At 37.9% G+C, this 72,089-nt stretch overlaps 2 protein-coding genes across 3 annotated transcripts in view; one reads left to right on the top strand and one right to left on the bottom strand.

Moving 5' to 3' along the window:
• CLDN16 (claudin 16) overlaps positions 1 to 25,187 on the top strand; it is a 25,842-nt gene extending 655 nt beyond the window's left edge. The window contains exons 2-5 of the mRNA XM_008266651.5: positions 15,153 to 15,255; positions 17,869 to 18,033; positions 21,503 to 21,694; positions 23,081 to 25,187. Of these exons, the coding sequence (XP_008264873.2) occupies positions 15,153 to 15,255; positions 17,869 to 18,033; positions 21,503 to 21,694; positions 23,081 to 23,214 (594 nt within the window). The 3' untranslated portion in view covers positions 23,215 to 25,187. The remainder of the gene's footprint in view (positions 1 to 15,152; positions 15,256 to 17,868; positions 18,034 to 21,502; positions 21,695 to 23,080) is intronic.
• Positions 25,188 to 38,437: 13,250 nt separating this feature from the next.
• On the bottom strand, positions 38,438 to 67,733 carry TMEM207 (transmembrane protein 207). 2 transcript variants are annotated; one of them, XM_008266652.5, is made up of 5 exons: positions 67,551 to 67,733; positions 65,311 to 65,348; positions 49,966 to 50,010; positions 48,387 to 48,529; positions 38,438 to 39,078 (listed from the first exon to the last, which is right to left on the bottom strand). In XM_008266652.5, exons 1-5 carry the CDS (start codon positions 67,623 to 67,625, stop codon positions 38,942 to 38,944), a joined length of 438 nt encoding a protein of 145 aa, XP_008264874.3. In that variant the 5' UTR covers positions 67,626 to 67,733; the 3' UTR covers positions 38,438 to 38,941. The 2 variants fall into 2 exon arrangements, with proteins under 2 accessions (XP_008264874.3, XP_051674857.2); XM_051818897.3 differs by having other exon boundaries at positions 65,311 to 65,417; positions 67,551 to 67,688.
• Positions 67,734 to 72,089: the final 4,356 nt, after the last annotated feature.

Genomic DNA, 72,089 nt, shown 5'->3' with positions numbered 1-72,089 from the left:
TAAAGACTGATAAAACTTTAAGACATTGAACAATCAAGCTCAAGGCATATAAAATACACCCAACAGATAGGTCCCAAGTAGAAGAAAACATTCCAAGGGAGTGGTGTCTTCCCAGTGCATCCTGATGTATAGTGACAGATATGGATTTAAGAAATAGGGTTAATCTTATGACTATAAAGTAAACTGAAAATAGATCTTTGTAAAAATAAAATAGGAATAGGAGAGGGAGGAGGAATAAGGGTGGAAGTGAGGGCAGGAGGGAGGGTAGGGGGAAAGAATCACTATGTTCCTAAATTTGTATATATGAAATGCATGTAGTTTGTATACCTTAAATAAAAGGTTTATATGTAAAAAAAAAAAAACCATTTGATACAAATGAGTTCCGCTTGAGAACTTACTGGTCATTCAGAGATGAATGAGTGGGTTCACATTTATTTTCATCACTGGGGAAGCTCATAAGAAAGTAATTTTGAAATTCAAAATCATTTCTTGAAATCATAGGAATCTGAGAGGAGGAACTGAGTTTAAAAGCAAATCTTCAGAATCAGCTGCTATTCATTAATGAGGCTTTAGAAAGCACAGGTAAGAAAAAGAAGCGGTGTACAAGGAACTTAAATAAAGACTACATAGCAACACAGTTTGCTCTTTTATGTTCCTAAAGGGAACAATTTACTCTAATATATGTGGTAATGTCACCTATATAAAGTCTAGGAAAGATACTTTAGAGCAAGCTTACATAATTTTCTTCTAATTTTATTTATTAGACTCTCAAGTTAGAAGTAGAAAAAGAAAGTAATGATCTTTCTATTTCGTTGTGTAGTATTCTTGCCATTCATTTTTCTTCTTGCCTTTAATTTTTCTCTGACTTCTGCATGACATTTCATGGATGGAGTTAAAAATACTTCTTTAGCCTTAGAAAATTATATTTCTAAAATTTGTGGTAGAATTGAAGTACTGTAAAGGATTTCTGCTTTAAAGTGAGTCCATTGATGCATTTTATCTGACTATGCATATGAGCAGTGAATAAAATAATGCCCTTTGTACAATATTCAGGGGAAAGTGAAGATAAAATATTCTGGCATCATTAGTTTGCCATTATCTAGAGTACTAGTAGCAGGTGATTAATTGAGAAATATGTTTGACTTGAGCATACTTAAAATTATGTTTCTAAAGATGTTAAAAATGTGCAAAACTCTATCTGAAGGCATTGTTAAAATATTTTCTGAAACAACTTGAAAGTCTTTCTGCTTAAGCTGACAGAATTGCTAACGTCACTTGGTAAGAAATACTGTTTTGGAAAGGGTCAAGACTTGCTGAGAGAGATTGGAAATCGAGGCATTTAAACTGTCTTCCTGCTTCCATTTCAGTACATCCAGCCAATTTGCCATCTGCTTGTGCAAGAACATATTTAGTTAAAATGAAGGGAATGAGCAATCCAGTTTTTTCACTTCAAGTAAATCTTAGCTAATTTTGGACAAGAGTTAATATTTCTTAGCTTCTTTCTTATTTCCCATACTTAAAATATTTTCCATAAATATTCCCCGAGATGCCTCCATGTTAAAAGAACCCCACAACCAGTAAAAATCCTTTCTTTCTCCACATGTTTCTTTGTCAATATTTTTAAGAAAATAGGGCTATATAATAACTTCTCCTCCAATTGGCCAATGATACGCCACTGTATTTTCCACCAATTTGAAGTTTCTGATATTCACTGACTCAATCATATTTCTTTCCCTCCTTTATTTATTCCCATAGGTTAATATTCACAGCTCAATTTAAACAACTGTTAAACACAAGTCAACACACCAAAAGTGTTAAAAGAATATCCCCAGAAATTCTAAATAAGAGGGCATAATGGATATGTAGATTGTTCATGGTTCAGGATGACACAGGTATGAGAGTTAAAAAGTGGATATATGGTTCATTTAAACATAAATATATATAATGGATACACCATATAGAAGATATCGTGCTAATCTTAGTAGGAGAGATAAATAATGGACCATGCCTTTCAGGAGTATACATTGAATGGAGGAAAAAAGAGATACACACAACACTATAATTTAGATATGTCAATTCAGATTTTCAGAAAGACATGAACAAAGTAATATTTGAACAGAGAAGACAGTGCGATCACTTTCTGTTAGGAACATTGAAGTAGGTTTCACTGAAGAAAAGTCATTTGAGCAAAGCTTTGACATGATACAAAGGCTTTTAAAAGGTAGGCATGGCAGCAGGGGACTTCTGTATAAGAGTGTATGTGGCTGAAGTAGAAGAGAAGAGAAACTCAGGGATTGTCAGAGTTAATGTGAGTAATACAAATCAAGAGTCAAAAAGAGCTCAAATATTCTTTTCTCTCACTATAGCATATCTGACTCTAAACGTGAAGTTGTTTGTATTAATTGCAAAAAATAAGAAGAGGGGCTGGCACTGTGGTGTAGTGGGTAAAGCCAATGCCTACAGTGCCAGATTCCCATAAAGGTGTTGGTTCCAGTCCTGGCTGCTCCACTTCCAATACAGCTGCCTGCTGATGCTCCTGGGAAAGCAATGGAAGATGGTGCAAGTGCTTGGGTCCCTGCACTCATGTGGGAGACTGAGATAAAACTCTTAGCTTTGGATCGGCCCAGCTCCAGCTGTTGCAGCCATTTGGGGACTGAACCAATAGATGGAAGACTTTTCTCTCTCTCTCTCTCTCTCTCTCTCTCTGCCTGCCTCTCTTTAACTCTACCTTTGAATAAATAAATAAATAAATATTTAAAAAATATTGAGAAGAAAGAAGTTATGCACAGAAGTGCGGTATGCACAGCCTTAATCAGTGACCTAAGGCCCTACGCCACTCTCCTGTTCTCATCATTGTTGAATCAGTTGTGTCTCCAGGAAAGACTTGTGTGGTGAAGAGAACTTGAGTTTTGAGTTTTTAAGACAGTTTCACTTCTTTTCAAAAAGATTTATTTATTTATTTGAAAAGTAGAGTTACACACACAGAGAGGTAGAGAGAGAGAGAGAGAGATCGAGAGAGAGAGATCTTCCATTTGTTTGTTTACTCCCCCAAATGGTGGCAATGACCAGAGCTGGGCTGGTCCAAAGCCAGGAACCAGGAGCTTCCCCATGATCTCCCACATGGGTGCAGGGGCCCAAGTACCCTGCTTCCTAAGGCACATCAGTAGGGAGCTAGAACAGAAGTGGAGCACCTGGACTCGGGCCGATGCCCATATGAGATGCCGGCATCACAGGTGGAGGCTTTAGCTGCTGTACCACAGTGCCGGCCCGCAGCTTCACATCTTAACCCATATTAACTGCCTCCACTGAGAAGCTACACCCCTTATCTTGGGCTTGGTTTCATCAGTTTTAAGATAAAGCAGAACTCAGTTGTTTCTATGATCCTTGTAGTCCTTACTTTCTTTAACATCAGATCTCTCTTTATGTTGACAATCCCAGAGAGGTGGTCAGTCACTGGGGGATCAATGATGTCTCCATCTTCCTCCAGAAACGTCACTGTGGAGTTTAGCCTGAATATTCTACATTTTGCTGTAGTTCATTTTTCCCCCACCTACCTTCCCTACATCCTTTTGTGTTTTTTTTTTATTTCTTTCTTTCCTTCCTTCCTTCTTTCTTTTTCTTCATCTTTTCTTCCTTCTTTTTTTAAATTAAAGATTTATTTATTGAAAGGCAGAGTTACAGAGAAACAGAGGGAAAGAAAGAGATGAGAGAGAAAAAGAGAGAGAGGTCTTCCATCTGTTGGTTTGCCCCCAAATGACTGCAATGGCCAGAGCTAAGCCAATCTGAAGCCAGGATCCAGGAGCTACCTCTGGGTCTCCCACACAGGTGCAGGGGCCCAAGGACTTGGGCCATCTTCTACTGCTTTCCCAGGCCACAGCAGAGAGCTGGATCATAAGTAGAGCAGCCGAGACTCAAGCAGGTGCCCATATGGGATGCAGCACTGCAGGCAGTGGCTTTACCAAATATGCCATAGCACCAGCTCCCCGCCTTCTCTGTATTACTGTCTTCCTTCCTTTTCTACACCTCTTTTTCCTTTTTACTCCGTTATCCTTCTACTTATCCATCATTTATTTATTTACTTTCTATCTTCCTTCATTTCATCAGCATTTCCTAAGAAATTTTATACACCTGGCACTGTAGTGAGTACAATTTTATGAACGTGAATGAGACCTGGAGTTTCCTTAGGTTTTTTCAAGCATAGTGGGGTAACACACATGTAAATTGATAGTCACAGTACAATGTGCCAAGTGCTCCAGTAGTAAATAACCCAGAGTGGACAGCTCACTCAGTCCTTTTTTTTTAAGATTTTATTTATTTATTTGAGAGGTAGAATTACAGACAGTGAGAGGGAGAGACAGAGAAAAAAGTCTTCCTTCAGTTGGTTCACTCCCCAGATGGCCACAATGGCCGGAGCTGCGCTGATCCGAAGTCAGGAGCCAGGTGCTTCTTCCCAGTCTCTCATGCGGGTGCAGGGACGCAAGCACCTGGGCCATTTTCTACTGCTTTCCCAGGCCATGGCAGAATCACTCAGTCTTAAGTAATCAGTGAAGTCTATTCTGAAAAAGAGATGCCATTATTAGAAATGGAAAGACAAGTGAAAGCTCCAGTATTCCTATCCATGGGAAATGCTATGCACAGTGATCCAGATACCAGAGCATGTCTGTGCCATACACATTTCAGTGTGGTAAGAGATAACACTGCAAAGAGCATACAAAGGCTCTGTGTATCAAATAGTGTCTAGACCCAGTGTGCTTCACCATAACCAAACACATATGTGCATTGTAGAGGTAGGTCATCCTGGTTACTACTGGTAGAGAATGGGTGGAAAGGGTAAAATGAAGCATGGGAAATAATTAGCAGACTTTTGTTACCAATGGGAGTGGGGAGGAATAATAATGATCTGAACTATGAAGATGACTAGCATGAAGAAATATGTAACAATATGAGGAAACTCTAAAGAATTAGAATTATTGAGATTGATAGTTGATTGCATCTGAGAAAGACAGTGATGAAGGGATAAGTCAAGACACAACCACTGTACCATTCTGGGATAATCGGAAACATGGTTGAATCACATACCTACGTTTAAATAGAGAAAATTAACGTACCTACAGAATTTCTCATGGAACAATATCACTGTCCCTTCCCACTATTATTTTTTTTTCTGGCTTAGCTTATTACACATCTGGAGGCAGAGACAAAATCCTTTATGGTGGCAAAATATACAAGTTAGACTTAACATCAGAGGGGAGCTGAAATTAAATCCTACCTTGTCAGGTGGTAGCTGTCTAAATTTAGGCAGACGTTAAAATGCTATAAGCCACATTTTCTCTTCTGTAAAGGGAGTATGATGGCATGTTCATCGTAAGTTTCTTGTAAGAATTAAATGAGCTTGTGCATCTGTAGCATTCACCACTGTCCCAGGAAAATACAAATAAGCCAATAAATGTTTGATATATTATTGTCTATTTGCAGTTCATTGTTGTGTTTTTGTTCTGGAGGAGATGACATTTTGTATAATGTTCACTGAGCTGACAGATATGAGATTTCAGTTCTATTCCTATTTTCGCTATTGATTCTCTGGAAGAAAATTCATTTACTTCTCTGAGCTCTGGTTTGCTCATTTATATACTTATGACTGTTTCCTTTTTGTGTGACTTCAGAAAAAAAGGCAGACAATAGAATCAAATAGCAAAAGTTGTTTATCAAATACCCACCTTTACCAAAGGAAACAAATTATGAAATAACCATGTTATATGCATACTAAGTACAAGATAATGTGACTCGTACTTTTACATACTGAAGTAGAAAAGTAGTTTCTTTACAAGGCTAGAAAGTTTTCTCTCAATTATCAGAAGGAAAAGGTGTCTTCAAAATATGATACTGTTTTCAGTTAGTCTTTTGTTAATTATTTACTGAGAATCTGCTGTACACCAAGCACTTCTGTGATCAAAGTTTTATTGCCTCAAAGAAAGGTTGTTCACACATGAATTTATTTCATCCCCATAATCATATTCTCTCCTGGGATTTCTGTTAGCATTAATGATGCTGCAATCCTTTCAGACATAAGTTCATATTAAAATTATTACATCCAATATGCACTATAATTATTTATATACTGCTTTTACTTTTCAATTGATTTCAAACTCTTTTGCAGATGCTTGAGGCTACAAATGTTCTCCTATTAAAATCCTGATTTTCTGCATCACCTAGCACTGACATCCACACAATAGAAAGCTATGAAACATTTGTTCACATGAACTGATGGAGCACTTATTAGGATACTTGGTATACTTGTCAAAAAATGAATATACGCGTGAAATATAGTGAAGAGATGATCTTTGGAAACCATACACCAAGCTCTAAATGAACAGTACCGTTGTAAGGAAACAATCACCATTCTTTTAATTTTTAGATTTATTAATTTATTGAAAGTTAGAGTTACACAGAGAGAGAAGGAGAGGTAAAGAAAGAGAGAGAGAGAGAGAGAGAGAGGTTGGTCCTCCATCTGCTGGTTCATTCCCCATTTGGCTGCAATGGCAGGAGCTACACTGATCCGAAGCCAGGAGCCAAGAGCTCCTTCTGGGTCTCCCATATGGGTGCAGGGGCCCAAGGACTTGGGCCATCTTCTACTGCTTTCCCAGGCCACAGCAGAGAGCTGGATTGGAAGTGGAGCAACTGGGACTCAAACTGGTGCCCACAGGGGATGCTGGCACTGCAGGCAGCAGCCTTACCTGCTACACCACAGAGCCAGCCCCAACAATTACTTTTTTTTTTCTTTGACAGGCAGAGTTAGACAGTGAGAGAGAGAGAGAGAGAGAGAAAGGTCTTCCTTCTGTTTGTTCACCCCCTAAATGGCCGCTACGGCCGGTGCTGAAACGATCTGAAGCCAGGAGCCAGGAACCAGGTGCTTCCTCCTGGTCTCCCATGCTGGTGCAGGTGCTCAAGCACTTGGGTCATCCTCCACTGCCTTCCCGGGCCACAGCAGAGAGCTGGACTGGAAGAGGAGCAACCAGGACTAGAACCTGGTGCCCAAATGGGATGCTGGCTCTGCAGGTGGAGGATTAAACAAGTGAACTACGGTGTAGGTCTCCCCCCACCACCCCAACAATCACTTTTCTAAAGCAAGAGCTTTTATCTTGCTATAAATTAAAAATTTTTCAATATATGTATTTTTCTCATCTTCTAATATGGGAATAAAATATAATACACCAGAAATGTCTAATGGGGTTGGCAAAGAATGTATTCTGGCCCAGATGTGACTCTTCCCCTCAATGTTTCCGAGAGATAAAGACGTGAAAAAAATTAACCTAAAAAATTAATATTTTAATTTTTTTTGCTCATTTGACAGGTAGAGTTAGACAGTGAGAGAGAGACAGAGAAAGGTCTTCTTTCCGTTGGTTCACCCCCTAAAGGCAGAGAGAGAGAGAGAGAGCGAGGTCCTCCATCTGCTGATTCACTCCCCATTTTGATGCAATGGCAGGAGCTGCATTGATCCGAAGCCAGGCGCCAGGAGCTCCTTCTGGGTCTCCCACGTGGGAGCAGGGGCCCAAGCATTTGACCCATCCTCCACTGCCTTCCCAGGCCACAGCAGAGAGCTGGACTGGAAGAGGAGCAGCTGGGACTAGAACCCAGTGCCCATATGGGATGCCGGCGCCACAGGCAGAGGATTAGCCAAGTGAGCCACGGCGCCGGCCCCAAAAATTAATATTTTAAAAGTATTCATTCAACATGCATTATAGTCTTTGTTCCTGGGCTGCAATTATTTCAAAATTGTGATGTTATTATTCTTTTGTAAGAAAAGTATTCTAATGTATATAACTTAAATAAATTATTCAAAAAATATTAGTGTTGAAATAGTCTGCATGTATAAATCAGATTATACAATCATGAAGACCACAATAATGATGGCTTACCAATTAAGTTTGCTTACCACACTTTATTATTCATACCTTTATCCCATACACAAATAGCCAGATAAAACTAAAACAAATATATGTTAGTAGTTATTTCATGGTTTTCTTTCAGATTTTATAAATATAGGACATAAAAAGAGTGAAAAAGTAACTAAATTATTTTAGGCTTGTTCCCTTATCTTTGTAAGGCCATGACTGGAAGGAAGGAAAGAAGGAAGGAAGGAAGGAAGGGAGGGAGGGAGGGAGGGAGAGAGGGAGGGAGGGAGGGAGAAAATAAAATGCAAAATGAATAGTGAAAAATCCAATTTTAGTTGTTGGTGTTGTGGCTCAGTGGGTAAACCACAGCCTGTTATGATGGCTCCCGACCTGAGTGCCAGTTCTAGTCCTGGTTGCTCCACTTCAGATCCAGTGGAATATGTTCCAAGGGCATGGAGCCCTGCTATTTGCATGGGAGACCAGGATAGAGTTCCAGGCTCCTGGCTAAAGGCTGGCCCAGCTTTTGCCACTGCAGCAATTTGGTAATGATATCAGCATATTGATGATCTTTCTCTCTTCCTGCCTCTCCCTGTCTCTGTCACTCTGACATTCAAATAAATATATCTTTTTTTTTTTTTTTTGACAGGCAGAGTGGACAGTGAGAGAGAGAGACAGAGAGAAAGGTCTTCCTTTGCCGTTGGTTCACCCTCCAATGGCCGCTGCGGCCGGTGCGCTGCGGCCGGCGCACCACGCTGATCCGATGGCAGGAGCCAGGTGCTTCTCCTGGTCTCCCATGGGGTGCAGGACCCAAGCACTTGGGCCATCCTCCACTGCACTCCCTGGCCACAGCAGAGAGCTGGCCTGGAAGAGGGGCAACTGGGACAGAATCCGGTGACCCGACAGGGACTACAATCCAGTGTGCCGGCGCCGCAAGGCAGTGGATTAGCCTAGTGAGCCGCAGTGCCGGCCCTCAAATAAATATATCTTAAGAAAAATCCAAGTTTAAGAAATTCAATTACATTTTATATTAAAATTGAAAATATTTCAAATTTTAGAAGAAAAATATATTTATATCATGATGCTTTTGAAATTTAATATGTTAATAAATATATCTGGGGCTGGCTTGTTGTATAAAGAGTTAAGACACTGCCTGTGATGCTGGCATCTCATATGGGCACTGGTTCAATCCCAGCTGCTCCATTTCTGAACCAACTCCCTGATAATGCACCTGGGAAAGCAGCAGAAGAAAGCCCAAGTTCCTGGACCCCTGCAGGAGACTCAGAAGATGCTCCAGGCTCCTGGCTTTGTCCTCACACAGACCTGGCCATTGCAGCCATTTGGGGAGTGAACCAGAGGATGGAAGATCTCTTTTTCCCAACCTCTCTCTGTGTAACTCTGACTTTAAATAAATAAAAATAAATCTTAAAAAAAATCCAAGTAAGTACTAGATACAAGTTGCACATTTAATGTTAATATATTAGCATAATGATGGTAAAAGGTTTTGGAAGTTACACATTTTTATAATATGTGTTTACAAGATGATCTTTAAAATAATATAACTTACATGTTTTCTTTTGGTTTATGATTTATTCATCCCTATACATTCATAATATGATGAATATTGACAAGTAAAGGTGTTGTTTGATGGAGGTCAACCAATAATTCATACTTACTAAGTCTGCTGTGTAAAATTACTACATATATATATGTTTATACTATATATAATCTCCTATGTGACTAGAGAAAAGAAATCAATGACTGTCGCTCCCCCTCTTCGTGGAGGAAAGACACAGGACCCTGCGCTGTTCTATTGTCTGCTCGGCCCTCCCCGGGTTTGCTGCTGGTTCTTCCTGGGTTGGCTACCATCCCTTCCACCTCCGTGGAAGGGCGGTTCCCCCTGCCACTTTCCCCACTTCCGCAGGGGAGCGGCACACCACCGGCCGGCTCTCTCGGGGGCTGCTCAGATGTTCCTCAGGTGTTCCTGATGCATGTTGTCTCTCTCCTCCTTTATAGTCCTCTTCCACCAATCCCAACTCTGCTACCCACACGCCGAGTACGCTGCTCTCCTCCAATCAGGAGCAGGATCAGCTCCTGCAGGTCATCACTCAAGTTGGCGAGAGGCAGCTGCGTAGAAGTTGTTACTCCCTTCTCAGCACCATGTTGTGGGAGAGCAGATGCATAGAATAAGTCTTAATTCCAGTAACAGTCTAGTTCGAGTTGCTCCCCACAAATGACAAGTTTTTTGATCATCTCCAACTCAAGTAGCTTTTTTACTTCATCTAATTCCTTAAAGATCCCTAACAAAGCAAAACAGGTGAGGTGGACATTTGGCTTAGCGTTTACTCTCTGTTTGGGAAGCCCAGATCCCATATCAGAGTACTTGGGTTCAAGTCCAGGCTCCACTGTCAATTTCAGCTTCCTGCTAATGTGCACCATGGGATGGGTGATGTCTCAAGTGCTTGGGTCCCTTACAATCACATGGAACACCCAGATTCAGTTTCAGTCTCCTGACTTTGACCTGATTCAGCCTTGGCTATCCCAGGCCTCTGTGGAATGAACCAGAGGTTGAAAGAGCTCTCTCTGTGTCTTTCTCTGTTTCTCTGCCTTCCAAATAAATAAACAGAATTTTAAAGATAAAACAGGTAATATTCTATGTTGTTGCTTGTATTTCAGGATGCATAAGAAAAGAAAAATTTGCAAAGACTAAGATGGAAGAGCTTTAATGCGAGGTGGCTACACAGTAAGAATAAGAAACCCAGGGTTAAAGTACTAATTATACCAGTCCACCTCAACTGGGAGGAGTATCATCAATTTGGTTTCCCTAAAAATCTCTAAGTGCTATCCTGCTGTTCTGCAGGGTGTATTAAACACTTCCTTGAGCCATTAGGGTAGACTGGGACTGAATGATAGCGTATCAGTGTAAACTTTCCAATTTATAAATAGTAGTACTTTGACTCCTGGCCTTAGCTGTGGTAGTGTATTAGGGCAAATTTAAATCACATATTAAACAACAATTGTGTATATAGCTTCAATAACCATTTTATACTTCAAAGTACAATTGAGAGTGAATATCTATGTATTAGAAAAATTGCAGAATTCTTCCCTCAAATCAACATCTATTGAGATCTTATCACATGCCAAGAAGGATTGACTTTACATTCCTTAAAGGCAATTCTATGCCTATCTTAGTAATTGCTGGATCCTTAGCATTTAATTAATGTGGTGACTAAAATGACAGGCATTCAATGAGTATAGCTTGAAAAATGTGAGACAGACAAGCACTAAATGATCATTCAAAAGACATGTAATACTATAAGTACTATAAACATGTGGACAAAATACTTTGGGATCTCAGGCTAGGAAGAGTTGAACTCTAGCTGCAGGCTCTGGGTGAAGCCTCATTGAAGAAGGAATACCTCTGAAGTGAGTGTTGAATGATTCCTAAAGCTTGACAGGTTGACAGCAAATGAAGTTGTATCTTCATTAGTATGTTTCAGGATTATAAAACTCAAATGCCTTCAGGAACTAGATAGCCAACTTATAGAAAGAGGCGGCCTGAGGAGGAACTGTGTGGAAACTAGTGAGCACAGTTCTGCCTGAATGAAAGCAGCCATATCGCTCTTGCTAATTGTTGATGGATGGGATTGAGGAATCCAGGTTGCCTGATTGACTAAGTCTCCAGAGAGGCCATAAATCTAGACTGTTCTGTAAAATCTTTACTTTTTAACTATCGTCAGATAATTAAAACTGGCTTTGTGTGTGTGACTTTTTACTTTGTTGTCATACCTTGGATGAATTGACTTCTCATTCCTTGCTTTCATCAACAATATTCTCCATTCCTTGTTTCCATCAACAACAAATGTTCACTGAAATAAAACACAAATTACTTTAACATTATTTCCTGTGCATATATAAGTTATATCATAAGAGGGGAGAGTTTGAAATCTCTATTTTGGGTGACCCATGAAATAAAAATTACCAGTTAATATTTTGCCTGTTTTCTACTTTTAAGAAAGGTTAAGTATAATATTTTAAGTGTATAAACCATATTTTATGATTTCCTTTTTAAGAAAGTTGCCTTAAAGCTTTCAAGAACCTACATTTGGCTGATTTTTAAAAAGTTCTTAAGAAGCCCTTTTACAACAGATGGATAAGTAGATGAAGACTATATATTATAGCAAAGAGGGCTTTCCTAAAAATGGTAAATAACATAAAATTTCTTAACCTTGTCTTTTGTGCACAAAGGCACCTTTAAGGGTGTCTCCCATAAGTGCTGTATTAACACAGAAGTTTTGTTAACTATAGCCACTATTCTCACGTACCTTAACTGAGTGTGAATACCAAGCAATCAAATAGTATGCCCCTGAGCATTAATACCTAATGAAATTGGATTCCTTGTTTCTTCTAATGAGCTCATTGCTTTTCTAAATATGGTCATTGTGGGTAAATGATCAATAACTTTGAAACTGACACTACGATTATTTTGGCAAGATAGAAATACTCGCATTAGTGTTAACTAGCAGTTTTTGCATATAATCTCAGACCACTTTCTAAATAATGTGATATATTTGGAAGGGCTGTAGTAGGCTAGTTAGCTTGTTGTGTGGCTGACTTCAATAGCAGGAAACTGTGGACAGTCACTGATTTTAGCCCAACGACTTGATAGCCACACACTTAGCTCAAGTTACAATAAACTGGATGGGCATGTTTCTGTTAACAGAGAGACCCAAGGGCAGAAGGCTATCAGAGGGTCTCTCCTGTTTTGATGTAGCAGTTCAATGCAATATGTCTCCACTTAGTTTCTTAGGGGTGTTGTAATAAAGGACCGAAACCAGTGGCTTAACACAAGAGAAATTTATTCCTTGCAGTTCCAGAGGCCAGGAATTTGAAATGGATGTGTTGGCAAGGCTGTGCTGCCTCTGAAGGATCTAGGGAAAGTTTTTTCCCTCACCTCTTTCAGCTTGCCATCCATGCTCGGGTGCTGCTTACTGTGGCTGCATGACCCCAATCCCTGCCTCCTTGACCACACTGCCTTCTTTTTGCATGTCTCTTTCTCTCTCCTTTGCGTGTCTCTTACATAGATAGCTGTCACTGATTTGAGCCCATCTGCATAATGTAAGATGATCTCCTCACTGAAGATTCTTAATTTAATTACTCTGCAAAAGACCTTTTTTCATTACAGTCATATTTACAGGCATATTTTTGAGGGTCACCAATCTGCTTTTCTCCATTTAATTATTTAGCTAGTAAAATTTGATGTAGCCACTATTTAGGTAGGTCATTGTGATGTTCCAGCACTATACTACTATTTCTTTCCATTTGTTGAGGAAACTGTTTATGTCATGTGTATTTATAATTTTTAAATATATGTATTCACCCTATCATGTTATCTCCTTTATACAGATCAGGAGGTCAAGGTTCAGGAGCAACAACATCTTGTCTCATTTAACACACAGCTAATAAGTGTGTCCATTTATATTGAAAGTGTATGTATATGAGATTCTCACATCCTTCTTTGAGAATTGATGTGTTAGATTTCATGAGATGGATTTTCTTTGTTAAATTTTTAGTCTCTGGGTTTCCCCAGATCAGACGGTTTTCCACACAGTTCAGAGCATTGCTTATGGATTTTACCATAAGAAAAGGACGTGCAAGAGAGGCTTTATGTAAGAATAGCCTTGGGATGAGATTCAAGCTGGAGCTTATTTTGCCCAAATATCCAACTTTGGAGTTTTTAGCCTGAAACAAAATTGTTTCTTTTCTTTCTTTCTCTTTTTTTTTTTTTTTTTGGAAATTATTAGAAGTACACTGCCATGCTTAATAGCACACAGCGAGACCGCTGCCTTCAAGTCCTAACTCCTCCATTTATTAACTACACTTCCTCGAGGTTATTGTTTAATTTTCCTGTGCTTCCATTTCTTTATTTGTAAAATGAATGATAATAATGATATGTCAGAACATTCTTTAAGGAGTATATGAAATAATAAGCTTAAATATTGTCTATTTCATAGTATAGATTCAATACACAGTCATTCACTACTAGCAGTTAAACGTATTTTACATAAAAAGAGAGGTGCCACGTTCAAAACTGTGGTGGGCTTTCAGGCAGCAGAGATTTCCTTGGCACAAACCAGAGCTTCAATGCAGAGCTTGGACAGAGTTTCATATGGCCGTATTCCTTGATGTTATTTTCTTTTGCAAAACAGTGTTCTTTCCCCCTTGCTTTCCACTCCACACCAATTTAATCCCCTTTTTTGCATTCTTCTTCCTACACTGCTCTGCAAGTTATTCTTTGTTGGGGAAACTTTTTAAATTTTCCTTTTCCAAAGTAATTCTTAGTTATAGTTTACTAAACTATTCCCAGATTTCCAAGGTAATGTGAATCTGTAATTGAGTCAGAAGAAACTGAGTTCCGTATGCATGAGCTCTGTCAAGAACACTTGAAGCTGTTTGCTATTGGCATGTTTACAATTTAAGAAACCTATTATTACTTACATTTTGTGGATAAAATATGGGAAACTTCGAGGCACTCATGGCTTTTAGCATCAAGTGGACACTTAGAGTCATCCCCACTTTATTTCTAAGTAAAAGTGGTTTACAGATGTCAAGTTATATTAAATTAATGTTTGGAATAATTTTTTTACATCTGTATCATAGTATAAACATTTGTAATATATCAGTGGCGCAGGGAGGGAAAGGATACTGGAGTGGAGTGGTCTTTATACTTCATCTATTGGTGTGTTTTCATTTATTGGCTTTATTGGCTAATTCTTTTAAATTTATGAACTCATATAAAATAGCAGCTTTCTTCATGCAACTCAGTATTCATGATGAAGACAAATAGACTCAAAATGTTAACAATTGTCATGCATTGTTGTGCATTTTTTTTTTTTTTTTTGATGAGTAAATGTCAGCACAGGGAAGTGAAAGATTGTCTCCAGGTTAAACTAGGAACCAATAATAGATATCTGAATATATTTAGTTCTGATTTTATCCCTCCTACCTGGAACTTAAACTTCTCTCTCTTCTACATCCACTCCCATAAGAAAGTGGATTCATTTCTTGCTCAGAAAGCCTTTAATTGTCAGAGCCTAAGGTAAAACATTCTAATATGCATTGTTGCTGAAAATGAAATTCTGATCATGCTAGTAAGCACTGTACTTTGCTGTTGAACACAACAGCTGAGTGCCCTCTTTGAGCCACAGGAACTGAAGTGCACCTGCCTGAGTTGTCTCACACAGTGTTTTCTCCAACCTCTAGGTGAGCACAAAATGCCGAGGCCTCTGGTGGGAGTGTGTCACAAATGCTTTTGATGGGATTCGCACCTGTGATGAGTATGATTCCATATATGCAGAACACCCCTGTACGTATGCCTTGAATCTCCCTTCTTGTCCAGAAAAAAAAAAAAAGGAAAGAAAAGACAAACAGAAAATCAAAAACTGAGCTCAGCTTTCTAGTGTGTGTGTGTTTTTTTTTTTTTTTTTGATAGTACTGTATTAAGTTTCTATCCAACTTAAAACGTTTCAATTAGAAATTGAGTTCATTTCTGAAATGGGATTTTAAAACTATTACTTCTTTATTTATTTATTTTTATTTTTATTTTTTTGACAGGCAGAGTGGACAGTGAGAGAGAGACAGAGAGAAAGGTCTTCCTTTGCCGTTGGTTCACCCTCCAATGGCCGCCACGGCCGGCGCGCTGCGGCCGGCGCACTGCGCTGATCCAATGGCAGGAGCCAGGTACTTCTCCTGGTCTCCCATGGGGTGCAGGGCCCAAGTACTTGGGCTATCCTCCACTGCACTCCCTGGCCACAGCAGAGAGCTGGCCTGGAAGAGGGGCAACTGGGACAGAATCCGGTGCCCCGACCGGGACTAGAACCTGGTGTGCTGGCACCGCAAGGCGGAGGATTAGCTTAGTGAGCTGAGGTGCCGGCTGGATTTTCAAACTATTTTGCATACTTCTCTATACATTTGTAAATTTCTTGAGGTTAAACATATTCTCTCTTTCACCACTGATATCCTCAAAAGGTTCTGGCATACTGCCTCAGACAGAGTAGGACTATAGTAAAATCTTTTTGAGTTGAATTAATTTCTTTAAGGCATTGTGATTTTATGACTGGAATGGAAAAGTTAGATGAAAAGCATTTAAGGGACAACTTTAAGCTATGACTAAGATCAAATAGAAGGTTTACAGTCACTTCACCTGAGCGTTTCTAGGAAAGAAAGAGGTGGAGAGGGAGTAAGAGAGAGAGTAACAGACACAGTCAAATAGATAATCCAGGAAACTCACACCTATGGGGATCAGTGTATAAAAATCACACATTGTTGGCAGTGTTAATGCTGGATCCTCATGTTCCTCACTTTCATCTTTAAATTATCATTGGGTGTTAGCAAGGCCCATGTTATCATGAATAAAGAGATATCTTAAGTTAAAAATCTTACTGATTGGTTCAACACTTCTCCATAGCATTTATTAACATTTTTAGAACATTGAACCATGCCAAGAAACACTGGTCTCATTATTAAAGCAAAGTGGTTTTAGTCTCTTTCAAAGCAAATGATGGGTGATGGCACCACATGGCAAGTTCTTTTCTCAAGATAAATGAAATGTAAACCCTTGGAATGTGGTTTTTCCTCTGGACAGCTTTTGCAAGCAAGGACAAACACAAAGAACAACACTCTCAAATTTCTTTAGCTGCTATTTAGGAGGTATATGCCTGAAACATTTTAAAATATAATCCATAAGTCCTTTGTTTTATATTTACTAATATAGGAATGATATATACTCATATATATTGTTAAGATAATTATACCTATACATAGATATATATATACCATATTGACCCACTCATAAGGCAGAAACTAATTTTATGTATTGATTTCCTTTTAGAAAAATCATACCTTTAAAAAAGTAAAACAAGGAAAATTTTCTGCATTTTGGCACACAAATTATTATGAAATAAGCCCTATGATTACCTCCACTACTGGGAAAAGTTATTTAAAATGCAAGAAGACCCCATGTCATAATAAAAATAAAATATAGTTACTGTGCTGTGATTGGAATAAATTGTATTACTCCTATCCCTCAGCCAAGTATCACAAATAGCTTCCATTTCAAGTAGTCTTCCTCCATTCGTGCCATGATTTCCCTCTTTTTAAATCAGCATAACTGCCACTCAGAGTGCGCGAAGATTTGACAGTTAGAAAAACCTCTCCTGCAGAAGCTGATGCTAGAGTTCCTCATCTACGCACCTGATCTTCTCCTTCCTGGACCTTCCACCATGTATTCTTGTTGAGCTGTAGCTTTAGAATATGCTAATTTGACAAATGCGAAGTTGAAGGATTCATACAGAATGTTGGCCAAGAAAGGTCACAATCTGAAAGACTGAAGGAGAACGTGACCTGACTTCTAGAGACAGTCTGCTTCGGAACGGCAGAAGCTAATTCTTCTAAAGAATTGCTGATGGCTCCATAAGCCCGAATTAATGAATTTTAAAAACTTTTATCTTGCTACCCTGGGCCAAATTTTAATTAATTACTATTTATTCTTGGAAAGAAAACTTTAATTGTAGTAATCATGTATTCATTCAGTACTCATTGGGTAATGTCTGCAGAATAGTTAATCCACCTTCAGCTCAGCATTCAGCTGTAATACTGGTGAACAATATTTTTTCCCAGAGCATGTGGAAAATGTAAAGCATGTATTAAACCCCCCACTATCTACTAGGATGTTACCTGTTATGATGCCAGAAAAACCAAGTACAAATGAATGCTTAACTTAATAATAATGTGAATAATATTGTGTTTTTAAATTTTTATGAAAAAAAATTAGGGATGCTCATAGCCAAGTTCATGCAAATTTACTATCTGACTTCTGCTGTCGCACCTATGTTGATGCATATAGCTGTCTGGTTTCTGAGGCACCTCCGAGAGTTTCCCTCCTCTGACTCTACTGTAACCACACCTCCTGGTCTTCCAGTGAAGCTGGTGGCAACCCGAGCATTGATGATTACTGCAGATATTCTAGCTGGATTTGGATTCATCAGCCTGATCCTTGGTCTTGACTGCATAAAATTCCTTCCTAATGAGCCATACATTAAAGCGCGCATCTGCTTTGTTGCTGGAACCACAATGCTAATAGCAGGTACTTGTCTGGGCTGGCAATAGCAATAGAGAAACTCACTTAGGAACATGAGGTGAAGGAAAAGGGTGCTGTTCTGATTCAGTTTGTTTTAGCATCATGTGTAGTTTGCTTTTCTACATTGAATCCATGGAGAGTATATCCATCATGGGCCAGCATTGTGGAATAGCAGGTATTCCATATGGGCACTGGCTTGTTTCCTGGTTGCTCCGCTTATGATTCAAGTCCCCGTTACTGGCCAGGGAAAAGCAAGAGAAGATGGTACAGGTGCTTGGGCCCCTACACCCAGGTGGGAGACTCAAATGAAGCACCTGGTGGCCAGGCCATTTTGGCCACCTGGGGAGTGAATCAGCAGATAGAAAATCTTTCCCTACCCCTCCTCCTACCCCATAGCTCTGCTTTTCAAATAAATACATAAATCTTTTTATAAAAAATTAAAAATAACACATCTGTCAGACCTACCTGGCTTTAGAATACGACAATTAATCATATGTTAATATGCCAAATTAAGGTATGTGTTATAATTTTAACTATTTACAAAATTATATAATGCTGTGGAGTTTTAAAATAATTTCCTTTGTGATTATTCCTGATGTTAAATGAAAATGTAAACCCCAAGCTGCCACGTTTTTACCTTTATTCACACTGATCAATTATTTTTAGCCATGAGCTAAATTGTATCATACCCTGTGTTAGATTTTTATCATGTGCAAACCCATTTGATCATTACATTAATATAAAAATAAAGAAATTATACCATTATCCAGCCTTAAGAAGCCAATAAAGAAATGAAGTTCTGAAGACTAATAAACCAAACATAACAAATAAAAAACCAAGTCTTTGCATGGTGTTTATTAGTAAAAGTGATCTGCCTTCAATTTCAAAACTTAGTCTTCCTCTATCACAACATGATACCTTTGGGTCCTAATGCAAGTTGGGATGAAGGAATCAGAGCACAGGAAGACTGTGAAAGAAGGTGCACAGTCTCCATAGAGAAAGCCATTTTTGTACAGTTGGAATATAAGTTTGACAAACAAATATATGTGGTAATCTGACCAGGCAGTGCAGAGTAGTAAATGAATAAGTGATTTGGAAGTAAGAATCCTTTGTGATTTATATGTGTGATATCTTCATTCATGTCTTATTTCCTGATCTGCAAACTAGGGTGAAGTCAGAGCAATAATCTCTACCCTGAACTGCTCCTCTGAATAGAGCAAGCTCTTTGCATGGGGCATTACTTTTCACCCACTCAAAACTGGGACTCCCTGGTTTTTAAATATTTTACTTATTCATTTGAGAACCAGAGGGACACAATGAGTGAGAGAGAGAAGGAAAGAGAGATAAGGAGCTCCCCATCCACGGGTTCAGTTCCCAAGAGTCTGCAACTATTGGGGCTGAACTTGATCAAAGCTGGAAATCAGGAACTCAGTCCAAGTCCCTGATAGGAGTGACAGGGGCCCAGCCATCTGAGCCATCACTGCTGCTTCGCAGTGTATGCACTAGCAGGAAACTGGAGTGAGAGCCAGAGGAAAGCTACAGCACCCTGGACGGCATGTAGGCATCTTAACTGCTAGGCCAAATGCCTACCCAAATCCTTGATTTTTTTTTTTTTTTTTTTTTTTACAGAAATACTGAGTCGAGGATTTGATCCTCAGGTTGCTCATGTTGTGTTAAAGAAGTTAATCATTTTTAGGCAATTCTTCCTTCTCAGAACATCCATTCCCTTCCCTACTGATATAAAAAAGTCTGCATATACCAATGCATTTTATTTAACAAATTTAAACATCATGTAAAACTGTACAGCTCTTGCTCAAGAATACTTTTTGTAGCATCATATATACCTTATTTTTTAAAAAATGAAATAACAAAAAATGTAAAGAAAATCAAATCTTTGAAGAAAATCCCTGAGGAAATGACTACAGAAGTGATAAATTAAATGGCCAGGCATGGCCAAACATTCTGAACCCTGATTCAAAGTTAGCATGTTCTATACATACATGCTTAAATTCAGTAATCTGTTTCTAAGTTTCAAGAAATGAGTTTCCAATTTATACCTCTAGGAAACAGTATTATAGAAAAGATAAAGCAATTTATGCACTGTTTGCTATGGGATACATGCTTGTGATTTATTCCTTGCATTAAACAATTAGGGAGATGCAATTAAATATTAATTTAACTTGGTACCAGAGACTCCTTGGGGAAAATAGTATAAGTTTTTAGGTTTTTGAACTTACAGATTTTATTTTTTTAAAGATCTGTATTCAGCTACTTGAAAGGCAGGGTTACAGAGACAGAGGGAAAGACACAAATAAGGGGAAAGAGAGACAGAGTGGGAGAGAGAGAGAGAGTGATTTTCCATCCACTGGTTCATTACCCAAATAACCACAATGGCCAAGCTGAAGCCAGAAGCCTGGCACACCAGTGATTCTGGATCTCCCACTTGTGTGACAGAGGCCCAAGTACTTGGGTCATCTTCCACTGTCTTTCTAGGCACATTAGCAGGCAGCTGGATCAGAAGTGGAGCAGCCAGGACTTGAACCAGGGTTCATATGGGATGCATGTATGACAGGCGTAGCCTTAACCCACTAAACCACAATGCCAACCCAAATTTCAGAAACTTCTTTGTAACATAGTCTTTTGTCCCCCAATTCATTTTCTTTCTTACATGTAGGCCCTCACGTATAATTTACTCTATCAAAGTAAGGGAACCCAAGTGACATTATTTTAAAGTATTCTAGCATCAGAGAGTCTAAACTGTGGCAATTAAACTTTACTTAAAAAGAATGGTATTTCTTTATTCATTATTATATGGTGTTGGGATGGCAGATAAGGATTCATTTAAAAATAAACAAAATTTTTATGTCAGTTATTTGTTTTGATTCCAGCACACTAAAATTAATGATGTTAAAACTACAATTTCCATATGGGTGCTGAGTTGTGCATTTTTAACAATGGATCTTGAAAGTGACAGGACATCATTAATGATGCACATTTGCAATCTAAAAATTCAGTTTAGAAAGAACCTGTACTCTATTATTTGTGTTGGGTTGTCCTTATTTTTTCTGCTGTTTTTGTATTCTCTTTTATCTAACACTAAAGTAGCAGTGGAAAGATAGGAAAATTAAAGAAAACCACTGTAATAACTAAGTGTACACAAACAGTTAAGAACTGAGTTATTTCAATATTATATATTTCTCTTTGTATAAATTCAGATAAAATTTGGAAGAGACACAATATGTGTATATACACACATATTATATATACATATACACAGATACACACATAAGTATACTCAAATGCATTCACACACACACACAGGATATACAATATAAGATACAGAGATTGTCCAAAATTTGAGTTGTCCCTGAATCCACAGCATCACCGTTACCTCTCTGAATGTCTGTATTGAGTAGGAAGCAGACATCTTTGGATTTATGCTTCATGTTATCGTAGCCTCTTTCCTTCCTTTCAGGTGTCCCAGGAATCATTGGCTCTCTGTGGTATGCTGTTGATGTTTACGTAGAACGTTCTTCTCTGATTTTACATAATGTATTTCTTGGCATCCAATATAAATTTGGTTGGTCCTGTTGGCTTGCAATGGCTGGGTCTCTGGGTTGCTTTTTAGCTGGAGGTTCTCTCACCTGCTGCTTATACCTCTTTAAAGGTAAGAGCAAAGTAAAATAGCACACTACCTTCCCTCTAATGTCTCTTGTTTCCAAAACACTAAAAGCACACCTCAACAGGCCAAAATAATATTGTCATGAAATTCCTACTTATTACTATAAAATATTTTCAATTGTAGAGGACGAAATGATTTACAATACAGTACTCAAAACGTTTTACCTAATCAATGGTATATCAGTTGAAAAAAGAAAATTTAAACCTACAACAATGACCAATATTCAAACATATAATGGCTATTTTGATATATTATCATACATATAACTTCACTCAATCAAGTAAATTTATATTTAGAGTTAAATGGGCAAATGAACTGAGAGATAGACAAATATTTGTTGTGAAAGAATAAAATGGCTACCAGAGGCTAGGAGGAGTAGGAAAAATTTGATAAACAGATACTAAGTTATAAATACATGGGAGAAATATGTTCCAGTAGCCTTTTGCACAGTAGGGCAGTTTTTGATATTGTCAATGTATTGTATGGTTTTAAAAAGCTAGAAGAAGGGGCTGGTGCTGTGGCGCAGTAGGTTAATCCTCTACCTGCAGTGCCAGCATCCCATATGGGCGCCGGTTCTAGTCCTCCACTTCCAGTCTAGCTCTCTGCTATGGCCTGGAAAAGCAGTAGAAGATGGCCCAAGTGCTCAGGGCCCTGCACCTTCATGGGAGACCAGGAAGAAACACCTGGCTCCTGGCTTTGGATCGGTGCAGCTCCGGCCATTGCGGCCATTTGGGGAGTGAATCAATGGAAGGAAGACCTTTCTCTCTGATCTCCATCTAACTGTCTGTAACTCTAACTCTCAAATGAAATAAATAAAATCTTAAAAAAAAAAAAGCTATAAGAAAGTACTTTAAAGTTTTCACCAAAAAGAAGTGATAAATATTTGAGGAAATAGATATGTGTACCCTGATTTGAACATTATGCAATCTATATATGCATAGATGATCACAGAGTACACCACAAATTGACATAATTTTTATACATTAATTATAAATAACTGTTAAAAATTAAGAAGTCATTGAAGTGAAAGACAATTACAAAAAAGAATCTAGTGTATTATTTTGCTTTCCTAAAAATATCACTTGATAAACTAAGACAATTCTTCTCCTCATCAGAAAAAAAAAAAAAAAAAAGGAAATCACTGGACTGAATATTGCATCTGAAAATAACTTTTAGGATGAAATTTTCAGGTTTTATTCTTGAATTATTCTTCATTTCTTATTTGTTTCCTATATAAATATATAAGAATTTTATATACTTAATTCTTTTGGGGAAGAACATATAAAATGGCATAGAATTAATTTTTTCATTTTCTGGTATTTACTGAGTCATACATGTTTTTATATCTTTGTGTTTATCTCTGTCAAACAGATGTTGGACCTGAGAGAAACTATCCTTATTCCATGAGGAAGCTCTATTCAACTACTGGTGTTTCCATGGCCAAGTCATATGTGGCCCCTCGGACAGAGACTGCCAAAATGTATGCTATAGACACTAGAGTATGAAATACCTCATAAATCTGTGTCTATGTTATTAAATTAAACAATCAGAACATTCAATAAAGCAGTAGCTCAATCTAGGCCTAGTTATTTAGATTTTACATTCAACTAAATTAGTTGCTAGCTTAATCAAAATGTTGCTTCCACTATTATTTCCCCTTATATTTTTATTTTTACTCATTATTTCTACTCCCCACACACTTTGCCCATATTTTAAAATAGGTTGCCTGCGTGTAGAAGTATTTTCTAGTGATTATATATATATATTTTTTTCTATTACAGATTATGTCATGAAAATGACACTTTAACATTAATCAGCAATTTTCAAAGAAGTCCAGATTTTCAAGTTTTTAAGAATTGGCAAATTCTTACATTTCTCATGGCTTTGGATTCAATTTTTGTATTTTCAATAAGCAAATGAATTACTTGACAACTTTGAGGGAGGTTTTTCTTCCAAATTTACAGGAATATATCCAAGCCTACTATTGCCTTGATTATGTTAGAACAGAAAATATAATAGCCTCCTGCCTAGTCATCAGTGAGAGCCAAACATAGTCCTTTCTCCACACTCTGAATGTCAAAGGAAAATGCTCAATTAATACTTGAGTCTCTGATGATTTTCTACCTCATTAAGACCTTAAGAGTTCTGCATATTATTTCACCACCACCCAAACCTGGCCCACATACTCTAAAATTATTAAACTAGAGCCATAATAACTCAATCAATGAGTTCACTCATTTATTGATCCAAATATACTTCATGAATTCACCGTAATAGGATTTAGCAATTCAGCTAACTATTTCCCACTAGATCATCAGTACCCAGAAAAATAATTACAAAATTTAACTAATGTACACTGATGAAAAGAAATAAAATTTCACAATTCTATTGAATAAATTGATTTTTCTCATAAGATGTATTCTTTTTAAAAATGGAATTATATACACATTTAAGAAATTCAGTGATGATTGCCAACAGGATTTTATTCATGTTCATAATGTAATCATCTTAAATTTTTTAAATAATAGCTTTGTGCCAGATAATAAAATTTAATTTCCAGTTGTCTGATCTTTATAATTCATGTAACTAACAATACATTTGCAAAACTTTAAAGTACTATCAACTGGACAAGAAATTAGTTGTTTGAAAAAAATGGAAAGTAAGTTGTGATTTTGAAAACCCCAAAAGATGTGTTTCAAGTTAAATTATTTTTAATTTAGAATGTTGAAAGTCATAGGAAAATGAGTTGGAATTCCAGTGCATATTAATGTTGAGAATGTTGTTCATGACTTCATATAGCATCTTTTTGGCAAAATTTCAATTTAACCTTAGAGTTAAGAGCAATTGAATCATCATTATTTTGTGAGTATTAACTGTGATTGACACATTAACATTTAAAAGTATTTGTAGATTATCTGTACTAATTATATACAGATTATTCTATGTATGTAAAAACTTGTACTTTTTTCCATCTTGGTTTTTTATTTTTATTTTTTCCCATCTTTATTTCATGTTACATTGTTTACCATATCTTAGTAATTCTACGTATCTTGAAATCTTGGAGGAAGGTAGGGAAAAATTAATTATAGTTCACTAGATTTTAAAGATGTAAAAGTTTCCCCCATAAAGATTTTATTTGTATGAGAGAATACTTCAGAGACTTAGGATAATTGATAAGTATAACTATTTTGATTTTTTCTTAATTAAAACTTTTTTATATATTCTGAAAAGAATACTGATATTCGTTGTGAAATTTCTTTGAAATATGTATTCCTTAGCCATTATAATTAAATGAAGAGTCTCAAAAATGCATATAAATAATACACTTGGTATAGCAATTATTGTACAACAAAAGAAGTATTAAATGGTTAGGAAATAATAATTGGTGTGGTGGCTCCACATGCCAAGTAAGAAAACAAAATATAAGGTAAAATATATATGTGTAGGTTATTAGGTTGAAACATTAAAATATTTCGTTAAATTCTGGATTCTGTGATTTATTCATGTTTATTTACTACAATAAGTCAAAACAAAGCTTATAAAAGTGGACAATGCTATTTACTGCTCTCTTTATTGCATACTTACTTACCCAACATCATGTTTTTGAACTGAAATTGGCTTTTTGCTATGTGGGATCATCAAAGTTTATGGAAAATACATATCATGAGAAAACTATACATGGATTTCAGATTCTTAAAAGATTGCACCACATTGCAGCACCCTGCACAAGTCTTTAAATGTTTTTATTAGTTTATTTATTGCAGAACAGGGAGATGGAGAAACAGCAAGCTCCCCTCCATTCATTTACTCCCTCCCCCAGATGCCTACAATAGCTCTGGGGCTGGCCAGGCCAAAACATGCAGCTCAGAATTCAATCTAGCTCTTCCATGTTGGGGGCAGGTACCCCAGATACTTGAGTGATTCCTGCTGTCTCCCATGGTGCACGTTGCAGGAAATTGGAATCAGGAGCAGAGCTGTTGATATGCAGTGATTTGTAAACACATTTTATTTTTTCATTTAATAATTTCTACATTTTGGTAGTGATACAATTTTATCATATATAATACTTAGTCCACATTTAAATTTTCTTAAGTATTTCTGAATATCCTATCCAGATACCTTGTTCAATCAAGGATCTCTATTTCATTTGGTTGTTAAGTCCCTTATAAGATGCTGCACTTTCCCCCCATTGTCTCTGTCTTGTTACATATAAAAACAAATAATCTGAACCAGTGTACCTACAGTTTGTCCCATTAATAAAGTTTGTTAAAAATTTAACATACAAGGATAATCATCTGGTCTACCCTTTATCTTAAGTATGCCTGCATTCCACATTGGTGTACCTGAGTTAGATTCCTGGCTACGACTCTTGGCTGCAGCTTCTTACTAACAGAGACTCTGGGAAGAAGTAGTGATGGCTTAGGTAACTGAGTTCCTACTACCCACGTTGGAGACATGGATTCAGTTTCCAGCTCCCAGCTTCCACTTGCGCCCAGCCATGACTGTAGCATTTTGGGAGTGAATCAGAAGATGGAGCACGCGTGCTCTCTCTCTCTTTTTCTCTGTGTATGTGCATGTGTGTCTTTCTGTGTGTCTGTCTGCCTCTCAAATACTTTTTAAAAATATCTAAATTAACAGAATAAAAATTTAAATGATAAACACCTTCCTTATCCACCCCCTTCGACTCCACACCCCTATTCTTCTCCCAGGAGGTATACCCATCTCTAATTTCTTGTATCATTTCAGAAAAACAAGTGGGAGATAGAAATCCTTTCAAAATATATATATATATATATATATATATATATCACACTGTCATTATAATCTTCCTTTTAAAAATAAAATCAGTAACTAAATACTTGACATTTTCCATGTCACTTAGCTTTTTTTTAATTTTATTTATTTGAAAGAGTTACAGAGAGGGATAGAGACAGAGAGAGATCTTCCATCCTTTGGTTTACTCCCCAGATGACCGCAACAGTCAGAGCTGTGCAGATCCAAAGGCAGGATCCAGGAGCTTTTTCTGGGTCTCCCATGCAGGTGCAGGGACCCAAGGACTTGGGCTGTCTTCTACTGCTATCCCAGGCCACAGCAGAGATGCTGGATGGAAAGAGGAGCAGCCAGGACAAGAACTGGTACCCACATGGGATGCCAGCACTTCAGGCCAGGGCATTAACCCACTGCACCACAGTGCAGGGCCCTGTCACTTAGCTCTTTTAATGGCTACAAAGTTCATTATACCATTATTTATATTTGCTTTTGTTTTCTAAAGCTGTGAAATGCGAAGAATAATAAAAGAATAATAAAATAATAATAATAAAAGGTGGAAGTCAGAAGGTAAGCTCTTCAAATTTTATGATAGAAACTAACTAAGCTAATTTATTTAATATAGCAGAAATTGAAGCAATCAATAAATCTTTCTGAAAGCAGGTAAAAGAAAGATAGGAGTCGGCGCCGCGGCTCACTAGGCTAATCCTCTGCCTTGCAGCGCCAGCACACCAGGTTCTAGTCCCAGTCGGGGCGCCAGATTCTGTCCCGGTTGCCCCTCTTCCAGGCCAGCTCTCTGCTGTGGCCAGGGAGTGCAGTGGAGGATGGCCCAAGTACTTGGGCCCTGCACCCCATGGGAGACCAGGATAAGTACCTGGCTCCTGCCATCGGATCAGCACAGTGCGCCGGCCTCAGCGCACCGGCCTTGGCGGCCATTGGAGGGTGAACCAACGGCAAAAGGAAGACCTTTCTCTCTGTGTCTCTCTCTCACTGTCCACTCTGCCTGTAAAAAAAAAAATTTAATTAATTAATTAATTTAAAAAAAAAGAAAGATAGGAAACCAAAAAAAAAGCATTATTGGGGTCTAAAAACGGAAGAACTAAAAATATAAGGAAACTTTATCACATGAAGTTAAGTTAATGATTCACTAATGGGTGTTTTGAGTATATGCCAATTTCTTTTGCCTTCACAATGGAATAAAAATATGTCAATAAAATGATAATGAATAAGCAAATAAATGCACCTATCTGTATGCATGTATCTGTTTATAGGAACGTATATTTGCATAGCAAAATGCTCTCCCCTAAAGCCCTGCACAATTCCTCCTAGACGTGTATGCCTCAGAACTCCTCATTTTCATAGACTCAGCCTTGTTAGTGCCCATCTATTATTACCTTTGTGTAATCCCTAGTGGGCTGCCCCTCACATTTAGCAGAATATCAAAATATTCCTTTCAACTGCATATTCTTCTTAAGTTAAAAATCAATGCTTCCATTTCCAAAGAGAGCACCTCTGCAATGTTTTGGGACTCTTAATAATTGACATCTCATGCCTTATCCAAACTCCAGTCTATGAGCACAAATGCAATTTGTTAGCTACATCACAAGTGGGTATATTTCAACAGATATCAAGTAAGAATGCAATTGCCCACTGATTATTTCTAATAAATCCCTAGGTTTCTTATTTTGTATCTGTCAATACACTTCAAGAAAAAATAATAGCTCCAACCCTTCTAAAGCAAAACAGTGATAAGTCCATAGTTTGTAGCTAAGACTTAATACATTCACCTGGACTTGGATGCATAAAACAGAGAATAATTTTAGTTGACACATGACTTCATTTTTATGGTCTGTTTTCCTATCTGATGGAGAAAAATACCCTGAGTATTTATTAAACATAAATGTATCATGTAGCACTATACTAATTAATAGAGAAAGATAATTTTCCAATGAAAGAATCTTCCACAATAGACAGATTTTAAAAAATTAAGCAACCTACATTAATTCATAATTTTAGTGATTCTTGTCATTGTAAAAATTTAAAAAAATAAGAAAAGAAAGAGGAAGGAGGAAGGGGGCATGGGCAGGAGGGAGTAGAGGGTGTGAAGTATCACATTCTTAAATCTGTATATATGAAATGCATGAAATTTGTTCACCTTACATAAATAAAAATAAAAAAGTATTTCAGTACTTCTGAGTGATATTAGTTTTCACTCTAATAATATAAAAACCTGGCATCTTTATTGATATTCATTATTTCCTTCATGAGGCAAATAGTAAGTGTGGACTGACATATTTTTAGAGGAAAAATTACTACTTTTCTGAATACACAAATAGAAATTACATTTTATTTATTACTACACTATTCATTTTGTAAGAGGTCACTACTATTTATTTCATTTTCCCAAAACTCTATTTAGTTAAATAACATAAAAATGATACTATTTTGCCAGGATCTAATTTAAATAGAAAAATGCCTATAGGGAGTTATTTTATACAGAAATCATAAAACATAATCAATTTAAATTAAAACTTTTCTTTGGAATGTACAGTCTATTCCTTTCTTTGTTCTTATTTTTTAAACAATCATTCTCTGTCGAGAAAGGGGTCTTATAGCCAACACATTTTCATTGTCTCATTTTCTCTCACACAATTCTGAAGTATTTCACATTGCACCTTAAATGTAATGTTCTGGGTGAGTTTCATTTCATTGTCCACATGAATGCTATTCAGTCCTATCCTAGTTCTATTTCATTTCCGTGGAAGATATTGAATTTTAAAGTTGTCTTTTATAAAAGTTGTGCTTCTAACACAAATGAAACAAAGCTGGAACTACAAAACTGAAAATTAGAGGACATGTAGCCAGGTAAAAAAGAAATAGGTGAGAACTATAGGGTCAGTGTTGTCGATATTACATACCTTGTGGCCACTGTATGCACAAATTAGGCTGCTTTTGCAGGCAACTCAAACTCAAGGTCTCAATCAAAAAAGGTGAAGTATATTTCATATTTTCTAGATTCCTCTGATGGCAGGCATCTCACCTGACATTCAGCTTCATTGTGAGCAATAAGAGCTAAAGTACCAAATTTTCTTTGGCATTTTCAGACCTCATTGTTATTATTCTATGCTTCTGTAGTCTGTCAAAAATCTAGTGTCAATAGTAACAAACCTCATGGGTTCATTTAGCCATTATATCAAATCTAGCTAATGGGTTGGAATCAAAGGTAGACTTCTCCGCCCTCTGGTGGATGCTCTAAGAAAGACCCACAATTTACAACAGGAAAAACTTGGGCAACCATCTCTCCACAGAGACAATAATGGGAACAGGCTAGCACACTCCAAGTCACATTCATGAGAGCCATAGAAACCAAGTGGGAGACCACGGTGCCCCATCTCGTTAAAAAGCATATGAAACGTCACAAGAAAGCAAGAAGGAAAAAGTTGCTATGTGAAGCCTCACCCTGATCCAAGGAGTGTGGTTTAGAGAAACACCCGCTTCGGAGAAGAAAAATAATCCTGGTGCGAAGCTCATTATGAAAGATTTCAGTTGAACGGAGCCCTCTAACCCCAGACCCCATGCTCAAACCTGTGAAGTGAATATTTGAAGCATCTATACCTATGTGGTCCTTGCCACTCATCTCCTAATCCTTTGCTGAAATGAAACTCCAGTCTTATGGAAAAGTCAGGAGAAGGAGCTTAGTGCTGTATGTTGGAGCTCAGAGCCAGGCCTACTGTGCTGAAATACATCACCTGATGGTGCCCAAAGACAACTACCATCCAGTCGGTGCTCATAGACCAAGCCTCTAGACTTGAATAGCATCAGGCAGATGCTCCCAAAGATGAGACTTGCCTTGGTGTATGTCACTGCCAGTCTCCGGTGGGCTAGGTGAACCCCACATGGACTTTGTAGGGATCTGCGACTGCAGGAACCAGATATGAACAGCCTAGGGCCAGTCTGGATGGACAGAGGGCTGCCTTAATCTCGATTCTCCAATTTTCGGCAGAGAGCAAGAGGCCATGGGACCATCAGTTGGGACTCAAGTCTGGGCTGGTGAAGCTGACACTAGGAAGATCCTAACAGGATTCTGACACAAGGCAAGTGAATACAGACAGGGTCTCTGAACCTGCCCCAGCGTCAAGCAGAGACCTGCACCTTGGTGAGATAGACTTGCTTTGGCAGTATCACCATTAGTCTAGTATTCCCTCCTTCAACCTTTGACAGAAAGCGAGGAATCACAGGACTCTTTTGGGACTGAGCACTAGTCCTATAAAACTCAGCATTGAGTAGATTCTAACATTCCCTATACCCAAGTCAGTGCCTGCAGATAACATCTGGACATGCTCCTGTGCCTATTAGCATTCCTTGGTCCCAACCAACCAGTCATTTATTCCAGCCAGCATCATCAGTGGCTGATAATTGCAGATAGACCCTAAGACAGTTAGCTTCGGTGCTACCTCCAGCTAGCTCTTGTGTTGGTGGGTTGAGGACTCCTGCGTGATCTCACACTGCGGTATTTGTGGACACAGAACAAAGAGTTTGAACCTATCACAGGCCCAGAAATGACTTGTATGTTGGAATATACCTTTTTAGGCACTTCCCCAGTTCATATTGCACAACATATTAATTGAAGGCTTGGGAAAAATTTGAATTTGGGGAGTATCATGACTGAATCACTGAAAACATATCAATGGTGGAGCTGTACAGTACACAACATATTCAGATAATTCTAATGTTAAAACATAGTATACAAACCATTTATACCTTTGCTGTGAAGACTTAAAATATGATGATCACTATGTAAAAATGTTCAGAGACAGGAGATGGCATTGGCACACAGCAGATTAAGTCTCCTCTTACAATGTCAGCATCCCATATTAGAGTGTTGGTTTAAGGCCCAGATTCTCTGTTTCTGATCCAGCTTCCTGGTTAAGACCTCGGGAAGTCAGCAGAAGATAGTCCAAGTGCTTGGGTTCCTGGTACCCATGTGGAAGGTGAGGATTAATTTCCTGGCTCCTGACTTTGGAGGCCTCGCCCAGCATGGCTTTTGTGGACATTTGGGGAGTGAAAGAGCAGATGGAAGATCGATCTCTCTCTCTTTCTCTCTCTCACGCGCGTGCACACACACACACACACACACACTGCCCTTCAAACAAATAAACACATCTTTAAGAAAATATGATATGGAGCCAGCACCGTGGCTCACTTGGTTAATCCTCTGTTTGGGCGCCATCATCCCATATGGGCGCCGGATTCTAGTCCCAGTTGTTCCACTTCCAGTCCAGCTCTCTGCTGTGGCCCAGGAGGGCAGTGGAGGATGGCCCAAGTGCTTGGGCCCCTACATCCACATGGGAGACCAGGAAGAAGCACCTGGCTCCTGGCTTTGGATTGGCGCAGTGCCGGCCATAGCAGCCATTTGGGGAGTGATCCAACGGAAGGAAGACCTTTCTCTCTCTCTCTCTCTCTCTCTCTCACTGTCTATAACTCTACCTGTCAAATAAAAAAAAAAGGAAAAAAAATAGAAAATATGATAAAATATTCAGAGGTGGATAATATTGAAAGAAGTCAAATATTTGATAAAAAATTCAAAATGTGGGCTGGCGCTGCAGCTCACTTGGCTAATATTCTGCCTGTGGTGCCGGCACCCTGGGTTCTAGTCCTGGTTGGGGCACCAGATTTTGTCCCGGTTGCTCTTCTTCCAGTACAGCTCTCTGCTGTGGCCTGGGAAGGCAGTGGAGGATGGTCCAAGTCCTTGGGCCCTGCACCCACATGGGAGACCAGGAGGAAGCATCTGGCTCCTGGCTTCGGATCGGCACAGCACTGGCCGTAGTGGCCATTTGGGGGGTGAACCAACGGAAGGAAGACTTTTCTCTCTGTCTCTCTCACTGTCTAACTCTGCCTGTCAAGAAAAAAAAAATTCAAAATGTAAAGAGAAATGGAGCATTGAGATGGAGTTGTTTATTAGAAATTTTATCTCATTTTTTGTTTTTTTCTCTCTAATTATAATTAATATTAATGTAGTTTCATTTCAAGAAATAACTTATTATAGCCAAAAGAAGTTTCTTTATAAGTCTCAGAGTAACCACAAAGCAATAACATGCAACAGAGTAACCAAAAACAATAAGCAAAGAATTAAAGTATACAATTAGAGGAAATCACTTAGCCATAAGTGATGATTGTAACACAGGGAAAAATAAAGGAACTACAATAAAAAAGAACTAATATCAAAATGGCAGTAGTAAGATCTTACCTATAAATAATTACTTTAAATTTCAATGGACTAAATTCTCAAATTGAAAGACAGAGAGTGACTGAATGGATTAAAAGATAGGACCCAACTATATACTGCTTTTAAGAAAGTAACTTTATCTCTAAGGACACAGATTGAAAATAAAAGGATGGAAGAAAGTATCCATGCAAATAGAACTCAGAAGAAAACAGGAGTAGCTGTTATCTAAATGTGTGCCTCCAAATTCATATGGTTTTATTAAAGATTTATTTGAAAGCCTGAAAGGCTGAGTGACAGAGAGAAGGGGAGAGACAAAGAGAGGGAGAGGGAGAAAAAGAGAGAGGGAGAGAGTCTTCTATCTACTGGTTTATTCCCCAAATGGCCACAACAGTCAGGGCTGTGCCAGGCTGAAGCTAGGAACCAGGAATTCTGAACAGTTTCCCCGGTGGGTTTCAGAGACCCAATACTAGAGCTGTCTTCAGCTACTTTCCCACATGGATTAGTGGGAAGCTGGAACAGAAGCAGTAATGCTAAGTCTAGAACTGGCACGCTGATGGTGCCAGCATCATAAGTAGCAGCTTCACTCATTAGGTCACAATGCTGGCCCCTCTATCATAGATTTGAAAAAATTAAAACCAATCCTTGTTAAATTATTTTTTTTAAATATGAGGAAGAAATTCTACCAAATTCATTCTATATGGCCAGCATTATCTTATTAACAATACCAGACAAAGACACACATATAAAAAGAAAGCTAGTAGTCCATATCCTTGATTAATATAGCTGTATAATTGCTCAACAAAGTAGTAGAAAATCGAAAGCAATAGCACTTTAATAACACCCTTCACCATGATCAAGAAGGAGTCATCCCAGGTATGCGTGAATGGTGCGACACATGCAAGTCAGTAAATGTGATGCACCACATCAGCAGAATGAAGGACAAGTACCATATGGTGGTAAATGCAGAAAGACATCTGATAAAATCGAAACCCTTCAAGTTAAAAGCTCTGATCAAATTACATAGAGATGGAACATAACTCAACATAATAAAGGCCATATAGAACAAACCAACAACTAATATCAGGGAGAAGCTGAAGGTTTTCTCTCTATCTGGAGTAAGACAAGAATAAGCACTTTCACTACTTTTGTTCAACATAATATTGAAATCTTAGCTAGAACAATTAAGCAAAATATTGAAATAAAGCACATCCAATTGGAAAGGAGAAAGTCAAATTTTCACTCTTTGCAGATGACATGACCTTATTATATAGAATATCACAAAGATTCCACAAAATACTTTTTTTAAAAGAGACTATTTATTTTTGTTTGAAAGACAGAGGAAGAGAGAAAGAGTGAGCTCTTCAATCCGCTGGTTCACTTCCCAGATGGCTGCAATGGTGGGTGCTGTGCCGATCTGAAGCCAGGAGCCAGGACATTCTTTCAGGTCTCCCGTGTGGGTGCAGGGGCCCAAGGACTTGGGCCATCTTCTACTGCTTTCCCAATCCATAAAAGAGCTCTGAGGTGGAGCAGCCAGAACATGAAACCAGTGCCTTTATGAGATGCCAGCACTGCAGGTGGCAGCTTTACCCACTATGCCACAGCGCCAGCCCCCACAAAATGCTTTTAAGAGTAGCAAACACATTCAACAATGTTGTAGGACATACAGTCAATGTACAAATATCAGTAGCATTGCTATACACCAACACTGAATCATCTGAAAAAGAAATCAAGAAGGCAAGCATATTTCCAATAGCTTCAAAAAGTAAAATATCTGGCAATAAACTAAACCAAAGAAGTGAAAGTGTTCTCCAAGGAAAACACTAAATCGTTGATGAAAGTAATGAAAGAGGAAACAAAGAAAGTGAAAAGATATCACATGCTTACAAATTCAAAGAACCGATATTGTCAGATGTGCATACTATCCAAAGAGAGTCACAGACTCAGTGCAATCTCTAAGAAAATCTCAATGACATTTTTCACAGAGATTGCTAAAATCTGTATGGAGCCACAAAACATATTGGATAGGCAAAGTGATCATGAACAAAAAGAACAAAGGAGGAGGATCTGATTTTAAAATATATTTCAAAACTACAGTAATTAAAACAGCATGATATTGGTATAAAAACAGATCCATAGAATAGAGATCATAAAATACAATGCATCTAAAGCAAACTGATTTTTGACAAAGGTGCCAAAGACATGTATTGGAAAGAGGAGAGTCTTTTTAACAAATGATGTTGGGACAATCAGATATCTACCTGCAGAAGAATTAAACTGGACCCTTATCTCTCACCATGTACAAAAATCAACTTAAAACGGATTAAAGACCTAAATGTGAGATCTGAAGCTTTGAAAATATTAGAATAAAACATAAAAAAGGAAATTCAGAACATTGGAATGACAAGGATTTTCTATTCAGATCCCCAGTGCACAGAAAATAAAAGCAAAAATAGACAAAATGAGATTTTTGGCAAAGTAAATCATTTCTGAAGAACAAAGGAAACAATCAACATAATTGAAAAGGCAACCTGCAGACTGGGAAAAGCGTTTACAAGCTATTCATCTGATGGGGCTTAACATATGGAATATATAAGGATCTCAAACAACTCAACAGCAAAAACAAACCGCAAATGAAACCCAAATAATCCATTGTAAACAATGGTCAGTAGATCTAAACAGGCATTTCTCAAAGGAAGGCATACAAATGGCTGACAGGTATATGAAAAAATGCTAAGCGTCACTAATCATTAGAAAAATGTGAATCTAAACCACAGTATAACATCACTTCAGGAAGACTGGTTATATCCAAAAGACAAAAGATAACAGGTGTTGCTGAGGGTCTTGAGAAAAGGGAACACTTGGACATTATAGGTGGAAATGTAATTGGTACAGCCACTGTGGGAAACAGCATGGAAGTTACTTTAAAAACTAAAAATATAACTGTCATATCATTCAACAATCTCACTCCTCGGTATATTACAAGGAAATTGAAATCCATCTGCTCCATGTTTGTTTCAGACAAGAGTCAAGACTTGGAAAAATCCACATATCAATATACCAATGATAAAGAAACTGTGGTACATTTACACATGGAATATTACTCAGCCATTAAAAGAATGAAATCTTGTCATTTTCAACAACTTGGATTAAATGACAGGTCATTGTGTTAAGTGAAATTAGTGTGTTAAGTCAAGTAGAGAAAGCTAAGCATTATATCACTCGTGGGAGGAATTTGAAAATAGCTGATATTGCAGAAGTTAGAAATATGATGGTGGTTACCAAAGGCTAGGGGGAATATGGAGATAAGTTGATTGATGTGTACTGGGTTATAGCTAGACAGGAGTAAGAAGTTCTTTAGATTCTATTGCATAGTAGGACGACTGTAGGTAATGAAAGTGTATTTTATATTGCTGTATTAAAAAGACCATGGAAGGGGCCAGCGCTGTGGCCTGGCCTGAAGTGCTGGCATCCCATGTGGATGCCAGTTCAAGACCCAGCTGCTCCACTTCCCATCCAGCTCTCTGCTATGGCCTGGGAAAGCAGTAGAAGATGGCCCAAGTCCTTGGGCCCCTGCACCCACGTGGGAGACCCGGAAGAAGCTCCTGGCTCCTGGTTTCGGATTGGTGCAGCTCTGGCCATTGCTGCCAATTGGGGAGTGAACCGTCGGATGGAAGACCTCTCTCTCTCTCTCTGCCTCTTCTCTCTCTGTATAACTCTGACTTTCAAATAAATAAATAAGTCTTAAAAAAAAAAAAAAACCAGACCATGGAAGACAGAATTTTGGATGCATTCACTGTAAGGAAATGTTAAATACATTAAAATTTTAAAAATATAAATATTTTACCCTGATTGTTTGGATATTACAAAATGTCTACATGTAATAAAACATTACAAAATACCCTATAAATATGCACTATTTTATATCTGTTAAAGTTTTTAAAATAAATTTTAAAACAAAAAAAGAGCACTCCTGGATGCTCTTTAACAAAGAAGAAAAATATCCTCTCCTCTTGAATTAAAATCTGAGACATGCAATTTAAATAGAATTATATAAAGTTATAACAAAGAATTAAAGTGCAAGCAGAAAGATTTTCAGAGATAATGGAAGGAAACCCAGATTTATCTTTTTTAATTTTTTAAATGTCATGATAATCATAAAATCCAAATTACTATTATCATTTTACTATTTGCAGTAGTTTTCAGCAGACTGTAAAGGGTTTCTGCTCCAGAATTTTCAACTCCCTATATGGAAGCCAGACATTAACTATTCCTATTTTAAAGCAAAACTGGTGGATACTCCAGTACCACTAAAAATAATCCTAGTTCTTTGTTGCAGAAATATCTCCACAACCTTGTGCAATGCTTAACACATAATTTTTGTTTAGATACTTTTTTAGACATTAAATAGAAGTACAAGTCTGATTTTTTTTTAAAGAACTTTGTATAAAATGTTTCCATGAAAGTGAATTTTTACTGGTAGTCCTACCCTCGCTGGTGCACACTTCCTCTTTCACCACCACCTTTTAGCATAAACAAGTAAGTCAAACAACCATGCAACAGGTAATGTGTCTTGGTTAAATTTGCATTGACACACAGATACAAATCACTTAAAAATGAATTCTGATTGCTTCAATTCTGATTTTCACTAATGTCTTAGGCAAAATTAAGCTCCTAAACCATTAGTCCTGTTTCTAGATGTGCTTAGACTTTTCTGGATGTTATTTATAACCACTGTCTGTTCTGCAAATCAAGTGAATTTTAACATACATATATCATGGAATCCAAACAAAAAATCCTGAGATTCCGTTTTTCTAATTTGTTAAGTGAGAGCAGTAATGTATCCATTTCTTTGATACTTTTATTATTAATTGACACATAATAGTTGTACATACTTGTGATGTTTTGAGACATGGGCATAATGTGTAATACTCAAATCATGGTAATTAATATATTCATCATCCCAGGTATTTAAAGCAGAAATTCATTGATGGTTTCAACAACAAAAGTAATAATAATACATTATTAAACAATTAGAAAGTCCAGAAGTGTGTGTAAAATGGACAATTATATCTAACTCACAATCTAAAAATATTTATATGTAATGTTTTATATTTTCTTATAGTGTGACTTATTTGGTTTTCAGTTGCAAGCAATAATATTAACAAGTCATATACTTGCTTAATTGTGTATTTGTTTTTATTTAGGCCATATATGCATTTAGTTTTAAAATCCAAATAGTACTAGGGACTCATGATAAAAATCAATGCTTCTCTGCTCTGCCTCATTTGAGTACTATTTCTTGAAACAATAATTTTTAACTTTCTGTGTTTTCTTTAATATATTTATAGCTTAATTTCCAAATGATATACTTTATCATTATTTGGTGTTTCCTTAAGTTTTGGGTATTATTTATTGACTTTGGACAATTGAAGAGGAAGATTCAGATTTCTTACTATCAAGTTATCTTCCCTGCCGGCGCCGTGGCTCGATAGGCTAATCCTCCGCCTGTGGCGCTGGCACACCAGGTTCTAGGCCAGTCAGGGCACTGGATTCTGTCCTGTTTGCTCCTCTTCCAGTCTGGCTCTCTGCTGTGGCCTGGGAGTGCATGGAGGATGGCCCAAGTCCTTGGGCCCTGCACCTGCACGGGAGACCAGGAGAAGCACCTTGCTCCTGGCTTCGATCAGCGCGGTGTGCCGGCCTCAGTGGCTATTGGGGGATGAACCAACAGGAAAAAAAAAAAAAAAAAAAAAGGAAGAAAGGAAGACCTTTCTCTCTGTCTCTCTCTCTGTCTCACTGTCCACTCTGCCTGTCAAAAAAAATTATCTTCCCTTGAATACATTTTCCTTCTGCCTAGTTTGACAAAAGGAATAACCCACATTAAAAATATTAATACAGGGTCAATATTTGGCACAGCAACTTAAATTATTGCTTTGGATGCCCTTATTCCATGTCAGAGTGCCTGGTCTGAGTACGGGCTATTCCACTCTGAAACAGCTTCCTGCTAGCATGCAATATGGGTGGCTATAGATGAAGGCTCAGGTACTTCAGTTCCTTTACTCAGATGAAGTTCCATGCTCCTGGATTTGGCCTGGCTTAACCCTAAATGTGGTAGGCATTTGGGGAGTGAATCAGGGAATGGAAGATCTATCTCTGTCTCTGTCTCTGGAAATTCTTACTAGATTTGATGTTTGGGAATTAAATTATAAATATTTCTAATACTTTGCATTGATGATTCAGAATTAAAATTGGCTTGTTTTTAGAGTTTCTTCATATGGTGGAGGGGGGCCCAAAGCACCAAAACATGGAACACGATACAGTTCAGGGCTTTGAGTGTGAAGGTGAATTCCAACAGTTGGATTCACGGAGGCTTCTGTCCCTAGAAAGAGAAAGATGGAGTATTGTTATTTTCCTAGTCAGCATAAAGCAGAAGTACATGACCCTCCTGATAAAATCTGACCTTTCCTAGATCACTGGAGAAACGTAAATTAACTGTACCTTTGAGAAAATATTTACAACCATGTTTCAGTCTGTAGTCACCATTTAGTCAATATAGGAAGAATATTTGTGTGAATCAGCTGATTATATCATCATTGACTAACTCATCAGGAAGCATTTACACTGTAGTAGCTGAAACTAAAGGATTACTGTAAACACCAGTGACATTTCAGCTAATGCTCCCATTATAGGTTGTACAAGTCCCACTAGATAGATTAAAATATCACTTTCTAAGCTTCATTATGCTGTATTTATGCTTGTAAGTGGCAACTACTGCAAATAATTACTCTAAACATTTCCTGGAGCAGGTGTGTGTGGGGGATTTTGGCACTGAAGATTAAGTCATTGTTTAAGACACCCACACATCCCATATAGGCGTGCCTGTGTTTGAGTTCTGCTTCTGCTTCTGATTCAACCAGCCTGATGATAACACTGGGAGGCAGCAGGTGAAGTCTCCTATGGTTGGGACCTACTACCTTCATAGGAGACCCAGATTGAGTTCCTGCTCCTGGCTTTGATTTGGTCCAGCTCTAGCTGTTGTAGGCATTTGAGAAATGAACCAGTGAATAGAACATTCTCTCTCCCCCACCCCTCTCTCTCTTTCTCTCCTCCCCTCCCCCTCCCCCTCTCCCTCTCTCTCTCTCTCTCTCTGTTTCAAATAAATAAAAATAAACATTATGATCATAAAATAAACTGAAAATATGTCATTGTAACAATTAAAAGAAAGAATAAGGAAGGAAGAGGGAGGGTGTGAGTGTAGGCAGGACAAATGGTAGGGTAGGAAGTATGACTATGCTCCTAAATCTGTACATATGAAATAAATGAAACTTGTTCATTTTATGTAAATAAAAATAAACAAAAACAAAAAAGTTAAGTACATAAAATTTTCCTTATAACAAATGAAGAAATATTAAGATAAATGCTAAAAGGTTTGAATTTAAAGTATAGGCACACAGCAAAGAGAAGTCTTTATCTTCCACACACTGGTCACCTTGATAGACTATGCACTGATTCCAAAAGCTCTTTGGAAAATCTTCTGCTACTGTTTCCTTAAAAGACCTCTTTTGAGTGATACAGGAAATCGATAGTCATATTTTATAGTCATTTCATGGTTTGCATGTGTGTTTTAATCTGCATTTTTACTTTTCTTTGAATGATTTTGATTGCCCTTCTCTAAACAATAGTAATACCCACATATTTACTATTAAAGAAAAAATAGGCTATTGAGCTAAATTTGTCTATTAAACAAATTTAATTGGAACATAAGTATTCCCATTCATTTACAGATTGACTATAACTGCTCTTGCCTTCTAAACTCTCTAAAGGCAGAGGTGAGTGGTCCTCATAGAGACTGCATAGCTTGGAAAGCTAAAATAATTTCTATTTTGCCCTTCACAGGAGAAATTTACTGATCTTCCTTAAAGTCTGAAATTTGATATTGTCCTATTAGGAAGATTCCAAAGAATCTTCACTGTTTAAAATTCTTCACAGAACAATTACTAAAGAATTAAAAAATGGAATTATATATTTTTATAAGACATTAGCTGTCTCCGTGGAAATAATATGCAGATTGTTCAAAATGAATCCTTGGATTGGGTAATTTTAGTTCAAGACCACAGAGTTTCAAATGTTCGTATTTGTCTTACTTTTTGTTTCACTGTTTCTCAAAGTGACATATAATAACTCAAATATTTGTATAATATGCAAAGGGTATGACAAAGTTTATAGTATAAATCCACCTCTTGGTTCAGTACTTTTCTTAGGTAATCATTTATATAGTTGAATAATCTACTCCTACACTATTATATAATCTTTCTTTGCCTCAGCTTTTCCTTATCAATAAAAAGATAATGATAATATCTACCTATAAAAAAGTAAAGCTGAACAAATATAAGATGCTTAAAACAGGCTTGGCATACAGTAGATGTTTATTATTATTATTATTATTATTATTATCTTATACAGAGAACTATACTACACTAAGTAAGTGCATGTATTTTTTTTCTTATCTACATGATTTTAGTGGTTAAATAATAATTTAATCATTATCCTTATTGGTTCCAATAAATTATTAAATAAAATATGTGATCAAAACCTTTTTGTAAAAACATATATATTAATTTTTAGTTATTTATTTAAAAAATGAGGGAGAGATTTTCCATCCACTGGTTCATTTCTCAAATGTTTATAACAGCTAAGGCTGGGCCAGGTCTTCTAGGTGGATGCCAGGCCCCCAAGTGCTTGAGTTGCTCTTAGAGTGCACAGTAGAAGAAACTGTATCGGAAATGGAGCTGGGACTCAAATCCAGACACACTGACAGGGGATGTGGGCATCCCAAGCAATGACTTCATCATAGTGCCAAACTCCTGCTGCTTTTGCAGTTTAGACATATAAGCAGCTGTCCACTCATCTGTGGAAATGGAAGGCACTACTTCCTGTTCCTCTGTCTCTGGCCCTCCTTCTGGTACCCACTCAAAGCATTCACATTTAATCACTGCTGAAGACAAAATTTCTATTTTCTCTGAAATAAGAACAAGAGAAGATTATCTCCAAAACTGTAGAAGAGAGAGGGTCAGGGAGATTGGGTAGTGGAAGGACAGACTTATCAGGAAATCAGCCTTGGGAAGACGCTAATCCACTATAAGCATCCCCAGGAGTTCAGTTCTGTGAGCTCTCACCTTACTGTCTCATCATAACAGCCATAGGCCTTGACAAGGAGCCTCGTCAGGGCTGAGATAACCCAGCTCCGATCCACAGACCGATGTAATGATGGCAACAGGACACTGACATGGGTTTTATGTTCTTTATTATTTTTGTTAAAATATGGACAAGCAAAGGTAGGGTCCTCTCATCTAAGCTTTTGAATTATCTTTTCTCTAATGAACAGTGGATCATTTTTCTATCTCAATCCATACTTGCTGTCTGACCTCCCAATCCCCAAACCTTTTTCCCTTCACTGCTGCTAAATGTCTACTCCCTCATTAATACGAGATTTTATTCAGCTTCACAACCTTATTTTCAATGAAACTTTATTTTTTTCTTATTCACAGTGAATTAAAATAACAAAAACTATTTTTCAAAAATTTAAAATTCCTGGCCAGCGCTGTGACTCACTTGGCTAATCCTCCACCTGCGGTGCCGGCACTCCGGGTTCTAGTCTCAGTTGGGGCACCCGGTACTAGTCCCGGTTGCTCCTTTTCCAGTCCAGCTCTCCGCTGTGGTCCGGGAGGGCAGCGGAGGATGTCCTGAGTACTTGGGTCCCTGCAGCCACATGGGAGACCGGGAGGAAGTACCCGGATCCTGGCTTCGGATCAGCGCAGCGCCGGCAGTGGCGGCCATTTGGGGAGTGAACCAATGGAAGGAAGACCTTTCTCTCTGTCTCTTTCTCACTGTCTATAACTCTCTCTCTGTCTCTCTCTCTCACTGTCTAACTCTGCCTGTTAAAAAAAAAAAATTAAAATTCCTTTGATATTTTCTTTTTAAAAAAAGCAACTTAAATCTTTCTTTTATCTTTAAAATTATGTCTAATTTTTATAATTTTTCTATATCCTCAGTTTTAGAAAGTAGAGTGTAATGATCAAAAACCATGGAGATTTTGGGTGCAGATTATTATGTGATAAAATCAAGAATTATGAAAAACTTGCATAAATTCCTTTAAAAATCACTTTCTGTAATGAGTGTATTCTTACTCTCCGCTTCCACTACTGCAGAGGAAAAAAAGTAATTACAGTTCTGTGTTTTCTGTTGAATTATAATGTAGGAGGGCTTAGACTGGCATTATTAAAATGCATAAGGGAGGGGGCATTTAGTCTAGGAGTTAAGATGCCCACATCCCACACTAGAATACCTGGACTGGATTCTTGGCTACTGACTTCAGCCTCCTGCTAATGCAGACCCTGGAAGGTAACAGTGAAGGCACAGTAATTTGGTTCCTGCCATGTACTGAAAGACCTGGATTGAGTGCTCAGTTCCTAGTTTTAGCCCTGGCCTTTATGTGCTTTGGAGCAGTGAAACAATGGATAGGAGTTCTTTCTGCGTGTCTGTTTGTTTCTCTTTCCGTCTTCTATCCTCCTTCCCTCCCTCCCTCCTTCCTTCCTCCCTCCCTCCCTTCCTTCCTTCCTTCCTTCCTTCCTTCCTTCCTTCCTTCCTTCCTTCCTTCTTCTCTCTCTCTGCCTCACAAATGCATTTTTCTTAAAAAAATTTTACAACATAATTTGTATGCCACATTGGGTTAAGTTACCACTTGCAGATTCAATTGCAGATTGGAGTGCCAGTTGCTCAGCTTCTCATCCAATTCCTTACTAAAGCACCTCTAGGAAAGCAAGGAAGATGGCCAAAGTATTTGTGCCCCTAGCATCCATGTAAGAGACTAGAATGGAATTTGGACTTTTGATTTTGGTCTGGTCCAGAGCTGGCCATTGGGACTATTTGGAGATTGAATCAGTATATGGAAGACATCTCTCTCTCTCCTCACCCCCCACCACCATGTGTTTGTATGTATGTGTGTATATATATCTGTTTGTCTCTCTCTCTCTCTCTCATTTTGTCACTGTGCTTTTCAAATAAATAAATATGAAAAAATTAGAACACAGACAAGATACTGAGATAAAAAAGTGAATGAAAAAATCATTTATCCTGTAACATGGATGCTGAAAAAAAAAAAAAAACCTCCAAATAATGCTAGAATTGTTGATGTCCATTGATTTAAAGAGAACTAGAAGGTGTCAGAAACTACTTCATGGATGACCCCATCCAAGAAGACATCAGGGCACTAAATGGATACTTTTGAGGTTGCTGCAGAGATAGTAAGAGAGAACTGGATCAGGTAGAAAAGTGTGTTTGGGGTGTGGAGTTGGATGCATAACAGAAGAAAGGGCGATCTAGGAGATGCTAGAATTGCATTCTGGAAGAGGAGGGGTCCTTAAGCAGAAATAATTTGATGATTTTAGAGCTTGTGCAAAACAAATAGATCTCAATTTTTGACCTTCAAATATATCCACCTTCAAACTGCAAGTTTCTTCTTTCATCTTGTTCCTTGTCTATATTCTTGACTTTCTTCTTCTCTTCTTCTTCCTGCTTACTCTGATTGCACCTCTTTCTCATCTGTAGCTCCCAAAAGGATGCATTAGGTTTCTATGGCTACTACAACAAAGCACCACACACTGTGTGACTTAAGCAACAGAAATTGACTTTCTCACAATTTTGGAGACTGGGCATTTCCAATATCAAGTATCAGCAGGGTTAGTTTCTTCTGTGACCTCTCTCCTTGGCTTATAAATTGGCATCTTCTTCCTGTGTCTTTACGTGGTCTTCCTTATGTGTCTGTTCATGTGCTAAATCTCCTGTACAAGGATGTTGGTCGTCTCAAATTATGATTCACTTCCATTACCTCATTTTAATTTAATTAATTTTATTAAGAACACTTCAAATTTTGTTATATTCTGAGGTACCAGGGGTTAGGTTTTCAAACACATGAATTTAGAGAGAAGACAATTCAGCCTGTAACAGAGGTAGCAAATGGATTACTTTTCCATTTCCAGAGAGTAAAGACATTTGTCATAATGTTCTCTAGACAAAGGAAGTGCTCACTGAGCTCAGTAGTGCTAGAGTCTCTTCTACTAAACCCATTGACTATTTAGAGAAACTCTTGACTATGATGGGCCATTTGGTACATAGATCCCATGAAGAAAAGAGATTCTGCTCTTAAGGCAGAAACTCAGCAGAGTACTGTGAAACAGCATGGTCATTGATAACAACAGTTGCTAATAGGATTTGGGCTATTTGGCTGAGTTCCCAAAGGCCTTTTTGAGACAGGAAATTTCATCAGCCATTAGGATGGGATGTCTTAGCAACACTTTTCTTATGTATTTTTAAGGATATCAGGCTGTTTTCTCTTTTTAGTATTTCTAATCAAGATAATTGGAAACCTGAGCCATGAAATACTGTCAAGAATTGCTACTGAGAAAATTCATATTTTATGTATTTTAACATTAGTGAAGCTCAATCAACTGTAGCCTTTGATATTAAGCCAAATTCTCCTTTCTTCTACTCAGTTAAGGTCCTCTTCTAGGAGATCATGAGAATCAGACCCCTGACCCATAGGCCAAAGGAGCAGAATTATTTCAACTAATATATTCAACAAATATTGTAATAATGTGAAATAAGTTCTGAAGAAAAAAAAATAAAGCCCTGAATGGAACTCAAAATTAATATATCAAATCTAGTGTCTTTTATAGTGTTTTAAATGGCCCATTTCACACATCCTGTGTTCAGGGTGAACATACTGTCTTTTCCTTTTCACTTGAGGGATATCAGGAAGTCCATAAACTCTATTTTCTACCCTTCTATGTCACCATTGTCATTCAAGTGATTTCTGATGGCTCTTTCCCCTTTCTGACCAGTGGTTGTAAGGCAAACTCAGAAGTACAATCCCATAACTTTGGATGGGACTCACTCACAATTGTGAACATACACATTGTGGGAGCTGTGGAGGTACATCATGTGCCTTTCACTCTCACCTCCCTTACTGATATATACTGAGATGGTTTCCTAGCTTTCTTTTGGAGAGCAGCTCCTTCTTCCAGAAATATTAGATAGGAAGAAACATTTATCTGGAGAACTGAAAATATAAAGAGGATCCAGTGGAGAAAGTAGAACCAGGGGGGAAATAATCCAGTAAGAGTTAGGTTTCACACTGCATTAAAATACTGGTTCTCTAGAATTTACAGCCAGAAATTACTGGTAAATAATTCATTGGGATCACAGAGAATGACACTTCCTAAATTACTTTTTGTGGTTTGTTTTGGAGGAGATAAATAAGAATTCCTAAAACCACAACTCTGGAGTTTACATCAAAATCAAACACTACAAATGGCTGTTAAATATCTGTACCAGGGTCCTGAGAATTCTGGACAAGACGGGAGATGGGCGATGGATGGGGTGACTTAGTATTCAACCTAGTATTGATAAGAGGAAAGATAAGTGGGAAGGGACAACTGAAATTGCAGCTTCCATAATGGAAATCAGTGGATGAGATCTTTGTAGTGCTGCTCAAGCTGGAACACAGTTTAAGTGTTTCTTGAGCAAAAATAAGATCTAGAATCAATACCAGTGGAGTTAAAAGGAAAGGATAGCATGAGGATGGGAATGAAGATTCTAAAACACAATCTCTACCACAGACTATGTCATTGTGCCCAGGGCATATTTTTTTGAATTCCTTTCCACATTTCTGTACAATTGATTTCTATTAGTTGACTGGCAGCAAAGATCTATTTATGTGTATTTACCATGAAGAATGAGAGGAATAGATAACATGCTATTAAGAGATAGAACTACCAATCTTCAAAGTGACATTTAAAAATTAGAGACTACCTGGAGTTAAAAGCAGAACCAGGATGCAAATTCAGGCATTCTGATTTGAACATTGGAGTCCTAAGTAGAATGTTACCCACTACACAAAATGTTTATGGCAATTTCAGTTTATTTTTATTCTTTTTATTTTTTATTTATCTAGGGCATACCCTGTTCCAACTATTGAAAAATCTCATGCTGGTGCACAACTCTGAAAAACCGCTATTAATTTTTAGCAAACAACAGTGGGGTTTAATCCAGTACCTGAGAGGGAATATTCACAACAGCCTATGTATAAGGACAATGTTTAATATAAAGAAACAAATTATTGGGATCAGCATTGCAGCATACCAGGTGTACCGGGTAAAGCTGCTGCCCATTAAGCTGGCATCCTATATGGGGTAAGTTCATGTGCCAGCTGCTCCACTTCCAGTCAAACTTCCTGATAATGGCCTGGGAAAAGCAGCAAATGATGATTCAAGTGCTTGGACCCCCACTAGCCATGTGGGGGACCTGACTGAAGCTCCTGGTTCCTGACTTCAGTCTGGCCCAGCCCTGGCCATTGAGGTCATCTGGGGGAGTTAACCAGCATATGGAGGATCTCTCTCTTCTTCTGTCTCCTCTCCTCTCTGTAACTCTTTCTAATAATAAATAAATAAATAAATCTTCAAAAATAAACCATCAATTGTGACCTCCTAGAAATCAGTAAGTAGCCTTTTATTTTCTACCTATAATTAAGGCTAGAAGTTACAAATAACCATAAGACATCAATTTCTGATAGTTCTTACCTCATTATACAAATTGGAATATGATGTAAGGAGCCGGTTTTGGGGATGGAGATGGGAGTAGCTAGGATCAGAATGCTGCCACTATGTGGGGTCAGAGAGAGATAGAGAAGGAGAGGGAGAGGGAGAGGGAGAGGGAGGGGGAGGGGGAGGGGGAGGGGGGGAGGGAGAGGGAGGGGGAGGGGGAGAGGGAGGGGGAGAGAGAAAGTATAAGGACTCACACTTGCCTGTGTGAGTGATTTCAGATTTTACAGGGGTAACAATCTTGGAAGTGTGCTTAAGTGTCAATTTTAAGCACTTCTGATGAATTAAATGCAACCCAGAGAGCTATTAAATACTATCATGAATACAGGGTAGGAAAAATTGAGAGTAAAAGCTTAGAGATATTCTTCACTTAAACTCTACTTGCCATTTGGAGTGTCCAGACCAGCATATCTCTTCTCTTCTGCTTGTGGAATAAATAAAACGTTCAGATTCTGTTCCTACACTCAACTCTAAGTTGGTTCCCTAGGACAAATTTTTTTTTCTTCTGGTGTTTCCTTTCTTCTGGGGTTTTATCAGTTAATTGCTGTCATCAATGTGTGCCTTAGAGCCTCCAGTATGTCATGTCTTAGTCTATGTCCACAAACCTGCTTTGTAGATGACAGCTTTCAATTCACCACAAAATACTAGCTTTTAAAAAGGAGTTCAGGAGCCAGCACTGTGACATAGTGGATAAAGATGCCACCTGGAGTGCCAGCATCCCATATGGGTGCCAGTTCTAGTTCCTGCTGTTCTACTTCTGATCCTACTCTCTGTTATGGTCTGGGAAAGCAGTAGAAGATGGTTCAAGTGCTTGGGCCCCTGCACATGTGTGGGAGACTCAGAAGAAGCTCCTGGCTCCTGGCTTCAGAGGACTCAGCTCTGGCTGTTGCAATCATTTGGGGAGTGTGGGGAGTGAACCAGGGGACAGAAGACATTCTCTCTCTCTCTCTCTCCCTCTCTGTAACTCTTTCAATTAAATAAATAAATCTTCAAAAAGGAGTCCAGAAGTGTGTAGAAGTCTGCCGCTCACCATAAGTGGGGTCCAAGTCTCCAACAGCAAACACGGCCATAGTGCGTCTTGAGGAATCAATCCGGAGTCTCTTCAGCCAGCACTGGAAGCAGTAGAGCACCACTCCACAGAGAAGAGCCACCAAGAAAATCAGAAACAGAAACCTGACACGAAAAATAGCAGGCAAGGAGTGAGGTAGAGCATGAGACATAGAGGCAAGGGGAGGTAAGAGCTTCTGTTATGACATTAAATTGTACAGAGACCCAGCTGGACTGGCTGCAAGCAATCCAAGATGCTTAAATCCTCAGCAATCAACCACCACCTCTAATCCTCTCATACATCTCTGCTGAAGCTGGAGTATACTCTGCCAGTAGAGACGGTCCATCTTGTCAGGTGATAACAATCATTTCTTTGTGGAAATTGGAGAGTTATTCCAAAAAAGCAACGCTTTATTTCTTTAGCTCATTCATTCACTTCTCCTTTAATTCATCCATAGCTTCATTTCCTTCTATTTATTTATTTATTTATTTTTTGGACAGGCAGAGTTAGACAGTGAGAGAGAGAGAGAGAGAGAGAGACAGAGAGAAAGGTCTTCCATTTTCTGTTGGTTCACCCCCCAAGTGGCCGCCATGGCCGGCGCGTTGCGACTGGTGCTGCGCCAATCCGAAGCCAGGAGCCAGGTGCTTCCTCCTGGTCTCCCATGCGGGTGCAGGGCCCAAGGACTTGGGCCATCCTCCACTGCCCTCCCGGGCCACAGCAGAGAGCTGGACTGAAAGAGGAGCAACCGGAAGAGAATCCGGTGCCCTAACTGGGACTAGAACCCGGGGTGCTGGCACTGCAGGTAGAGGATTAGCCTAGTGAGCTGCGGTGCCAGCCCATCCATAGCTTCTTAAATACCTGTTAACTAGTATTTAAGAAGTTAAACATATTTTACATGTTGAAGTTAGAGATCCAAATATGCACAAAATAGAATCTCTGCCTTTGAGGAGCTAACAATCTAAGAGAACTAATATGCTAAGTTTGGAAAATAAAAAAGTCAAGATTTAGAATGACATAGTAACTGTATAAGGATTTCAAAGAAGTAACAGTAATATTTTGAATGGCTTTTGAAGCCGGAATAAAAATCAGTTGAGGGCCAGCACCGTGGCTCACTAGGCTAAGCCTCCGCCTGCGGCGCTGGCATCCGGGTTCTAGTCCCGGTTGGGCTGCTGGTTCTGTCCCGGTTGCTCCTCTTCCAGTCCAGCTCTCTGCTATGGCCTGGGAAGGCAGTGGAGGATGGCCCAGGTGCTTGGACCCTCCATCCCATGGGAGACCAGGAGGAAGCCCCTGGCTCTTGGCTTCGGATTGGCTCAGTGCACTGGCCGTAGCAGCCATTTGGGGGGTGAACCAACGGAAGGAAGACCTATCTCTCTGTCTCTCTCTCTCTCTCACTGTCTAACTCTGCCTGTCCAAAAAAAAAAAAAAAAATCAGTTGAGGAATGATGATTCCTAAAATTTCCTTAAGCTATTGAGTTCATGTGACATATAAAATTAATTAGGGAAAAGACTGTGTATATATATCACCAAATATTTTATTTTTGAAAAATGAGATTATTCTTACCAGACATACCAGCTGTTGGGTTGTTGTTCATTATAATTTACACATCTGTTGATAAAGGAAGAGCAGTTAATGCTACACCTCTAGATGGTTAATACCTATTTTATTTGAACCTCCAAATGATACAGACCCTAGAACAGTCACCTAATTATATCCACATCCATCTCTACCCTCAGCATGATAAACAAATGTCTGCCTTTCATTTAGTCCATTCAAGGCACTGGAACAAAGATAAATTTGAGATTATCAGTCATGTAAACAAATAAAAATCCTGTTTAAAGTTTGATTCTAGTGTTACAAATACTGTTATGCTCTGAGAAGCTAGTGACTAACTTCAGGGACAATAAGTCATAGGTATTAGACAGATATTCATTTCACCTTTCTGTTTATCCAGAGACCTAGAATCCTTCATGAACCAAATTATCCATGGAAATGTTACTGATCTGTGCTTTTTTTTTTTTTGACAAGCAGAGTGGACAGTGAGAGAGAGAGACAGAGAGAAAGGTCTTTCTTTTCCATTGGTTCACCCCACAATGGCCGCTGCCGCTGGCGCACCATGCTGATCCAAAGCCAGGAGCCAGGTGCCTCCCCTGATCTCCCATGTGGCTGCAGGGCACAAGGACCTGGGCCATCCTCCACTGCACTCCTGGGCCACTTGGTAGGGAATAGCAGGCTAACTATTAAATATTAAGTACTCCAATTGATTTCACTTTACTTGGGCAACTCATGAGGAAATAAATTAGGCTAGGAGGAAATTGAATGGGTGTGACTAAATACGTCATTTACCAGAAAGTTAGTTGACCTCTTAGCCTATCATTGTAAAATCTGTGTGTGTAGGCACTAAGATAGGTTGAAAGCTATCATACAAAAGTAAAGTTCACAGTTAGATTTTCAGGAGGCGTAATTCCCCATGTCCAAAGATGTATCAATTATTTATACTGGAGTCCCTCACTATGCCCGAGATGTTGCACTGGACATATGTTGCTGATGGACTGTTTTCATATCAGAATATCTGGGCCACTAATATGCTTTCCTGGGCATTCCTAATGTCAATTAATTTATTGCTTCTAGCATCCCTCAGGAGTCAGCCATGTTTATCATCTTATAGGAGAGAAAAGACTTTTTAACATATGCAAAGTGTAAACTTCAAATTTTTTGAAAGATGTATTTATTTATTTGAAGGTGGAGTGACAGAGAGAGGGAGAGTCAGGGGATAGCTCGATACAGAGGTAGACATAGGGATAGAGATCTTCCACCCCTGATTCATTCCCTAAGTGCCTACAATAGCTGAGCATGGGCAAGACTGAAGTCAGGAGCTGGGAAATTCATCAGACTCACATGTGGGTGGCAGGGAGCCAAGAGTTTGGGTCATCATCTGCTACTTTCCTGGATGCATTAGCAGGAAGACGGATCAGACACAGAGCAAACAGGACTTGAAGTGGCATTCTGATACGAGCAGCGACTTAATCCTCTGCACCACAATGCCTGACCCATTGAATTAAAAATTTTACACAAAACATTTAAGACAGAAGTAAATGACTAATTGAAAATTTTTTGATTGTTCTTATATCTTTGTTTTTCTGAGTGGCTGTAGAATTCTGCAAAGTTCACAGGTACAAATGGCTAAGAAAAAATGACAACTGACAACTTTAGAAAGTGAGCATAGCCAGAGCTGTGGTAAAGCTGGTAAAACCTAAGCCTGCAACACCAGAATTCTGTAGGGGTACCGGTTAGTGTCCTAGTTGTTCCACTTCTAGCTCCCTACTAATGGCCTGGGAAAAGCAACAGAAGATAGCCTCTGCCGCCCAGATGGGAGACCCAGAAGAAACTCCTGGCTCCTGGCTCCTGGCTCCTGGCTCCTGGCTCCTGGCTCCTGGCTTTGGCCTGGCCCAGCTCTGACCATTACTGCCATCTGGGGAATGAGCTAGCAAATGGAGAAGAGCTCTCTGTCTGTCTCTCTCTCTCTTTCTGTAACTCTGACTTTTAAATAAATAAATAAATCTTTTTTTAAGTGACCATCAGTAAAAGACTTTTGAAAATAATTCATGGAATATCCTTGTAGAGTGTTGCTATGCAATCATCAAAAAGAATGGGGGCAGGCCTGCTGGCTACCATGTTGCTGTTACATCTGCACCCACAATGGAATATCTGTATTGGATTCCCAGCTCTGAATCTTGACTCCGACTTCTTACTAATGCTAGACCCTGGGAGGCAGCAGTCATTGCTCATGTGATTGGGTTCCTACATTCCAAATGGGAGACCTCAGTTGATATCCAACCTCCTGGCTTTGGCCTGGCCCAGCTCAGTTCATTATAATCTGAGGAGTGGACCTGAAGATGGGAGCTTTCCCTTTATCTGTATGTGTCTCTTTCTCTCTGCTTCTCAAAATTTATTTTTTTTTAATTTGACAGGTTGAGTTATACACAGTGAGAAAGAGAGAGAAAGAGAGAGAGAGACAGAGAGAAAGGTCTTCCTTCCGTTGGTTCACTCCCCAAATGGCCACCATGGCCAGAGCTGCACCGATCCAAAGCCAGGAGCCAGGAGCTTCTTCCTGGTCTCCCATACGGGCGCAAGGTCCCAAGCATTTGAGCCATCCTCCAGTGCCTTCCCGGGCCATAGCAGAGAGCTGGACTGGAAGAAGAGCAACCAGGACTAGAACCCTGTGCCCATATGGGATACTGGCACTACAGGCAGAAGATTAACCAAGTGAGCCATGACGCCGGCCCTCAAAATTTAATTTTTTAGGGAACATAGATTTAGGTTTGAAATTGAATTCTTGTTAAGTAAAATAATACAGAGAATTGAATCTTTTTTTGCACCAATACAATAATTTCACTTAAATAGTTACTAGTTAAACATATATTTACACCAAACCACTAACAGTGCTTACTTCTCTTAAAGATGGTATTATGAGGAAGTTTCTGTTTTGAATTTTTCAAACTTTTGTAGTCAGATAGCACTAACATGCCACATTAAAAATATAAAAATCTTTAAAGTGTAGTCTTTACGTTAGGATGTATGGAAGGAAAGTTTCTGGGTGTCCTGGCCAAGTAAAAGAACAGAAGTTCTTGTTTTTGGAATATTGACATAGAAACTCTTGACTCAAAGTGCGGATTATTTCAGGTTCCTGTAATATCCATTTCTGCTTCTATTTTTTTTTCATTTTAATATAATTCACATGTAAGTATTTATCATTGATATGGATTTTAAATATTAAGTACTTCATTTTATTTCTTCATTCTATTTTTAAATCACTCATTTGCCTACCCTCCACCCAGGACTAAACAAATACCCAAACTGATTTATTGCACTTTCTAAGCCCTGTGCACCCTTTGGTGGAGGTTCTGATATGCAAAAAGATGACCAGGCAATAGCTGGAGAAATGCAATGGTGTCATGAATTTCAGAGTTGCAGGCACCTATGGGATCATTTATTTCATCCTTTGGATTGTATATGCTGTATAGCTGAGAGAAAATGTATTTATCTCAGATTTTTCACCAGCTATATAATAAGGTAAATGTTGGATATACAATATAGCTTTGTGATTAATATTCTGGGCTCAGAAATTAGTCCTGGGTCCAAGTAAAAGATCTGCCTTGTATTTGTTTGCCTTCTTGAACAAAATACTTAACTGTACTCAGATAGATGATGGAATATCACTAGTGACAGAGGAAGCATTTAAATACATGTGGCCTGGCTAGTCCCTGTCTCTTACCACTGTGCGATAATATGACTGGAAAGAGTAGAAGCTAGGTATAGGACTGTCTGTATACTTGCAATATACTGAGTTTTAAAATGTCTTAAGAAAAGATTGAAAATGCACACAAGAAATAGAAATTGAAGCATGGATAGTATCAGACAAAGAAAATAAACCAAGAGGGATATCAGTTTGGAAACTGACTGTAGTAAATCCCATATAGAAAATTTGAACTGAATTCTAGATCTGGCTTAAGCTTTCTGGCAATAAAATGGTAAGAAAGAGAATTGGTTACATGGTATCCTCTAAAATTAGCAAAATGAATGCCACTACTCACCAGATGTGCAACAGTTCCTGGTAGAAAAACTGGAGAAAAATTCTAACCCTGGGGCCTTGTAAAGAGAACAACATCGTAGGCGATGTGAACAATGCTGCCCATGATACTCAGATTAAATGTAACAAAAAAATTCTTGGAGTTTTTCTCAGTTAACAAATTTTACTCAATATGCACTAATATGCAATTTATGTAATAAAAATTTGAAGGATAGAGAATATCAAGTCATATTTTCCAGAAGTTGGTGGTAAATTATAGAGCATTCACTAGATGAAATGTATTTCTTTCAGATTTTTCACCAGCTATATAATAAGTTAAATGTTGGATATACAATATAGCTTTGTGATTAATATTCAGGCTCAGAAATTAGTCCTGGGTCCAAATAAAAGATCTGCCTTGTATTTGTTTGCCTTCTTGAACAAAATACTTAACTGTACTCAGATAGATGATGGAATATCACTAGAAAATCTATTTTTTAAAGATTTATTTATTTGAAAGTCACAGTTACAGAGAGCTAGATGGAGCTAGAGAGAGCGAGCTAGAGAGAGAGAAAGAGAGAGAGAGAGAAAGAAAGAGAGAATCTTCCATCTGCGGGTGCACTCCACAGATGGCTGCAACAGTCAGGTCAGGACTGGATCAGGCCAATGTCAGGAGTCAGGAGATTCTCCCATGTGGGTGCAGAGGTCCAAGTACTTGGGCCAACTTCCGCTGGTTTCCCAGGCCATTAGCACGAAGCTAGACTGTAAATGGAGGAGCTGGAACACTAACTAGTTTCCATATTGCATGCCTGTGTGGCAGGCTGAGGCTCTATCCACTATATCACAATCCAACCCCATTAGGAAATCTATTAATGCAGTTAATCTAAACACTATTTTATGGGGCTGGCTCTATGGTATAGTAGGCTAGGCCTCTGTCAGGAGTGCCACTATCTCATTTGGGTGCCAGTTTATGTCCTAGCCAGTCCTAGCTGCTCCTCTTCCAATCCAGATCTCTGCTTGTAGCCTTGGATGGCAATAGAGGACGACCCAGGTGCTTGGGCCCCTGCACCCACGTGGAAGACTTGGATGAAGCTTCTGGTTCCTGGCTTTGGATAGGCCCAGCTCTGAGCACTGTGGCTATTTGGGGGTGAATCAGTGAATGGAAACCTACCCCACCCCCTCTAACCCTGCCTCTCAAATAAATAAATAAATAAATCTTTAAAAAAAAACTATTTTATGAATTTGTCATTCATGACTTTGAGTTTATTTATGCACATGCATGCCCATCTGTGATTGCTTACTGGGAGGAGAATGAAGTAGAAGAGCAATTGAATGGGGATTCTATCAGTTTATTTCATATAATATATTACTTATAATACTTGCATTTTATACAAAGATAAGATAGCAATGCATTATTTGTACCAAAATATAGTTATAAAAACAAAATGACTATACTGGATCAGAAAAATTCAATCTAATGTTTGAAAACAAGTTTAAGTAGAATAAGTAATAGATCAAAATTTTTAAAACAGGAATTTTTTAAAACAGAAATGTATGTAAATCATTTTGCATAATTCTTTCAGCATAAAAGTTGATCCGTGAAAATGTTTTTATTTCTGGTTATCAGAGATGCCTTCTTCCCAGTCATCTCTTCCAATGGGCGGCCAGCCAGCCCTTTATTGCTTTCTTTGATTTATTTAGAAATGTTTCTTCTTTTCTATTTTTTGCCCTCTAATCCAAGTCTCCCTTTGCTGTGTCCATTTTGCATGTGACTTTGAGAAACTTACTGTCCTTTTTTTTTAAAGAATTATTTATTTATTTGAAAGTCAGAGCCACACAGAGAGAGGAGAGGCAGAGAGAGAGAGAGAGAAAGGTCTTCCATCCGCTGGTTCACTCCCCAAATGGCTGCAATTGCCAAAGCTGCGCTGATCCGAAGCCAGGAGCCAGGAGCTTCTTCTGGGTCTCTCACACAGGTGCAGGGGCCCAAGGACTTGAGCCATGTTCCACTGCCTTCCAGGCCGTAGCAGAAAGCTGGATCAGAAGTGGAGCAGCAGGGTCTTGAACCGGCACCCTTGTGGGATGCCAGCACTGCAGGTGGCAGCCTTACCTGCTACACCACAACGCTGGCCCCTTACTATCCTCTTATATTTCTCACTCATAAAGTATATTTAGAGCACACCACCCCTTGAGATCCTTTCTCTTGTGTGCCACAGTGTTTGTGCTACTCTACTCCGTATTGCTTGTAATGGATAAATAAGCTTACTTAGCTGGGAAACATATTTTAACAGAAGATAATGTCTCAGACAGAGAAGCAATTTTAAATTGAGAATCCTTTGAATAAATATTGGCAGAGAAAGAGGATTTTGTTTGGGTGTAGGGGCTTCTTACTCTTTCATAAGACAGCATGTCTTTCATTATATACTCATAAGACTAACACCATTGTGTGCAAAATATGTGTGATGTTGTATCTAGTCAACACATTACTTACCTTATGGTACTTGCAATCCCAGTCAACCTCCCCTTTCCTTCTTTCTTTAGTGCATGCTAATTTGATTTCTATTTGAGGTGGTTTCTTGTTTTCACACAACACAGTTGATTTTTTTTTTGATTTTTTATAAATATAAAGAGAACAGTTTTTGCATTCCACATGTAAAGTTACAAGAAGACAACCACACTTACCTCACTCCCCTGATCACCCTAATACCCCTCCATCATACCACCTATCTTTTCATCAATCTTTGCACAGACATAATTTTAATACACTCTGTAATCACGGACTTAATTCATCATTACTCGTAATATTCAACAAATAAAAAGTAGGAAGACCACGGGGGCCGGCACTGTGGAGCAGCGGGTTAAAGCCCTGGCCTGAAGTGCAGGATCCCATTTGGGTGCCAGTTTTCCAGTCCTGACTGCTCCTCTTTTAATCCAGCTCTCTGTTATGACCTGAGAAAGCAGTAGAAGATGGCCCAAGTCCTTGGGCCCCTGCACCCATGTGGGAGACCTGGAAGAGGCACCTGGCTTCTGGCTTCAGATCTGTGCAGCTTCAACTATTGCAGTCATCTGGGGAGTGAACCGGTGGATGGAAGACCTCTCTCTGTCTCTACCTCTCTCTGTAACTCTGTGTTTCAAATAAATAGAATAAATCTTAAAAAAAGAAGTAGGAAAACCACAATGCCACAGAAGTAAAAACAAGGGCTAAAAATGACAATCATATCCCAAAATGACCATTTGATTCCCATACATGTTTTATTGTTCTAAATTAACAGCCACATATCAAACAAAACATATGAGATTTGTCTTTTTGAAACTGACTTATTTCACTAAGTATGATGGCTTCCAGTTGTGCCCATTTTATTGCAAAATACATTATTTCATTCTTTTTTATGGCTGAGTAGCATTCCATAGTGTCTATATATGACATTTTCTTTATCCAGTCATCAGTTGATGGACATCTGCATAGATTTGATATCTTAACAATTATGAATTGAGCAGCATTAAACTTGGGGTACAAAAAGCTATTTCATAAGATGATTTCATTTTGTTTGGGTAAATTCATAGGAGTTGGATGACTGGGTTGTATGGTAGATCCATTTTCAGATATTTGAGGAATCCCCAAACTGTCTCCCATAATGGATGTTCTAGTTTACATTTCTACCAACTGTGCATTAGGGTTACTTTTTTACTACATCCTTGCCAACATTTATTGTTTTCTGATTTTTGGATGATAGCCATTCTAACTGGGGTGAGGTACCACCTCATTGGGGTTTTTATTTGAATTTCTCTGATGGCTAGTGATCCTGAGCATTTTTTCATGTGTCTGTTGAACAATGGAATTTCTTCCTTTGAAAATTGCCGGTTCATGTCCTTTACGCAGTTCTTAACTGGGTTGTTGGCTTTGTTGATTTTGAGTTTCTTGAGCTCTTTATAGATATGGTGTATATTAATCCTATAATAGTGTATAGTTTACAAATGTTTTCTCCAATTCTGTCAGTTTCCTCTTCACTTTGTTGAGTATTTCTTTTTCAATGCAGAGCTCCTTATCATGATGTAATACCATTTATCTATTTTTATCTTTATTGTCCATGCTTTCAAGGTCTTTTCCAAGAAGTCTTTGCCTATGTCAGTGTCTTACAGAGTTTCCCCTATTTTCCTCTAGTAATTTGATGGTATAGGGTCATAGCTTTAGGTCCTTCATCTATTTTCAGTTAATTTTTGTAAAGGTATAAGGTCAGGGTCTTTTTTCATATTTTTGCATATGCAGATACATTTTTTTCCAGCACCATTTATTGAAGAGACTGTCCTTTCTCCAGGGATTGATTTCAGCTTGTTTAGCAAAGATTAGTTGGTATTACATATGTGAATTAATTTCTGGGGTTTCTATTCTGTTCCACTGGTCCACATATCTATTTTTGTCCCAGTACTAGGCTGTGTAGATTATAACTGCCCTTTAGTATGCCCTGGTATTGTGATTACTTTCAGGTTTGTTTTTGTTGTTTAATTTTGCATTAGCTATTTTGGGACTCTTGTGTTTCCATATAAATTTTAGCATCATTTTTTTCTATATTTGAGAATTTCATTGCTATTTTCATTGGTATCACATTTAATCTGTAAACTGCTTGTAGTAGTATGGATATTTTGATGATATTAACTTTCTATCCACAAACATGGAAGATTTTTCCATATTTTTGTGTCTTCTTCTATTTCTTTCTTTCATGTTTTGTAATTTTAATTGTAGAGTTCTTTCACATCCTTGGTTACATGTATTCCCAGGTACTTAAGCTTTTTGTAGTATGGAGAATGATACTGATCTTACAAGTTCTTTCTCAGCCATGGTATTATTTTTTTTTGGTTCCCCCAGATACGGAATATGTCATCTGCAAACATGGATAATTTGACTTCCTCCTTGCTCATTTGTATGCCTTTGATTGTTTTTCTTGTCTAGTGGTTCTACCTAAAACTTCCAGAACTATATTGAATAGCAATGATGTGAAAGTGAGCATTGTGCTCTAGTTCTTGACCTTAGTGTAAATGCTTCCAATATTTCTCCATTCAATATGATGCTAGCTGTGGATTTGTAATAAATTGCCTTAATTGTTTTGAGGAATGTTCCTTCTACACCCGATTTGCTTAAGGTTTTTATCATGAAAGAATGTTGTATTTTATCAAATGCTTTCTCTGCATCTACTGAGATAATTATATAGTTTTTATTCCTCAGTTTATTAATGTGATGTATCACATTTATTGATTTGAGTATGTTGAACCATTCCTGCATACCAGGGATAAATCCCACTTAGTCCAAGAGAATGATCTTTCTGATGTGTTTCTGGATTCAATTAACTAGCATTTTGTGGATGATTTTTGCATCTATATTCATCATGGATATTGGTCTGTAGCTCTCTTTTTCTGTTGTATCTTTTTCTGGAATTGGAATTAAGGTGATGCTGGCATTATAGAAGGAGTTTAGAAGAATTCCCACACTTTAAATTATCTTGAACGGTTTGCGAAGAATTGGAATTTGTTCTTTGAACATTTGGTAGAATACAGCTGTGAAGCCATCTGGTCCTTGGCTTTTCTTTGCTGGGATGTTCTTTATTACTGGTTCAATCTCCAAGTTGGTTATTCATCTATTTAGGTTTTCTATGTCTTCATTACTCAGTTATGGTAGATTATTTGTGTGCAAAAATCTATTCATTTCTTCTAGATTTTCTAATTTGTTTTCATATAGCTGTTTCTAGTAAATCCTCATGCTTCTTTTTACTTTTGTGGTATCCATCGTTACATCTCCTTTTGCATCTCTGATTTTGTAAATTTGGGTCTTCTTTTTTTGTTTAGTTGGGCCAATGGTGTATCAATTTTGTTTCTCTTTCCAAAAAACCATCTTATTCTTTCTCGATCTTTTGTATCTTTTTGGGGGTGTGGGGGATGTTCAAGTTTTTTCTTCTCTAATTTTAATCATTTCTTTCCTCCTACTAATTTTGCATTTGGTTTGTTGCTGTTTTCCTATGTCCTTGAGATGCATTGAAATATCATTTATTTGATGCCTTTCCAATTTCTTCATGTAGGCACTAATTGCTACAAACTTCCCTCTTAAATGTGATACATCACATTAATAACTGAAGAATAATAACTATATAATTATCTCAGTAGATGCAGAGAAAGCATTTGATAAAATACACAGCTTTTGCTGTATCCTGTAAGTTTTGATATGTTATGTTGGAATCTTCATTCATTTCCAGGAATTTTTTAATTTCCCTTTTGCTTTTTCTATGACCGACTCTTCATTCAGAAGCATGTTGTTTTGTCTCCACGTATTTTCATATTTCCTATAGTTTCTTAAGCTTAATGTCCAGCTTCATTCCACTGTGGTCAAAAAGATACATGATACGATTTCAATTCTTTTTAATTCACTGAGACTTGCTTTATGGCCTAGCATACAATATGCCCTTGAGAAAGTTCCATGCATTGATGAAAAGAATGCATATTTTATAACTATGCAATGAAATGTTCTGTAAATATTAATTAGGTCCATTTGGTCCATAGAGTAGTTTAGCTCTGTTGTTTCTGTGTTGATTTTCTGTATAGTTGATCTGTCAGTTGATGAAATTGGGGTGTTGAAGTCCCACAGTACTATTGTTTTGGAGTCTATGTCTCCTTTTATATCCCTGAACATTCATTTGAGATGGCCAAGTGCCTTGCCATTCAGTGCATATGTATTTATTAGAGTAACATTTTCCTGTTGAATTTATCCCTTAATCTTACATAATGCCTTTCATTGTCATTTTAACAGTTTTAATGTTTAAGTCTATTTTGTCTGATATTAGAATGGCTACATCTGCTCACATTTGCTTTCCATTAGCATGGCATATCTTTTTCTGTCCTTTCATTTTAAGTTTTTTTTTTTTTTTTTTTTGTATTTTTGTTGGTAAGGTGTGTTTCTTGTAGGCAGCAAATAGATGAGTCTTGTTTTTACTACATTCAGCCAGTCTGTATCTTTTAATTGGAGAATTTAGGCCATTTAGATTCAAGGTTATTATTGATAAGTAATGACTTGGTCTTACCATTTTTCTTACATATTGTCTGCTTTGGATTTCCTTTATACTTTTACAAGAAGATTTTCTGCCTTCATATTCTTTTGTTGATGACTATCATTCTCTATTTCTGTGTGTAGCACTCATTAAGAATTATTTCTAAGGCTGGACAAATGGTGACATTCTTTCAATTTCTGTTTGTTTTGAAAGATATTTATTTCACTTGCAATTTTGAGAGTTTTGCTTGCTGGGTATTATGAGATGACAGTTTTTTTTTTTTTTTTTCCATTTGGGACTTGTACTATGTCCCCACATTCTCTGTTGGCCTATAGGGTATCTGATGAGAAATCAGCTATTAGTATAACTGGGGATCCACTGAAGGTAATCTGGCATCTTTCTCATGCACATTTTAGAATCTGTTCTTTATGATTTACTGTTGAAAATTTGACTATAATGTATCATGGTTAAGATCTTTTCTGACCCTATCTATTATGAGTTCTGTATGCTTCCTGTACTTGGATGCTTCTTTGTTTCTCCAAATTAGGCAAGTTTTGCGATTATCTCTGTGAATAAGTGTTCTAATCCACTCTCTCTTTCTACACATTCAGGAACTTACAGTAAGACATCTACTTGGTCATTTGATAATATACCATAAATCTCAAACACTATTTTCAGTCTTTCTATTTTTATTTTTTGTTCTGACTGAGATATTTCCAAGGATTTATCTTCTAACTTGTATATTCTTTCTTTTGACTCACCGAGTGTGTTGTTGAAGCTTTCCATTGTATTTTCTATTTGACATATGGAGTCCTTCATTTCTAATATTTCTGCTTGATTTCTCTTCAATATCTCTATCTCTCGGCAACATTTTCAACCGTATCACGTAGGATTTTTTTCACCTCATGAATCTGTTTCTCTGTGTTTCTGGGTAATCTTATGATCATTCCTTTGAATTCATTTTTAAGTATTTTATTAATCTCTTTGCCTTCACATTCTAATATTAGGGGCTGTTGTGTTCATTTTGAGGAGTCTTGTTGTGTTTCTTATTCTACTTTTTTTGTATTTTTCTGTTTATTTTAGGCATTTGTGGAAACATGTGTTGGTGTTCTCCTCTGATGGCTTTTATCTCTGAACTATGCCTTTGTGGCTTAGAGGAGTGTCTGATACTTGAGTGAATATAAGGAGCCATTTGCTGGGTAGGGCCAGGGAATTCTGATCAGTGCTCAAGGGTGTGGTGAGAATACAGGGTGACACCCAAATTGGGAGTGATAGATCTTCACTGTAGGGAGGAGGGTATAATTACATCTGCTGGCATAATCACAGCCTCACCTCCTCTCCTCCAAGGTGATAGGTGCATAACATTAACTCACAGTGCCTACAATCTCCAGCATAAACTACAATCTCTAGCACATAAACTATATAAATGATCTGTGAAGTCCTCAATGTGAGCATGGAGCATCCTACAATCACACATTCCAGGCAATCAGGTAGCTCTGAGCCTCAGACATCAGACTGAATGATTGCCCAGAGACCCAGCTACAACCATTACCTATTGTGCAGTCACAGAATCTCCTCAGTCATATTGCACAAGGCTCCACAGTCACAGGGGTCAGAGGATACAATCTCAGCTCTGCAAGCCTGCCCCATCCACAGCAGAGGCATTCCCATAGACAGTTTACTGTGGGTGTTCTGCTTTGGCAGTTTGAGCCCCAGAGCCTGAGACAGGCTTGAGGAATGGGAGCACCTCGCAGTCCTAAGTAAATGCCTAACCATCTGCCAGTACTCCAGGCCAGGCTCAAAGTCAGTGGAGAACACAAATTTATTCCTCTGATAAAAATCTTCTAGGTGGGCACTTGCCTAAGCTTCCCCAGACTATACTGGCATTAAGATGATGCTTTCTCCCTGCTGATCACAGAGCACCCTTCTGGGGCAATGGAAAAAAAGCAATATACTTTTCTTTCACCAGGTTATGTTGGTATGCTGACCTCTGCTAGGGCTCCAGTCAGAAATCAAAGCCATTGTGGTTAACAAGATTCTCAGGCAACATCACCAGTGACATGTGGTGTCACAGTTTGGTATCACCTCACTTTGAGCAGCTGGTGTCTCCTCCAGTCCCGGGCTGAGGGGGTTGCAGGTGGTCTCTCTGCTTACTGCTGCATGTTTGTACTGCCCATGCTGCTCCATGGCATCTCTTTTCCACTGCAAACTTCATTATAACTCTGCCCTGGAAATACACTGCCTCTGCTTTTCTTCTATTATCTTCACATGGCCAAAAAAAAGCACATCTTTCCCTATTGGTCTATCTTGGTATTCCAAAACTGTTGGTATCAAATAATGATTAATACAACAGACACTTAACTGCAAGATGATATGGACATAAATGTTGCCGACATAGTAAGTAAGTTAATAGCACAACTTCAACTTAAGTAAATGTTGAAGAACTGCTATTAACTTATTTACTATGTCTCTCTGGGTCTCAATTTCTTCACCTGAAGGAGACCAGTAACCCCAAAGTCTCTAAAATGAGTATAAACACTTGTCAAACACATATTTTCCTGTTATGATGATTAGAAAATTGCATTCAATGTTTAAGATAATTTCCAATGATGAATTGTTTTATCGTATTATTCTATACAACAAACAGGAGATGAAGAAGCTGGGACCAACATTGTGGTACAGTAGGTTAAGCCATGGCTTATGACATTAGCATCCCATACTGGAGTGCTGGTTTGAATCCCGGCTATTCTGCTTTCTATCTAACTCTCTGCTCATGTGCCAGGGAAAGCAACAGACTATGGACCAAGTGCTTGGACCCTGGCCACTCACCTGGAGACCTGGATGGAATCCCTAGCTCCTGGCTTCAGCCTGGCACAACCTTGGCTGTTGTAGCCAATTGTGGAAAAAAGCAGTGGGTGGAAGATCTCTGTCTCTCTCTATCCCTGTCTCTCCTTCACTCTCTGTCATCCTGCCTTTCAAATAAATAAATAAATGTTTGTGTTCCTGCAAGTATAGATTTTTCAATTGTTTTATATCTTTGCAAAACAGATTGTTAAAACTGATATAGTACGATAGTCTTAATGATCTATGATTTTTTAAAATTTACTCTCTGTAAGTGAAATTGACTTCACTTCATGTGATTATTATTTATGATTACTGTCTACAGTTCTTGCCTATATTCCCGCTGAACCGTGTTTTTCTTTTATATTTTACTTGTTGAAGTTTTTATTTCATGAACCATTAAGACTTTGACTATAATGTAAATTAAAATGTTATCTCAAAATTTTAAAAAATCTTTTAAAAGCAAACAAACAAAAGAACTGAAAAGGCAAGATAAGAGCAGCCACGATGGCCAATGTCAGGTAACCCTATAGCAATCAAAAACTCTCCTATGTCACAAACAGCTAAAGATCGCATATTAAATGCTAGAATGAACAGAAAATTAAATGCTAGAATAAACATAAATGGAGAACTATGCAGGAGCAGAAAGGGTGGCACAAATGTAATAAGCAAATTGTCAACAAAAAGATAATCTACCAGAATCAGGTGCATGGTTCCAGGGCCTAAGAAAACACCCCTCCTAGCATGGCCTCTTGCTCTAGCTCCAGTGCCAAAAGACTCCAGATTGAGGGCAACAGGCAAGGATAATTGACAACAGCTGGCTGGGAGTGAGGGCTGCACCAGAAGACAGTGCTTGGCAGAGAAGTTTTTCTGACACTTTTGCTAAGTCACATTGCATTACAGTTAACATTAATCATCAGCAGCGTTATTAATGGCACCTTCTTCCTATCTCCTGACCAGAATTCTGAGAACCATTAAGTCTACAGTAGAAAAAGTGAGAAAATTTAATTGATTATTCACATAATTCATATCAAAAACACTTTGAAATTCACTCATCCCACAGGTTAGAATTTGGCTTATTTCCTTAGAGTTGAAACTGAATTATCTCAAAGACGGCCTCCCATTGTTGCCATGACTTATGAGTATGAATGAAGCCATAGATTATACTATGATTCTTTCATGAACTTAGAGTATCTCTGAAACCTCAAGGGAGTGAAATTCACTGAGCATTAAGAATCAAGAAATCAACGTCCCTTTATTTATCTAACAAAACTGATCATAATAAAAAGGATCTTTCCTGTTTTAGAAAATGAAGCCATCTGCATTTCAAAACCATTTACTTTTTTTCTTATATGATTATAGTGATCATTGGAAACTCATTTGGGGATTTTAAAATGAATTAAGGCTTTTTGATTCTTCAGAATTTTAAAATAACAAGTTAAAACATGGGATCTCTTACTATTTACTTACATTTCATTTTCTTCACATGGTAGATCCGAGAGCACCAACTGAAACACATGTTTCAAACAATAAAATCCAAGCATCTCATTTGTCTAATCCTTTAATACAAACAGCACCTAGAGACAATATGGGTTCATATCATTCTGTTTCTCTTTTTAATTGAAGACACCATAGCAGGGTCTATTTTCAGTGTACAGACTTTAATTAAAGAGTATCTAGGTAGAATCTTTTCTTTTTGTTTTAATGAAATTTCAACTCAGATTTCATTGAATGAGATGTTATCCTTTTTAAAAAATATTTATTTGAAAGTCAGAGTTAGAGAGAGAGCTAGAGAGAGCGAGCAAGAGAGAGAGATCTTCCATTTGCTGGTTCACTCCCCAGATGGCCGCAAAGACCAGGGCTGGCCCAGGCCAAAGCCAGGAGCCAGGAGCTTCTTTTGGGTCTCTCATGTGGGTGGCAGGTGCCCAGGCACTTGGGCCATCCTCCACTGCTTTCACAGGCATGTTTGCAGGCACCTAATTAGCAGGGAGCAGGCGGTGGTGGTTTTATGCGCTTTGCCATAATGCCGGCCCTGGGTGGAATCTCAAACCCAACAGTGACAGAAGACAGATGTCTTTGAACCAGATGTCTTTTTGCAAACCATTATAGATAGACCTGAAAGCATTTTCTGGTTTTTGTATATGGATAGTTTGTTGGCTCTAAGAAGCTTCAATGCACCTTGCACATTTTATTCTCAAGTTTTAGCTATAGGAAGGGGGTTAATTATTTCTGAGTATCTTCATGCAAAGGAACCATATACCAAATGTATAGAAACAGAAGTTAATCCTATTAGCAGCAATGGATATTAAATACTTTGTGAACATGTGACTTTAACCTACTTTAAGACTGAGGCTTGTTTAAAATCACATGGCATTCTTGTCAAAATTTGTAATCTTAATCAAAAAAGAGGGGGAAAGTGGTAACCTTGATTGCTTTAAGAAACCCTTGCCTACAGCATTATAGCACAATTATCTTAATTTTTTTTTGTTTTGAACCTTACAATTTACAATATTTCATACCCACCATCACAAAGAAAAGGACTCTTTTCTGGTGTTTTTGTCTGTTTGTGTTCCCCTTTGAATTGGGATTCCAGTGTACTAATAGAAAAATCTTTAAATATCACTTATATGTAGCTTCCAAATCCAGGTTGAGGAAGCCAATTGAAGCATTTATTCTCTTAGAATATAACATACAAATGCAGGTACAAAAGAGAAGTCAGAAAATTTCAAATGGAAGACTTGGGAGTTTGGAGTGAGCAAGGTCTTTTTTTCCCAAAACACATCTTCTTTATCACCTTGTATTTACTCCACCAAGTTTATCTGGGTAGAGAGATTTGTGGAGTTGCAGATGGAGCCATGAATTGGCCATCAGAGAGTGTGGTATTGAACAATTTATAAGCCCAGAAGATGAGTTGCCTTCTCAATTGCTAGAATGCTGCGAATAGATTTGCATACTAACAGAGAGGGAAATGAACATGCAGATTTTGCCCATGAAGAAAGTTTACTTATGAGTCAATGAAATCATTTGGGATTCAGCATAACAGATAAATAAATAAAGCCAACATTTTACTTTCAAGTCACTTCCTAATCTTCTCTGTGTGTCTTCAAATTACACAATATCACATTATAGCCACCTCACTGCCAATTCATTAGCTGTCAGACTTCTGAGTTATAATGAAATGTTGAGTGAAGTCTTAATATACTTTAGACCTAAATCTTTCAGACACATTGCATTCAAGTAACACAGATATGGAGATGCAGGTTTTGGTCAGAGAGGAATGTTAGAGCAGAAGCAAAATGAACCCTAAAGCGGTTCTGTCTACATCAGGCAGTATTGAAAAACTGTCAAGCATCAAGTGTGGTTGCAGGCAACAGCAAACATGCCTTAAATTAATCCAGCCACAGCAGCTTTCTCTGTGTCAATAGCATTTTTTATTTTTGAAATTTTCACTGCATAGCAAAGTTAAACAAAGGTTAAAATTTGCATTGCATTTTGATAGCAATGGTAATACATAAACAAAATCAAGACTAATATTACGGACAATTTGTTTCCTGTGTCTCTCTCTATAATAAAGTACAGGTTGCTGGTAATGCCTTCTTGAGGAAAATGTTTTAAGTAGGAGTAGTTAAATTGTGCAAAGCACAAATCTATAGGAAATCAAGTCCTCAAAGTACCTCTCAAAATATGTTCCGAGAAAGAGAGATGGTTACCTGGAATAGAGTCAAACACAAGGTTCCTGCAGTTGTGATCACTGAAGTGATGCCAAAAGGTCTGGATCTTGACATGATTAAAGGTCAGTCTGCCAGAGATAGCAGTTTGCTAACTTTGTTTATCTTCCCCAGTCTCACAACTTGTTAGCTTCTCTATAAGTTATACTCCCTACCAGGGCAGGTGTTAATGATGGCTCCTTGTGACTAGTGAAGTGCATGCTGGGGAAAGGAATGTCAGGTGCACACTCACAGGCACTAAGAGTTCAAGGAATTTAAGTTTAAGGTCAGAACACTGCTACTGTTTGTCAAGGCCTTAAAAATAGGGGTTATAAATGCTGACCTATGAGACTAGCTGGCTGCTTAAATCACATTCAAAATTCAAGTCCATGTTTTATTCCAGAGAACTTGTGATTCCTTCATAGACTCTCATATTTAGAACATTTATTCAGTTTTCTTGCCTTTGTTGGTTCTTTTTTATCTTCCCTTATTACATATGATTTTAAATCCTATTTCTTATTAAATCTTGTACAAAAAGCTTTTCCTGTCTCATAAATGTGTTCAAAATTATAATTTCTGGCTCATTTTTTTAGCAGTGTGCATTTCCGTGTTATTTTACTGAAACAACTCCAACACTATCAACAAAAGCAACAACAACAAAATACTTGGAAGATTATTTCAGGAAATTCTTGAAAAGTACAACTAAACTAATATATATTAAGACTTCTATTAAAGCTATGGTAATTTACAAAAACGGTTCTGCTGGATACAAATAGTAAAATAAATGTAACAGAAAGCTCAAATTTAGACTTAAATAAACACAGAGACTTATTGTAGCCATCATTTTGAATTACTGGACACAATAAGAATATTATTTGAGGGTTTATTTATTTATTTGAAAGGCAGAGTTACAGAGAGGCAGAGGCAGAAAGAGAGAGAGAGGTCATCTATCTGCTGGTTCACTCCCAGACAGCTGCAATGGCTTGAGCTGCACCAATCCAAAGCCAGGAGCCAGGAGCTTCTTCCAGGTCTTCCACATGGGTACTTGGTACCCAGGAACTTGAGCCATCTTCCATTGCTTTCACTGGAGCAACCGGGACTCGAACTGGCACCCATATGGGATGCTGGCACTGCAGGCAGCAGCTTTACCCACTGCACCACCGCAGTGGCCCCACTCAAGGGTTTAAAAAGGAAGCTTTTGGGTGGAAAGAAGGCAACAGTGATTTTAAGATACTAATGTTCATTTATAATTAGATAAATATAATACACAATTATAATTATATTGGCAAAGTAAAAAAAAAACTATATGTAGTTGGGAGGGATAGGTATGAGGAAAAAAACTCTAAAATATGTGATTTAGAAAACTGTACAACTTCTTTAAGACAACTGGGTAGTATCTATAAGCCTAAAAAGTAAATATACCCTTAGGCCAAGAATTCTTTGCCAAGAATCTATCCTACAGATGCTACTATACATGGGACAAATAGTCATATGCAATGATGCTCACTGAAGTATTATTGATAATAATAACACATTGGAAACACCAATTGTCCATCAAAATGTGACTGGTTAAATTCAACATGATTGTAGTCACCTAAAAAAATACTGGGACGTTGTTTGAAAGGTGTCTGGAAATCACAGATGCTGATGTATAAAGCTCTTTATGATATATTAAATAAATGGAACAAACCATAGTGTAATGTGTGCGTCATACTAACTTCCATGCAATAAGCAGGCATAGCTATGATGGTTTATCTTTTTGTAAAATATAGGCATATGTGTGTATATATACATAATGTTTCTATATTAATTTATTAACAGTGATTGTTAATAAATGAGGGACTAAGGAAACAAGAGTAGGAAGGAAAACTACTTTTTACTGTTAGCTTCCTGTATTTGGGGGGTATAAGGCATCTTCAAAAACTTCATGGAAATGTATATTACAAAAAATTGATACATGGATTTCAAAATTGTCTGCATCAAAATAAACTTACCTTTATTCTATTTTTCCACAAACTTTTTGAAGTTCTCACATGTGTGTGTTATGTGTGTGTGTATTTGACAATGTCTATATGCTAATTATTTTATACATAAGTATTTTTCCAAGAGTCAGTTTTGAAGCTGACCTAGAACACAGAACAAGCATATTGAATTTCAACCTGAGTGAAGCTCAACAAATGTAATTCAAATGATAACATATGAACTCATTTTTAAACACATACATAGAAGACACTAGAAAAAAAAAACACCCTGTTGGTTACCTAAACCACTGCACTGAATTGGGCATTGCAGTGTCTGAATTAGTCAAGCTGCATTTGGATGGGTTAAACAGGCTGTGTGGTGGCCATGATCTGTTTAGTATGCAGCCACAGTCACTGCCATGAATTTCAAAGCAGAGGAAGGGCTGGATGCCAATGCCCATAGGAAAAAGTAAACCAAGCCTACAATATTATTTATCCCTAAGACACCCTCCATTTTGAGTGTCTCTAAGTCTGTAATTAAACAGATGAGAAATAGGCTGTTCACTGGTGAACTTATTTATTAAGCCGTCAGAAGCCTGACTTCCTTTAGTGGAGTCAATGATTTAAGGATTTCTGGGAAATGAAAGGAAGACCAGATGATGAGAAAAGAGATAGAATGGGAAGAAGAACAGCGTGTTTGGTTTAGCTTTAGAAATTGTAACAATGACCATCCGGATACATAGATTAAATGGTTCTTGTCAAAAGGAAAAAAAAAAAGAAAAGCACAAGGAAAAAAAAAAAAGCACACACTTGCAGCAGGCAGCTAACTAGCAGTAGAACATTTGAATAGTTAAAGATAGGGTCTATAGTCAAGTAATACTACAGATACTACGACTGTATTTGGTACTAAATTTCATGTCCTTTATAATTTTTTTTTCTGCCCCAGAATGCCATTTATTCATTGACTTCTGTGATTTTTATCATGAAACTTCCAAAGTCCAGCATTGCATATTTTACATAAGACAATAGTTCCTCTAGTACATTCTCCATGTAGCATCATGACAGTTGGATGGTCTTGGAAAATGAAGTCACCACAAATACTGTTTTAACTTATTTTAACATGATTGTAGATAGCCTACCCTTTTAAGAATATAGAGATGACACAAACCCTTCATTCAATTTCCTCCAATGATATCATCTTCTAGAACTCTTGTACAATCTCACAATGAGGAAATTAACATTGATATAATCTATTACCCACATGACTTTTACAATTTATGATTTATTATTTAAAATGTAGGGTTAATTCTGTTGGTCCAACTGCATGCTTATGTGTATGAGCTTGTTGCATTGAGTTCTTATCACTGAAAATAATCAAGATGAAGATGGACAAAAACTATTCAAAACAATATGGTCCTTAGGACACTAAGGTTGTTTGGGTTACTAGGCCAGGCTGAAGCAAAGATCCCAGAGCTTCACTGGGGTTTTTCACATGCGTGGCAGGGACCCAAACAATTGGGCCATCTACTACTGTTCCCACACCATTATCATGGAGCTGGATCAGATGTGGAGTAGCAGATGGGATGCTGGCATCACAGGCAACATCTTTACCCACTATGCCACAACACCAGCTCCCCTAGCTCTTCCCTTTATGTGGAAGAATTAAGTCTCCAATAAATGGATGGAGGGAATATGAAAACTGACCTTGGGATTCACAGCCTGGACTAAGTCCAAATTTCTGGTAGCTCTGAAATCTATCAGTATTTGTCATGATATATGGCTGTTTGAAATGAACCAAGGGCAAAGATTATTTATTAAGAAATAATAAATAAATGTATGGAAAAACGGGCATGTATAAAGAAGGTTCAAAGAACAAGCAAGGAAAACTAAAGGAGCCAGGGAAGGATCTGGAAATCGGAAGACCTTGGCTGAAGTCACCACTAAACAGTAGTACAACAATGAAACAGTCATTGATCTTCTTAGAAAACTGTTTCCTAAAGTGACAATGATATTATCTTAACTCCAATAATTTTAGTTAATGATAAAATTAAAAATATCAACATGAAATCACACATTACATAAACATAATGAATTGACTGTTGGAGCAAAAATAAGATAAAGAATTCCAAAATCAGTTCAGAGACCCACAGAAACTATAAAAATGGGAGTAATGTAAGGTTGACTTAAAATCAAGCTCCTCATTGTATCAGTCTGTGATTTTTTTCATTTGCTTCTTCTACCACTTAAGAAATATTAATCACTTTGTTAAACTAATGGTCAACTTTCAATCTTCATCTTATTTGAAAGAGTACTCAGCATTTGTTATAATTAATCATTTCTCACTCTTTGAAACATGTTCTTTACCTGGCTGGTAGAACAATGCATTTCCTTATTTTCCCTCACTTTGTTGGCCATTATGCTTTATCTCTCCAGAATTTGTATGTTAGACATGCCCTAAGATGCATTCCTTGGACCCCTTTCTTATCTATGTGAATTCACTCTCAAAAATCTCATTCAGTCCCCTGGGTTGTCATCTATAAACAGACACCTCACAAATTCCTCTTTTCAATCCAGATCTCTT

The sequence above is a fragment of the Oryctolagus cuniculus genome, chromosome 4 (genome assembly GCF_051225735.1).
Source record: "Oryctolagus cuniculus isolate XC-2025 breed Fujian yellow rabbit chromosome 4, ASM5122573v1, whole genome shotgun sequence".
NCBI lineage: Eukaryota > Metazoa > Chordata > Mammalia > Lagomorpha > Leporidae > Oryctolagus > Oryctolagus cuniculus.
Note: the sequence above shows the minus strand (reverse complement) of the source record. Positions and strands in the feature narration are given on the sequence as shown.

Coding starts and splice junctions, on each gene's coding strand:
- TMEM207 (XM_008266652.5), bottom strand. CDS start 67,625: ATGTCAAGATCCAGACCTTTTGGCATCACTTCAGTGATCACAACTGCA. Junction 65,349..67,550: donor TGTGTTTGACTCTATTCCAG/GTAACCATCTCT, acceptor CATGTGTTTCAG/TTGGTGCTCTCGGATCTACC. Junction 39,079..48,386: donor AGACTTGGACCCCACTTATG/GTGAGCGGCAGA, acceptor TTCTCTTTCTAG/GGACAGAAGCCTCCGTGAAT.